Here is a 72,089-nt window from a genome sequence, read left to right as displayed (position 1 = left end):
TCTCCTTTTTTTAAATATATATATATATATATATAAATATATATATATTTTTTTTTTTTTTTGTATGTGGGTGAATATGTGTATGTGCGTGCATTCATTAGTTCACCTAAAACCTATAAATAAAATAAAAAAATCCCATACCCTTTCCCTAAACCGAACACTTCCTGTCAGATTCGTGAGGCAGTCAGGAAACCTGAGAAAGGACCAAAGAAAAGAAAGGAAAGGGAAATCCAGCACCGACCAGACACCACCCACCAGGCCACCAACCAGAGTCCTTCACCAACCCCAGAGACATCTAAATTTCAACAAATCAGGAAGACCTCAAGAGACCAAAGGAGAGAGAGACTGAGGAAAGGAAGGAAGGACAGACGAAGCGGAGTGAGATCCACATACACCAGCCTCCACCGATTCAATGACCTGAGGAAGATTGTGTCTGAGTTTCGATAGATGCTGGTGTGGTGGATCTGGCATGAAAATCTCCACCACAGAGGGGAGCCGTCGCCCCCGCTCCCCCACGACCCCCCAGCCAATTTTGTTATATTTTTGTGAAAGGAGGCAGTTGGTCGACCACCGGGTAGTCTGACACATGCCCGAGTCACAGTCAGTCAGCTACATAGGCCTAATAGGTGAGTGCATTGTAGAGTATGGAAGTGTGGCACTCTCAATGTTCAGTATAGATTTTTGACCGGCAAATATGCTTAAATGTATTTGCAAGTATGTTTGACCATATTTAAATATGGCTGGGTGACGACCACTCTACCACTGAGCTATTTTACAAGGAAATTGCCCTATGTGTCTTGTGTACCCCAACACGGCCAGGGTTGCAAAGGCCCTTTATAGCTGCTGGGATCTCTAGATAATCAAATTACTGTAATTAATCTTTTCATGGGACAACACTGAATAAATTACATTTTGAAACAAAGACAAGTAGTCCGTGAACTACTGTTTATATAGCTCTTTTTCTTTTATCTATACCCTCACATTCACCCATTCACAGACCAGTGGTCGGGCTGCTGCCAAGGAGGGCACTGCCAGGTCCACTGGGCGAAAATCGGGGTTCAGTGTCTTGCTCAAGGACACTTTGACATGGTCACCAGGGGTCAGGATCGAACCCACAACCTCACGGATGGGAGATGACTACTCTACCACTGAGCCACGCCACCCCTGTGCACGGCTTATACAACAGTCGTCGTCTTCTTCTTTTCCTTTCGGCTTTTCCCTTCAGGGGTCACAACAGCGAATCAATTGCCTCCATCTAACCCTGTCCTCTGTATCTTCTGCGCTCACACAAACTACCTACATGTCCTCTTTAACTACATCCATAAACCTCCTCTTTGGTCTTCCTCTTGACCTCCTGCCTGGCCTTTGGAAACTCAGCATCCTTTTGCCAATATACTCCTCTATCTCCAAACCATCTCAGTCTGGCCTCTCTGACTATCTCCAAAGCCTCTAACATGCTGTCCCTCTGATGTACTCATTCCTAATTCTATCCATCCTGGTCACTCCTAAAGAAAACCTCAGCATCTTCATTTCTGCCACCTCCACCTCTGCCTCCTGTCTTTTCCTCAGTGGCACTGTCTCCAGACCAAACAACATCGCTGGTCTCACCACAGTTTTATAAACCTTTCCTTTCATTTTAGCTGAAACTATCACACGACACACCTGACACTTTTCTCCAGCCTGCCTGCACACGCTTCTTCACTTACTACTCGCAAATGTTCATCTCTGCCATCAGTCTAGCTTCAACTACTCTTTCCCATAGCTTCATTGTGTGGCTCATCAGCTTTATTCCACTGTAGTTGCCACAACTCTGCACGTCTCCCTTTTGTTCTTAAAAATGGCCACCAGCACACTTCTCCTCCATTCCCCAGGCATCTTCTCACTATCTAAGATCCTGTTGAACAACCCAGTCACAAATTCTGCTGCTACCTCTCCTAGACACTTCCATACCTCCACAAGTATATCATCAGGAAACATCAGTGCCTTCCCACTCTTCATCCTCTTCAATGCCCTTCTCACTTCATCCTTGCTGCATCCTGGTCCACAACAGTCGCATCTTCTCCTCTGCATTCTCTCTCAGTTTCCTCATTCATCAACTCTTCAAAGTACTATTTCCAACTTCCCTTGACACTACTGGCTTCTGTCAAAACAACTTGCATCCCTATCCTTTATTACCCTAACATGCTGCACGTCCTTCCCATCTCTGCCTCTTTGCCTTGCCAACCAGTATAGATCAGTCTCTCCCTCCTTACTGTCCAACCTAGCATACAAGTCATCAGAAGCCCCATGTTTGGCCTTTTCCACTTCTACTTTCACCTTATGCTGCATTTCCCTGTACTCCTGTTCTTTTTCTTCACTCCTCTCAGTGTCCCACGTCTTCTTAGCTAATCTATTAACCTATACATCTGGATCCACTTCTGCGCCTCCTCATTCCACCACCAAGTCTCCTTATCTCCTTTCCTTCCAGATGACACACCAAGGACTGTCCTACCCGTCTCCCTGATCACATTTGCTGTAGTTGCCCAGTCATCTGGAAGCCCCTCCTGACCATCCAGAGCCCGTCTCGACTCCTTCCTGAAAGTCATACAACACTCTTCCTTTTTTCAGCTTCCACCATTTCATCCTTTGCTGTCTTTGCCGTTTTTGTCTTCCTCACCACCAGAGTCATCCTACACACTACCATCCTATGCCATCTGGCTACACTCTCACCTACCACTACTTTGCAGTCCGTGATCTCCTTCAGATTACACACTCTACACAAGATGTAGATTACCTATGTACTCCTAACGCCACTCTTGTAGGTCACCCTATGTTCCTGCCTCTTCTGGAAGAAAGTATTCCCAACAGCCATTTACATTCTTTTTGCAAGGTCAACCACCATTTGTCCTTCTGCGTTCCTCTCCTGGATTTCAAAGTTGCCCATCACCTCCGTTTCCTGCACCAACATGTCCATTGAAGTCCGCACCAATGACAACTCTCTCTCACTTGTAGGGATGCTCTGCATCATTTCATCAAGGTCCAATCAAAAGTTATTCTCCTCCTCCAGCTCACATCCTTCCTCTGGCGCATACCCACTAACAACATTTATCATCACACCTTTGATTCCTAGCTTCAGGCGCATCACTGACACTCTTAACCTACAGGACGTTCCTAACAAACTCCTCCTTAACGATAATTCCTACTCCATTTCTCTTCCTATCTACACAATGATAGAACAACTTGACTCTTGGTGTTCCTCTTCTCTTTCTTCCTACAAACACACCATCCTCCTCTCCTTCGACCAACAGTAGTCTAGTTTCTACAGACACCCTGTGGGTCAACAGCACCAATGGCGGTCGTTGTTAACCCAAGTTTCGACCAATCCTGTATGTAAGTCAAATATTTGATTCGCATTTTTGATTTGGCCAAAGTTTTACGTCGGATGCCCTTCCTGACACAACCCTCTGTATTTATCCGGGCTTGGGACCGGCACAAGAAGACACTGACTTGTGCTCCCTTGCGGCTACATTACGGCTTATACAACAGTGTCCCTCAAAATATATTAAAATGCAGCAATTAATAATTTTCAAAATATGTGAATACATCCCTAAATTAAAATGCATACGTCTCAATATTTTGTATGACCACCATTTTTTTCCAGCCCTGTCTTAGACTTTTGGGCATAGAGTTTACCAGAGCTTCACAGGTTGCCACTGGAACCCTCCCTCTTCCACTCCTCCATGACATCATCATAGAGCTGGTGAATATTTAAGACCCTACACTCCTCCACCTTCGACATTAACTCTTTCACTGCCACTGACGTTTAAAGACGTCAAGTAAAAACCTACGGAGCACTGCCAATGACGTCAAAAGACGTCATCCAATGATTTTTTTTTTTTTTTTGAAACGGGTAAAGGAAACCCTTCCGCATGTCTGGTGAAAGTTGCCAGCCTGTCTGTTGTGCCTAATGACTATTTTTGGCCCCTAGAGGGCAGCGATGACTCTCTTTTGACAAGATCGGGTAGGCGTCAGTAGAGGCGGAGCTAGAGCGTCGAGCAGGAGATGAGAATGGAAGACAAAGGAAAAATGGCGGCCGGTCGCGAGGAGCTCACGCCCGAGCCGTTTTTTTCAAAGACCAAAAGCATCGCTGAAAGAGCACATTGATGATCATCATCGATGATGAAGATGAGGGTGGTGACTCCGTGGTTGGGAAGCATTGACGCGGCAGTAGAAGACGTTAGATGGAGCTAGATGGAGGAGGGAACGGGCAATGGCGAGCGTTTGCAAGCAGCTCTACACTTACAAGACGAAAGGCATCGACTAACGCTAAAATAGTTGTAAGAATTATTTTGGAGGATTATTATACATTTGCCGTGTTGAAGTAAATTGCCTCTTGGGAAACACAAGTCAACGTAATAGTGTAGTAATTTCTGTTTAGGATTGCTATGTATTGCAAAGGAGTGTTATTGTATTTGGTGAAGTTGCAAGTGGACGACTCAGCTGCCGAGTGGGGACAACTGATAAGAAGACGTGACGCACGTCAACGCCAGGGTCCCTGGACTTGCATGCCGCATTAGAGAGTGTGAAGTGAGATAGGAGTTGTTTTTCTCTTTCTGTCATGTAATCAGATGCCCCGATTAATACATATAAGGGGACTATTTGAATGATGAACCAAGAGAGACTCTGTACCGATCAAACTAAGGCTGCAGTTTTCTCTTCCTCATGACCAATCATGAGTAATAAATTTGGAACCAGATGCTTCTTCTCTCTTTATTTGATAAATGTCTACATCTGAACCTGACAATAGTACATTGATGACGACGATGATCATCATCGATGATGATGAAGGTGAATCCGAGCTTGACGGCGAAATTGGAACCGCTGACGCGGCGGCTATGACGGTGTCGTAACGCGGAGCGCAACCGAGCACGCACAGGCGGACGTTCGATTGGACGACGGAGAGTGCCCCGACTCCAATGCATATTCATCGGAGGAAGTGTGTACAGTCTGCTACTTGCTTTTTATTCCCCGGAAAAAAAGGCCGTCAAGAAAGTGTAACGTTTGCACGCAAAACGGACCAATGCGAAAGTGAAAGTAAACTGTTGTGTGTTGAGTCCTGGCGTCTCCTTGCACGCAGGAGAGCATTACAAAAGGAAAAACTGTATTTGAAACATCCACATAATTGTAAGTAGTACCACAGTTGCACACATTTGTAAATAGTTTGCAAAATTGTTTTGTCAAATTGTTACACTGTTGAATGGAAATAAACGTATTCTGCAATCAAAAAACACCTTTTCATTGTTGGTGAAAGCGTTTTACAGAAGTAAAGCACTATTTAGGTGTTTGTGGCATCATTCATGGACAAAAAGAAGTGTACAATTCACTAGAGTACATGAAATAACATCGTTTCACAAAAAGCTCTTTTTCTCCGTTTTTTGTTTCAAAACAGAGAATTTCGGTGAAAGTAACCATTTTCTATTGTTGATTACTGAAGAACGGAATAAGGTAGAAACAAACTTTTTTTTCTGATGAAAGATGAGAGTCCAATCTTTCATTTGGTAGTATGTGTGTTTCCATAGTCCAAACAACAATTACTGTGGACCTTGAAAGATCACTCAAAATGCTTAAATCGGCTGGCAGTGGGGACAACCCGTTTCTGAAAACGTCTGGCAGTGAAAGAGTTAACAGTGGCCTGTGTCGGACCACCTAAAATTAACCATTCAACACTTTTGATAAAAAATACAATACTTGAGAGTTATCTTGTATCAACTCATTAACTCCCAGGCATTTTCACTGAAGCAAAGATTTTGACAAATTTTTAAGGCCCACAGAATATTGTGTTCTATTGCTATAAAAACATGGAACCTAAAAAAGAAAGATTAGAGTCTCTTTCATCAGGAAAAAAAAGTATATTTGTATCTGTTTCCATTTTGCAGCAAATAGCATTAGAATATAGCTATGTTTAATCAATATTCACATTTCTGGTGAAAACACTGACAAAAAGAGCTTTGTTACAACATGGCCCTGGCTGATCTCTTATACTGTGCTGCCACCTGCTGGCCGTTTTGTCAATAACTATTATTGCTTTAAGCCAGTGGTTGTCAACCTCGGTCCTCGAGTACCCCTGTTCAGCCTGTTTTCCATTTCTCTGCTAAAAGAGGTGTTTCAAACGATAAGCTAATCAGCAAGCTCTACATTAAGGCTGTATTGATCTGACATAAAAAAAAACAGGCTGGATAGGGATACTCGAGGACCGGGGTTAAGAAACACTGCTTTAAGCCACCTCTTCAAGTCAGAAGCGCCATCAAAGCCTTCTGTATGCTCTTGCATTAAAAAATATATATATATATATAAAACATGTACAGTAATTTCTGGACTATAAGGTGCACCTGACTATTGACCTTTTGCACGTGTTGTCACAGCCCTCATAGGAACACCCCCTCCAGGACGCTGGACGGCAAAAGAGCCACTTGTCTGTATTGTAACCACTGAACCTCGTACAGCGTTAAGTCCTTTATCTAATCGATTATCTTATAAAATGCAGGGATGTGATTTGACCAAAGTGAAATTATCTGAAAATTTAGCCGGGGGTCTGGGGGTCGCTAGGTCCAGGGCAGTGCCCTGGTGGGGGGACAAGGGGGGCGGAGCCCCCCGGAGCTCATGGGTTTTCCGTGTTTTTAAGTACTTTCAATGCACTCACATGACAAAGAAATAGACAAAACAACAGCATAAATTTTCAATGTATATTGAACTATCCCATATAAAATGGCAGTTTTAGTCAACTCAAAATCAGTCACATTCAAAAACATTGGACTGCCTTTGCTTTTAAAAACTATCACTGAGAATATCATCATATCTAACTAATGTGATTACTAAGTTAACATAAATAATGTTGAAGAGTTCAAATTTCATGAACAAATTATTGTATCATGACCAAATGAAAAGTAACTCATATTAGAGCATACCACAAATGTCTTTGTTATAGCAGAAGATGTTATCTGTCGGAGTCATGTGCATACACAATGAACTACTAAAAAAAAAAAAAACGGAATTTTTTTTTTTTGGGGGGGAGATAAAAAAAAGCGGAATTCCGCGAATTAGTGGAAAAATCACATCCCTGAAAATGGTCATATCTTGCTGTGCGGTCGGTTGTACAGACAGACAAAGGAGTAAAGCAAATGTTGCTTTTTATCACATACCTACTAATGAAGACAAACGACGTCGATTGATAGCAGCACTCAACAGAAAGGACTGGCAGCCCACAAAGTATTCACAGATTTTAAGTGATCATTTTTTGCGAGGTTAGCAGATAAATGTTCAGACATTTTACTAGTAAACGTAACAAAGATTGTAACAGGTGTCGAATTGCGTGTTTCAAATCACATTAACGAGCCAGATAGTTAGCGTCCACACCAACTGCACAAACACACAGCTTAGTTTTAAAATGCACCTTCTTCAAAACTATTAAGTGCATTTGACTGTTTAATAATGGGGGATTTAGTCTTTGTGCTTGGAGTTTTTCCACTCTGGAGCCGGAGTCATATTCATGGAATTACTGCCTTGCTTGCCACTACGATAGTAATTTGTTCCATGCTAGTAAACATAGTACCATAACATCACAGCGTTTCGATATAGAACGGACTGTGTAAAAATAAGTCAGCATGATAAACAATTTTTACCTTTGCATTACGAGGTATATAGTCCCCCGGTGTGAGCATAGCATCTCGTCCCAGAGACTCAGCCAGCGACAAGTTTTTGAATCAGCAGTAAGTAGAAGAGACGGCATTGACTACATAATGATATAGGGTCGTGCGCTGTGAATTCCGGCTATGTCTGCGATTTGATTAACTTGGTAAAAACAGCAGGCAACAGAAGGTAAGGGGCTGTTTCCAAACTAGCGATCTCCAACTTAAGTAAATATCACGCTCTATGAGTCCCGACTAAATGTGCAACTTTGACTGACAGGCGACCTTCGGTTGAAGTAGTAGACTCCATGGCTCTATGGGCAAAATTAACTTTTAAATGGTAAAATAACAGTCGCTAAGTCTCTAAATCGCTCCGGGTCACGTCCACTTCCGTTCAACAATCATTTCCTTCCGCCGTCCATCATAGGGCAGTCACGTGATCACGTGACGTTGGTGCAAATGGTCAATAAGTCATGCTAGCTAAATTTGTGGAATACTTGAGTTTGTTACACATATAAGCTGCAGCCGACTGTAAGCCGCAGGTGTTTTAATGTTACCGCACCGGGTTTCCGCTTTCTTTTCCATAATAAGGGCGTAAATTGTCTCACTCTCATTCTGTCTTTCCTACTGTATATGGGCTCACTTGGTTTGTTTTGCTCTGCCTGATGCTCTTGCGCTTCCTTTATAGTGCGCCCCCTTGTGATCTGATGGATAAGCCGCACCTTTGTATTAGCCGCAGGGTCCAATGCAAGTGAAAAAAGTAGCAGCTTATAGTCCAGAAATGACTGTAAACACGTTTTTGGGAGGGAAGGAAAAAGTATTTAAAAACATTTTTACATGGGATTGAAAGCGGTTATTATGAATTGCTTTCTTTTATTATGAATCATATCATTTATATCCTACAGTCATTTGTTTTTGTTTTGCAAAGTGGTGTTAAGTCTTGCAGTGATGAAGTGACGAGTTCTGTTGATTTGCTGTGTTGTCATCCTCAAAAACGGCATGTTTGTTCAATCAATGATATTGCATCAAATATATCAAGCAATTTTCAACACTCAAGCATGATGAATAATTTGTAATAATAATACATTAAACACATATGTGGGGACCGACTAATAGATTTTTGAAAAAAAATGTTAAACTGACCAAATTCTGACATGTGCCCAAGGCCAGCAATATGTACAGGGCCAGTGTTAGTTCTGGGAGGGCCACCACAATTTGGGTCTTGGTAGCCCGAACGAAAAGGCTTAATGTAGAACCCTGCCTGGAGTCTCAATTGTATTTTGAATTATTTCAAGCACACAGAGTTACTTTTTGTATTAAATGCACAATAAAAATGAAGCTGCTTTGAATTGCCTTCTAAAGTTAATTGAAGAGGATATGCCCTCACCATGACATAAAAAAAGCACTTACCTTCGTCCATAAGATTTCCAAATAAGGCTTTCGTCTTCTCTTGAAATGTGGGGACCTCTGAAAAGAAAGAAACGGGGGAAAATGCAAAATTAGTCTGACAAAACACAACAAATCAAATGGTTACAATTGATGGAAAACTTGTTTTAAATGAATACAGTGTGGCATTTTACAGTATATCCACTAGTTTTAAGTTTCCTTTCTCTGATAATGAGATGATACAATGTTTCAGGCCATTTTGAACCTACTTTTATTTGAAACAACATGGAAAAACACTGATATTTTTGGTCACATTTCTGATCACAATTCTAGAGCCAAACAGAACCTGTTTTTTTACTCGTTCTTTAGAGACATAAGAAAGGTTGTTAACTCTGACTACCAGACGTTTTCAGAAAAGGGATGCTGTCAGTGCCAGCTGATTTAAGCATTTTGACTGATCTTTCAAGGTCCACAAAAAACTTTGTGTTTGGACTATGGAAACACACATACTACCAAATGAAAGATTGAACTCTCATCTTTAATCAGAAAAAAAAGTTTGTTTCTACCTTATTCCGTTTTTCAGTAATCAACAATAGAAAATGGTTAGTTTCACCCAAATGCTCTGTTTTGAAACAAAAAACGGAGAAATCAAGCTTTTTGTGAAACGATATTTCATGCACTCCAGTGAATTTGACACCTTTTTTTTACCTAAACAGTGCTTTACTTCTGTAAAACACTACCGCCAACACTGAAAAAGTGTTTTTTGATAGCAAAATACGTTTATTTACATTCAACAGTGTAACAATTTGACAAAACAATTTGGCAAACTATTTACAAATGTGTGCAACCATGGTACTATTTGCAATTGTGTGGATGTTTCAAATACAGTTTTTCTTTTTGTAACACTCCCCTGCGTGCAAGTGGACGCAGCAGGGTTTGCACAACAGATTAGTTTCACTGCGATGGCTCCTTCGCGTGCAGACGATACATTTTCTTGCCGGCCTTTTTTCCAGGGAATAGCAAGTATATACTGCAGTGTATGTTTGGCCATGTTGCCATCAAGTCTACTCTCAGGATCATGATACGGTGACGTTACGTCTGGCTTCCTCGTTGTCCTTCAGTTCCTATATCGGGTGGTTGATCCAGCTTATCCGCTCCATTCATGGTGGCATCGTAGTCCATAACCAGTGTCTTCTCCGTGATCAGACTGTACCCACTCCTCCGATGAATATGCATTGGACTCAGGGCACTCTTCGTTGTCCGATTGAACGTCCGCCTGTGCTTGGTTGTGCTCCGTGTTTTCCGGCGTTAGCATCGCTAGCCGGTGAGGCTTTATGACGTGATCATAGCCGCCGCGTCAACGCTTCCAACTTCGGCGTCAAACGCGGAGTCACCATCATCATCATCGTCGTCATCAATGTGCTTTTTAGCATTGGTCGATGCTTTTCATCTTTGAAAAAAATGCTCAAGCGTGAGTTGCTTGCCACCGGTCGTCATTATGGCTTCCTGAGCCATTGTCCCCTCAACACTCTAGCTCCGCCTCACGTCTTCTACTGACGCCTACCCAATCTTGTCCAAAGACAGTCATCGCTGCCATCTAGGGGCCAAAAATAGGCATTATACTAACTAGATCTGCTTGATACTTTCAGCACAGCTGGCCAAGACTTTCCTCCACCCGTTTCCAAAAAAAAAAAAAAACTTGGTGAACGTCTTTTAACGTCTTTGGCGCTCCTCCGTAGGATGTTACTAAACGTTATTTAACGTTTTTGGCAGTCAAAGAGTTAGGAAAGCAATTGATTAGCGGCATAGCCAACTGACAAATTTACTAAGTGACAAAAAATTTAATGGGCATTTAAGGGATTTTAACCGCAGCCTTTCATCTTAATTGTTGAAAGGCAAAACACGTCATTTGCTGCTCCAAATGACAAAGGGCAAACTGTGGTAACAATCGCACTCATGCCATGAATAAACTAGTGATGAGTCGAATATTTGGCCACTGAAAATTTTCGTCCGAAAATGGCAAAAATGTGCTTTTTCGGCATTCGGCCAAATAAATTCCAAGCCGAAATAATATGGCCGAAAGAGGATGTTGTGGTGATGCAAGCAAAAAATAAAAAAAACGCTGCACGCAAGTGTCTGTTAGAATTCAATACCAAACACGGGAGTGAGTATCCGCCTTGCTGCTCGCTGGCGTTTATAAGTACCGGCAGCCTTATTGTGCACACCGGAGAAGGAGAGGATCGCTTGGTAAACCATGTTTAAAAAAGAGAGTGCAGAGTACTGCAGCACCTTCTTTTTTTTCTTTGATGAGAGCCCCTCGAGCGCTTCCACTTTTTCACTTGCATTCTGGTGGCCATGCTAAATACTTTAGCTAATGTTAGCACTAATGCTATCAACAGTTTTAAGCCGAAGCCGATTAGATGGCGCGAACAAATGTATTTATTTATTTTTAAACTTTGGTAAATATGTGAATGTGCCGCTCCAAATAGCCTACAAATGTGTCATCCGCACCACACGCATCCAGCTAAGCCGTACCTTTGTGTTAGCCGCAGGGTCCAATGCAAGTGAAAAAAGTAGCATCTTATAGTCCAGAAATTACTGTAAACACGTTTTTGAGAGGGAAGGAAAAAGTATTTAACTCTTTGACTGCCAAAAACGTTAAATGGCGTTTAGTAAAAACCTACGGAGGGCCGCCAAGGACGTTAAAAGACGTTATCCAATTTTTATTTTTATTTTGGGAAACGGGTGGAGGAAAGCCTTGGCCAGCGGTGGTGAAAGTTTCAAGCAGATCTAGTTAGCCTAATGACTATTTTTGGCCCCTAGAAGGCAGCAATGACTCTCTTTTGACAAGATTGGGTAGTGGTCAGTAGAAGACGTGAGGCGGAGCTAGAAGGGACAATGGCTGGGGAAGGGAAGAGAACATGGCGACCGGTTGCAAGCAGCTCACGCTCGAGCAGTTTTTTTCAAAGACAAAAGCATCGACCAACGCTAAAGAGCACATTGATGACGATGATGGTCATCATCGATGATGATGACGGTGACTCCGAGGTTGGAAGCGTCGACGCGGCAGTAGAAGATGTGAGGCGGAGCTAGATGGCTGAGGAAGCGAACAATGGTGACCGGTTGCAAGCAGCTCACACTTGGGAATTTTTTTCAAAGATGAAAGGCATCGACCAACGCTAAAGAGCACACTGATGACGACGATGATCATCATCGATGATGATGATGGTGACTCCGAGGTTGACGCGGCGGCTATGACGACGTCATAAAGGTTCACGGGCTAGCGATGCTAACACCGGAAAATGCGGAGCACAACCGAGCACGCTCAGGCGGACATTCAATCGGACGACGAAGAGTACCCCGAGTCCACTGCATATTCATCGGAGGAGTGGGTACAGTCTGCTACTTGCTATTCCCCGGAAAAAAAGGCCGTCAAGAAAGTGTAACGTCTGCACGCGAAACGGACAATCGAAGTGAAATGTATCTGTTGTGCAAATCCTGCTCCGTCTCCTTGCACGCAGGGCAGTGTTACAAAAAGAAAAACTGTATTTGAAACATCCACATAATTGTAAATAGTACCACAGTTGCACACATTAGTAAATAGTTTGCGAAATTGTTTGATGGCAGCGATGACTCTCTTTGGACAAGATCGGGTAGGCGTCAGTAGAAGACGTGAGGCGGAGCTAGAGTGTTGAGGGGAGAACGGCTGAGGAAGCAAAAATGGCGACCGGTTGCAAGCAGCTCACGCTTAAGCATTTTTTTCAAAGACGAAAAGCATCGACCAATGCTAAAGAGCACATTGATGATGATGATGATGATGGTGATGGTGAAGTTGGAAGCGTTGACGCGGCGACCTCGGTCACATCGTAAAGCCTCACCGGCTAGCGATGCTAACGCCGGAAAACGTGGTGCACAACAGAGTACTTCTGCACAGGCGGACGTTCAATCGGACGATGAAGAGTACCCCGAGTCCAATGCATATTCATCGAAGGAGTGGGTACAGTCTGATCACGGAGAAGACACTGGTTCTGGACTACGATGCCACCATGAATGGAGTGGATAAGATGGATCAGAACATCTCTTACCACCCGGTATAGGAACTGAAGGACATGAGGAAGCCAGACGTAACACCAGGTCACCGTATCATGATCCTGAGAGTAGACTTGATGACAACATGGCCAAACACACACTGCAGTATATACCTGCTACTCCCCGGAAAAAAAGGCAAAAGGGGCAATCGCAGTGAAACTAATCTGTGGTGCAAATCCTGCTGCGTCCCCTTGCACGCAGGGGAGTGCTCCACAAAAAGAAAAACTGTAGTTGAAACATCCACACAATTGTAAATAGTACCACAGTTGCACACATTTATAAATAGTTTGCCAAATTGTTTTGTCAAATTGTTACACGGTTGAATGTAAATATATGTATTTTGCTATCAAAAAACACTTTTTCATTGTCCATTGGTGGTAGTGTTTTACAGAAGTAAAGCACTGTTTAGGTGTTTGTGGCATCATTCATGGAAAAAAAAAGGTGTCAAATTCACTAGAGTGCATGAAATAATATTGTTTCACAAAAAGCTTGATTTCTCCGTATTTTGGTCCAAAACAGAGCATTTGGGTGAAACTAACCTATTTTCTATTGTTGATTACTGAAAAACTGAATAAGGTAGAAACTTTTTTTTTCGATGAAAGATGAGAGTTCAATCTTTCATTTGATAGTATCTGTGTTTCGATAGTCCAAACACAAAATTTTCTGTGGCCCTTGAAAGATCAGTCAAAATGCTTAAATCAGCTGGCACCCCCACGTTCTCTTTTCTGAAAATGCTTGGCAGTCAAAGAGTTCAGAAAGTAGAGTTTTAACCCGAATATTTGGCTGCATGTAAGCGTAGTCACTCATGCTTACAATTGCTACAGTTGCCTTAAACACGTCATGATCATATTTCACTCGAGTGGTCGCCCCATTAGGTCAACGTGCTTGAAGGTACATTGAAGCTGCAATAAAAGAGCAATACCTCTCCAACTACGCTTCTTTTTTTGCACGAGGCTGAATTTGTGACAATTAACTTTTAAATTGCAGATTTTCTTCGATCTAAAATCTGATTACCAGGATATTGTTGAGGTAAGTGTTAGATTAAATTTCTTCTTTAGATCCTGTTCCTACATTCACTGGAGGCACTGTCACTTGGGGGAGGTTCCAAGCATTTTTGTTGAACTGTCACTCAAGACTCCACTCCCCATGCAGTTGATACCACGCCCAACATGGAGTGCTGGGCGATATGGAAAAATTCTTCTATCACGATATATGCTATTTTATGTCAAATAACGATGACGATGTGCCACAATATATTCTGTTATTCTTTAAAAAAAAATCTACAACACAGTATGACTTTACGTTTTCTCATTTTATGTGTGTGCTTAAGTGACATTAAACAGATGTGTATCAAATGAGAAATGCAGTAGTGCTGTAGAGTAGTAGAGTAGTGCTGCTATAATTATTATCAGACGCAAACAGAAGAGGCACAGTGACATTTTTCACAAAATTTATTCATCTAAATAAGAGGAATAAAAAAATGTTCAAAGAGAAATTGATTAAAAATAAATAAAAATGCGAGCTCTACTGTGTAATGTAATTTTGAGAACATTTATTGTGTAGATGTCTAAAGTCAAAATCAAAACTCAGGACTACATTGTCAAAACAAATAACATTTACCGGTAGTGATGTTAAATGTAGGGATGCACGATATCGGTGGCCGATAATTATCGGCAATTATCAATCAGTTTGACATCATACAGATAAACCAGATAATAAAGAAATTTGCCGATAATAAGACATGCCACGTTTGTCCATCTATTGTGGCTCAAGTTGTGCCCAACTCTTCAACCCCTCCCCTCTCCTATGGTGGTGTTGCATATTTGTGATGTCATAATGCCCACGACCTTGTGTTCACAGAAGATGCATCATGGCGACATGGCAGTCGCCAGTGTGGCCTTTCTTTTCTGTTAAATTTATAAAACATGTCTGTTTTGTTTTTGGCAAACTCAAAATGAATTACTGTTTGTCTTTGCAGAGATATCAATAAAATGATGCTTCATGGTTCTTTACACAATGTTTCAATGTATTTGTACATGTTAGGACTTGAAAGTATATTTGTATTCAAGTTCATTTTGCAAACAATTATCGGCTTACTTATCGGTTATCGACATCGGCACTTCCTAAATTATTGGTTTATCGTATCGGTTGAAAAAAGCATTATCGTACATCCCTAGTTAAATGCATTTACTTTTGTATATCCATCCATTTTCTGACCCGCTTATCAATATTAAAAAAAAAAAAGTTTAATCCTTCTTCCGGCTGACGTACATGACGCCGTAACAATCACATCACTTCCCGTTTACCGAATTGTGTAGCATTAGTTTCTTTCTCCAGATACTCATTAAATTGCCTGTTATATATTGCTGTTCAAAGTTGGACACGCCTCACTTTAACGCGGTTCCAACGAGACTTTTGTGAAAAGCGTAATCGATCACCCAAGCACTTACTGCCACGTCAACGATAACATTAGCCGGTTAGCATAGCAGTTAGTATGGCTTCTCCGTCTTTCTCACTAATCAATCCTCGTAATCACTTCGTGAGAATGTCGGTACTTGCAACTTTTATACGCCCCCATGCAGGCTATCATTAGTAACTCTAGGAGCGAAAGCGCAACGTGTTTATGTGTAGTATTAGCCAGCCAAAGCCCGTTGCTATGCTAGTAGAACCGATCTTGTCTCGACTTAGAGTACCTGCTTGTAGGTAATGTAAACATCTCAGTGAAGCTTTTGGGGCTGCCCTCGCCATTCAATTTTTGGAAAAACTTTAAAATCCTTGTTTTAATGAGGCTAAAAATACGCATCATGTAGACACGTAAACTGCTATGCGAAACAGATTATTTCAAGCCTTGTGTTGGCCGAAAGGAGCGAGGGAGTGCGCAGCATTCTTTGAGGTGTTTTTTTTTTTCAAACAGTTAATATTTATGGGTTTATTGTTTTAGTTAAGTTTTTCGAAGTAGAAGGCTTCGTTGTTTGCCTTTACCCACTTTGTTTTCTATTAATTTTCATTGACTTTAAGCGGTTCAAATAATGGATGGATGGGTGGATGATAGTTGGCAGCGTAAGCTTGTAATGTATGACCGCTATGTATCATGATTCACTGTTATGTGTTGTTCAGGCTGCCACCTAGGGACAGCTGTGTGAAATAAGCATGTCAATGAATGCTTTGGTCTGCCAGACAAGCATTATGTCACTTATTTTGTTTGCTTTAATACAAATGCCAATAGACACGATAAAAAATTTTTTTATCGTCTTCACGATAATATCGTAACATTCGGGTCAGAAGTCTGAAACTCAAAAAAACAGATTGTAAAAAAAATATTTAAAAAAATAAAAAAAGATTTGAAACTAAAAAATAAGATCGGAATCTGAAAAGATAAAACATTCAACTGGAAAAATAAGACCTCAAATGTCAAAATATAATATAAAACGTGTGGCCCTAAGTTAATTCCATAATATTGTGCAACCCTATTCTATTCATTCATGTGTCAAATAAAACTAATAAAATAGTGGTTATACTGCAGTTTTAATTAAGGCTATAATTCACAAACAAAACAATGTTGTTTTATAGTAGCATTGCAAAACAAAGATTTGGCCACATGGTGCTCGGGGGGGGGGGGGGGGGGGGGTTGTTGTAGTTGGTAAGAGAAGGAAGGAAATTCCCAAACTTTCTGTCTTCCACTCTCTCCCGCTCCTGGAGTTCGGTAGGTGTCACTGCAGGGTGTGGAGCTGAGCCGGTGTCCAATATCAGCACTAACTGAGTATGCTCACAATGACTGACTGACTGACTCAATCACTCCGCGCCCTCTTCACCATCTATATGCTAGCCAAACTAATAACTCCTTCATCCCTACTACTTGCTTTCCTTTTTTTCCCATATACCTACTCATGTTTGTAGTGTTTTCAGCAGCATAACTGTTAACCATGGACATTCTCCCGCTCGTTCCCCCTGACCCCCCCCCCCCCCACCTGCCACTACCTCTGCTCAACTCGATTTGCAGGGCTCAGATTTCAGCCTCGTCTGTCTGTAGGCTCTACCACCAGCTGCCCTCTCCGACACCATCTCATTTTTCTTTTCACAATGTACTGCTCATTGCATATAGTCCAAACTATGGTGGCCCTCAAATGCAAATCGTAAAAGCAAATGGAGAGAAAAAAAAAAGGAAAATAAATAATAATAATTAAATATACAGTGCTGCTCAAAAGTTTGTGAACCCCACAGGCATGGTCAGATTTTTTGTATAAAATATTAATATAATCTTATTAAATGTTTAGTCATACCCACATTTACAATGCTGACATTGAAAATAATGGACTTGAACAAAAAGAATAATATTGTCATTCATTCTTGAACAAAAGTTGTTGATTTAAGAAAAACTCTGATTTCATGGGTGCAAAAGTATGTGAACCTCTCACTTAATCGGACATTGCACCTCCTCTTGCAATGAGAACTTCATCCAAAGACTTTCTTTAGTGATTTATCAGTCTTTCACATCTACTTTAATAGATTTTTGCCACTCTCCCTTGCAAAATGCAGCCAATTGAGAAAAGGTTGGATGGGCGTCTAGCATAAACTGCCCGCTTCAGGTCCCGCCACAGTATTTTGAAATAATTCAAGTCAGGATTTTAACTGGGCACATCCAGAACAGGAATCTTGTTGTTCTTCATCCATTGCTGGAATGCTTTGGCTTATTGTCATGCTGCATGATCAATCGTCTACCAGGCTGTAACTTCACAAAGGACGGGTTCAGGTTATGTTCCAGGATTTTACAATATTCCTCTGAAATCATGATTCCCTGGATTATGTGGAGTTGTCCAGGTCCTGGGGATGAAACGCCAGCCCGGAATTTGACACTATTACCCCCATGCTCTAGGGTGAAGGTTCTTTTGCTAGTATGCAGAGTTGACTTTTCACCAAACATCACTGTTTTAGTTGTGACCAAACAGTTCAATTTTGGACTCATCTGTCCACAGAAGAGACTTCCAAAAAGCTTCAGTGTTGTCCAGGTATTTTGTAAGCAGAGGCTTTTACCTAGCAAGCCTTCCATGAAAGCCTTGTCGATTGACTTTTCTTCTGATTGTTGAAGCATTCACACGTGTCCCTGATTCAGCAAAAGAGGTCTGCAAATCACTTGATATGAAGTTCGAGTTGGCTTTTCACCTGAATGATCCTTTTTCTTGTGGTTCTTGCTGATATTTTAGAAGGCCGTCCACTTCTAGGCAGGATTGTAGTAATTTTCGGTTTTCTCTAGTTGCAGATGATTTGCTTCACAGTGGAATGAGGAAGCTCAATTTTTTTTGGATGACTTTATAGCTTTCCCCAGAGAGATGTGCTGTCACTACCTACTTCCTGAGGTCCCCTTAGATTTCTCTTCCTCTCAGCATGACTGACCTGTATGGGTTCACCTGGGTAAGACTAAAGTGACGTGGTTTTGTCTCAGTTTTAGTCAGTAATGCACAATTATGATTTGGGATTTCTCACGGGGATTGGCGCTACAATATATGGTCAAATGGAGGCAGTTCTCAATGCAAACGTGACTAAATTTGCGCAAGCTTGACAATTTAAAACAGGTGGTATTTATCAACACACAGTACTACTTTAACTTTACAGTGTGTGCTGGTAAAAATTTCATCCGGTCGCACGGCGTGAGTACATATGTTTTAATTAGTGGTGCAATGGCTCATCTTTGAACTGCGATCCATATGGATTAAGCGCCACGATTTAGGTCGTACATAATCCACGGAAAGCGCTGCGAAGGCCAACTTCAAAATAAAAGCCAACTAATACATTGGTGTCAGTGCAATTGACAGTGACGCCAAAAATATCGCTAATTAATTAGTCTGTCATTGTAAGATACGGCAAAAGTCTCCGGCGTTACCAACTAATGGGAGCGTAAACACTGACATTGCTCGCATTAGGTGAGATTCAAGATGCATTAAATGCAGTCAGACATTTCAAAGTCAGACAGAAAAAAAAGTCAATCAATGCATTAAACGTTAATAATAGCAAATATCAACGATACTACTTTGTCATGGTATCATTACTATCGATACATGGTAGAGTTTCAGCAGTCAGCTGCGCGGACGCTTTTGCAGCGCAGCCTCAGCAGACAGCCTCTGGCAGCCAGGAGAGCCCACACAGCGACCTTGCTTGCTCAGCGGCGGCAGGGGGGCTAAACCAGCCGGTCAAGAAAAAGCAAGATGCCTTGTTGTTTTGTTATCAGCCATTAGCCGGCTACCGCAGTTAGCTTTATGCTCAGTGACTGTTGTTTTGTTATTAGCCATTAGCCGTAGTGGACCCGTGTAGAGCTGTTTCAAGTTGTGCCTCATAGCCTGTGTTTAGTAACATCAGGGCTCATTTGCAACCCAAGAAGGGCAAGACTCACAGAGGAGAATATTGACATGCTTGTCTATATTATAAAAAAAAATCTCAAAGAAACTACAGACTAGTGATACGACAAACTTAGTCATTCATAGAATAAAGTGCACTTTCTAAATCCTTTATATGCCTAAATAGATATTTGCACTTTTAAATTTAACTCTTTCACTGCCACTGACGTTTAAAGACGTCAAGTAAAAACCTACGCTTCACTGCCAATGACGTCAAAAGACGTCATCCAATGATTTTTTTTTGAAACGGGTAGAGGAAACCCTCCCGCATGTCTGGTCAAAGTTTCAAGTCTGTCTGTTGTGCCTAAGGACTATTTTTGGCCCCTAGAGGGCAGCGATGACTCTCTTTTGACAAGATCGGGTGGGCGTCAGTAGTATAAAAGGCCAGGCGGGGCTAGAGCGTCGAGGAGTAGACGAGAGTTGAGGAGAGACGAAAAATGGCGACCGACGGTAAGAAGCAGACCACGCTTGATCGATTTTTTGGAAAAGGAGAAGCATCAACCAGTGCTAAAGTGCACCATTATGATGACCGCGATGATGATGGTGATAAGGAGGTTGACGCCGAAGCTGCAGCATTGACGCGGCGGCAGCTTCGTTCACGTCCTCAGGTCTCAGAGGCTAGCGGTGCTAGCGCCGGAAAACGTCGTGCACGACCGAGCACTTCTGCACGCGAGGACGTTCAATCCGACGAAGGTGATGATGATGGCGACAATGAGGTTGATGCCGAAGTTGCAGCGTTGACGCGGCGGCAGCTTCGACCGCGTGTTAAGGCCTCGGAGGCTAGCGGTGCTAGCGCCGGAAAACGTGGTGCACGACCGAGCACTTCTCCGCACGAGGACGTTCAATCGGACGACGACGAAGAGTATCCTGAGTCCGATGGATATTCTTCGGAGGAGTGGGTACAGTCTGACCACGGAGAAAGTGATTCGGACAGTATTTCATCCGCAGAAGACGTCGAAGGTAAGCACAAACTTGCTATGAGATACTTTTCTAGCACGCTGCTAGCACCTCGTGTAACGTGAATGTGCATTCATAGATCGTGGATCGTGCTCACAGCGACGTCCCACTGCAAAGACGACAAAGAGAGGTATAAAAAAAGTGTTTTCAATACACCGCAACAACAAAAGAAAACGCTCTTTCGATATTATTGTAATTGTATATATTTCTTTCAGCTGCAGCTCAGAGTGACGCTCCTCGGAGTGAGCAGAATAAAGGTCCATCAACCAGTGGATCCAAGAAAAAACGTAAATATATATATTTATATATATATATTGCATCACACTGATCTAAAATGAATATTATATGATATTGAAATGTATATTTGCAGATCCCCAAAAATCTGGCTGGCATGAAGCAGGCTGGCAGCCAAACTCCTTCCCCTTCACTGTGGAGCCAGGACCAAGAGGTGCCGCAGCAGAGCTGAATTCAACCCGGCCAGTTGACTTCCTGCAGCTCTTCATCACAGACGAACTTCTGCAGCACATTGCTGATCAGACAAACTTATTTGCACGTCAGTCAATGCAAAAACGGGCGGAAAGTCTGCCACACTGCAGGAGTCGTGCTTGGAAGCCAGTGTCTGTGTCTGAGCTCAAAACGTTTTTTGCACTCCAATTCCTTACTGGGTATATAAACAAGCCCAGTATCGAAATGTATTGGACTCAGGACGAAATAGAGACGACACCATTCTTCAGTCGCGCAATGCCTCGAAACCGCTTCCAGCTCATCTGGAGTTTCCTGCACTTCAACGACAACGAGACGGCACACAGTTCAGACGACAAACTATTTAAAATTCGTCCTGTGTTCAATCACGTTGTAAACAAGTTCAAGGAACTGTTTCAACCGGGCAGGAATATTTGTATTGATGAGGGAATGATGAGTTTCCAGGGACATCTTTCGTTCAAAGTGTACAACCCCCAAAAGCCGGTCAAATATGGGATCAAATCATACATTTTGTGTGACTCCCAAATTGTTTCAATATGCAACCCTATGTTGGCATTAGTTGTTCTCTCCCCGATACAGTGTTCAACTTACTGGATCGTCTGCCAGGAAATGGGTACACACTATTCATGGACAATTTTTATAACTCTATTGCTTTGTGTGAACGTCTCCTGGCAGCGCGCACCAATGTTTGTGGAACGCTGAGGAAGAACAGGGGTGAACCCAGTGAGATAACGTGCCTAACCAACACTGGCCTTGGGGTGGGGGGGAAACTGGTAAGGCACAACACAAATGTTTTAATTGTGGCATGGCAGGACAAACGTTTGTTGAGGATGGTGACAACGTTTCACAAAGATGAAATGCGGACAGTGGAGGTGTGGCGGAAGGCACAAAAAAAAAAGTGCCTTTCGAAAAACCAATTTGTGTTGTGGACTACAATTCCAAGATGAATGGAGTGGACAAGATGGATCAAAACATCTCGTACCACCCATTCACACGGAAAACGTTGAAGTGGCACAAAAAGTTTGTTGCCTATCTTTTCCAAATATGCATGTTCAATGCTTACATATTGTACAAAAAAAAAATGGGACGAGTCAACCTTTTTTGGAGTTCATCCAGCAGGTGGTGAGAGGGTGGCTGTTGCCACAAGACCAGGAGGAAGTTGGGATGGAAGAGCATGAGGAAGCCAGACAAAATACTAGGTCACCGTATTTTGATCCTGAAAGCCGACTTGATGGTAACATGGCCAAACACACGCTGGAACACATGCCTGCTACTTCCCGGAAAAAAAAGCCAGCAAGAAGGTGTCGGGTCTGCATGCGAAGGGGCATTCGCAGTGAGACAAGGCTGTGGTGCAAATCTTGCAGTGTCCCCTTGCACGCAGGCGAGTGTTACACTGTTTACCACACAAAAGTAAAATTTATGTAGTTCAAACATCTACACAATTGTAAATAATCACACATGCACTGTTGTACACCTTTGTAAATAGTTTGTCAAATTGTTAGTTTTCTATGTAAATAAACTGTTTTTTTTGTTATAAAAAAAGACTTTTTCATTGTTGGTGGTACTGTTTTATAGAAGTAAAGCACTATTTAGGTGTTTGTGGCATCATTCATGGACAAAAAGAAGTGTACAATTCACTGAAGTGCATGAAATAACATCGTTTCACAAAAAGCCGTTTTTCTCCACTTTTTGTTTCAAAACAGAGAATTTCGGTGAAAGTTACCATTTTCTATTGTTGATTACTGAAGAACGGAATAAGCTAGAAACAAACTTTTTTTTCTGATGAAAGATGAGAGTCCAATCTTTCATTTGGTAGTATGTGTGTTTCCATAGTCCAAACACAACATTTTCTGTGGACCTTGAAAGATCACTCAAAATGCTTAAATCGGCTGGCAGTGGGGACAACCCGTTTCGGAAAACGTCTGGCAGTGAAAGAGTTAAGCATTTAATTTTTTTTTTTTTTTTAAACTGCTCGTTAACTTTGTGTAGTTTACTACCTCAAAATATTGTTGATTATTATTTCTAATTGTGTAGTTTACTACCACAAAATATAGTTCTGATTACTTGTATAGTTAACAACCTCAAATTTTTTCTTATTGTTGTTTCCTGGGTGTTTTTGCCTCAGAGGCTCAGACATCCCAAAATGTTGTCATTGTGGTATTTTTTGTATGACATTCTTTCATTTGTGTTCATTATAATTTATTTGCATGTAAAAACGTTTTTTATTTTTCATTTTCTGGTTATTAATAAATTTATCTAATTAGTTATTTATTTTTGCGGTTATTTGCCATGTTCGGATTATTTGTTTCCCACGGCTTCTGCACAGCTATATATCCCACTCCCAAACACATGGTTGCTTTGTGATTGGTCCGAACCACCAGTTGTTCGGATCAGTGAAAATCAGCAGGCTCGGTACAAGATGGATTCGCTGGAGTTTGTGAACTAGCAAATACCGCAAGAATTCAGCTTGCAGAGCGAGGTTAGAGCTTTCTGACGTGTGTACAAACTTGGGTTTTGTTGTCGCAATAGGAACAGAACTGCATGGCAAAACACTGTACATATGTAGATTTTTATAATCAAATCCATTATAGTTCTGACACTCTGAAAACAAAGCTCTACTTCCACAAGCAGGAGAAAACATTTAACAATGATAAATTAATTACCTTGAATTTGATGAATATCAAAAAGCTACAAAAACAACATTTGGCTCCATTATTAACTCTTTCACTGCCAGACGTTTTCAGAAACGGGATGTCGCCAGTGCCAGCCGATTTAAGCATTTTGACTGATCTTTCAAGGTCCACAGAAAATGTTGTGTTTGGACTATGGAAACACACATACTACCAAAGTTTGTTTCTACCTTATTCCGTTCTTCAGTAACAGGGATGTGATTTGACCAAAGTGAAATTATCTGAAAATTTAGCCGGGGGTCTGGGGGCCGCTGGCACCCAGCTAGGTCCAGGGCATACATTTTCAATGTATATTGAACTATCCCATATAAAATGGCAGTTTTAGTCAACTCAAAATCAGTCACATTCAAAAACATTGGACTGCCTTTGCTTTTGAAAACTATCACTGAGAATATCATCATATCTAACTAATGTGATTACCAAGTTAACACATAAATAATGTTGAGGGGTTCAAATTTCATGAACAAATAATTGTATCATGACCAAATGAAAAGTAACTCATATTAGAGCATACCACAAATGTCTTTGTTATAGCAGAAGATGTTATCTGTCGGAGTCATGTGCATACACAATGAACTACTAAAAAAAAAGAAAAAAAAAATCGATTTTTTTTTGGGGGGGGAGATAAAAAAAGCGGAATTCCGCGAATTAGCGGAAAAATCACATCCCTGTCAGTAATCAACAATAGAAAATGGTTAGTTTCACCGAAATGCTTTGTTTTGAAACAAAAAGCGGAGAAAAAGAGCTTTTTGTGAAACGATGTTATTTCATGCACTCTAGTGAATTGTACACTACTTTTTGTCCATGAATGATGCCACAAACACCTAAATAGTGCTTTACTTCTGTAATACACCACCACCAACAATGAAAAAGTGTTTTTAGATTGCAAAAGTTTATTTCCATTCAACAGTAACAATTTGACAAAACAATTTCGCAAACTATTAACAAATGTGTGCAACTGTGGTACTATTTACAATTATGTGGATGTTTCAAATACAGTTTTTCTTTTTGTAACACTGCCCTGCGTGCAAGGAGAGGGAGCAGGATTTGCACAACAGATACGTTTCACTTCGATTGTCCGTTTCGCGTGCAGACGTTACACTTTCTTGACGGCCTTTTTTTTTCTCCGGGGAATAGCAAGTAGCAGACTGTACCCACTACTCCGATGAATATGCATTGGACTCGGGGCACTCTTCGTCGCCCGATTGAACGTCCGCCTGAGCGTGCTCGGTTGTGCTCCGCGTTTTCCGGTGTTAGCATCGCTAGCCCGTGAACCTTTATGACGTCGTCATAGCCGCCGTGTCAGCGCTTCCAACTTCGGCGTCAACCTCTGAGTCACCATCATCATCATCATCGATGATGATCATCGTCGTCATCAATGTGCTCTTTAGCGTTGGTCGATGCCTTTCATCTTTGAAAAAAATTCCCAAGTGTGAGCTACTTGCAACCGGTCACCATTGTTCCCTTCTTCTGCCATCTAGCTCCGCCTCACGTCTTCTACTGCCGCGTCAATGCTTCCAACCTCGGAGTCACCATCATCATCATCGATGATGATCATCGTCGTCATCAATGTGCTCTTTAGCGATGGTCGATGCTTTTCGTCTTTGAAAAAAACTGCTCGAGCGTGAGCTGCTTGCAACCGGTCGCCATGTTCTCTTCCCTTCCCCAGCCATTGTCCCCTCTAGCTCCGTCTCACGTCTTCTACTGACGCCTACCCAATCTTGTCAAAATAGTCATTGCTGCCATCTTGGGGCCAAAAATAGTCATTAGGCTAACTAGATCTGCTTGAAACTTTCACCACAGCTGGCCAAGGCCATTTCAAAAAAGATTTTTTTTTAAAATTGGATGACGTCTTTTAACGCCATTGGCGCCCCTCCGTAGGTTTTTACTTGATGTCTTAACGTCCATGGCAGTGAAAGAGTTAACAACCCTGTGTTGCCTTAAAATTATACTTGACTCATTTAGCCATTTTCAGCAGTAACAACTTCATATTTTGTCTATAATTAATTTGATAACTTTATTATTTTTCATGTACAATTACAAAAACTAATTTTGCCAGTCGACTAAAAATTACATAATTAGTGCTCAGGGCTCACATGACTAATCATGGCTGAGTTTGCTAACGTCACATGGCCAAACCAGGAAAACAGGTGAGCCATGATTGGTTGTAATTTAAATTGGTCGTAATTGTAATTTTCAGTTGACAGCGAGTGGCAAAATGTGTTTTTTTAATGTATTAATTGTAAATAAAAAATAATGCAATTATAAAGTTAATTATGGACAAAAGGTTTACTTTTTATTGCTGAAAATGGCTAAATGAATCAAGTATCCCTTTAAAAGACACATCGCACAAGTGACTGATATACCACGCACATTGCCACCATAAAAATAACTGCAACACATACCATTGTTTAGACATGTTTTGTAAAATGCTGTGCTCCTAATTATATTGGGGAACACTGCAAAAAACACACTTCTAGGAGTGTTGAAGCACCACTGTTTATGCTTGACTCAGTGAGTGTTGTTATGGCAACAGGCTACTCAGCTGATCACTAAGAGTTTTTGTGAGTCCAATGAAAAAAGGCTACAGGTGCAGAGTCTAATGCCACCTTTTTGGTGCATCCTCTTTCTTTAATTAAATGAGAGCAATGACAATGTAGTCAGTGTTAATTTTAACGAATTTTCTACAATACAAAGAAGCTTGACAATGTGCTCCAACTCAAGCTAAAAATATACATTTGTTGCTCGTAATGTCGCTTATACATGGAATAAAGCTAATTTTACACCAGAGCATTAATCCCCACAAGTATAGACGCTAAATGACGAAATGCAGCCGAGAATGTACCTCCCAGGCTTGTTCAGTACACGTACACAGGTGTGCATGTTACGACCAGGTCTACTTAGAGCACCCGATTAAAAAGATGAGATAATGTTCGAGGACGCAGACGTTCCAATTACATGTTACGCTCAATGCTGACATTCAAGCTTCTACTTGAAGCCAGGTCACTCACAGCAACCACAACCAAGTCAGTGTTGATCTTTCAACTAACACTGTTCACTAACACGGACATTCTAAAGTATAAATTTATCTTGAACCAAACTGAGTCATTTAGGTTGAGCCAAACTGCGTCAACTACAAAATGTGTGAAATTGTGTGATTTTCGGGGCAAACAGCGGCATGTTCCTAGCTGGCTTGTTACAGACACACAAGGCCTTGTCGTGACGGACAGCAGCAACCTTAGCATTTAAGCTCACGAAATCGATTATTTGTTGGCGTAGCGAGCCAGCTACCAAAACAAACAAACGAAAACGTGTCCACTTGCTAGAAGTAACGCGTCATGTTCGTCTGAACGCGACAACTAAAGGATTATTTAACAAATAAAGGCCGCAAACAAGCTAGCAACACGGCTCTCTAATGTTAGCCCCCGCGCTAATGGAGGGGAAGCTAACGCTGTTTTGAACAAGCACACTCGCTCAAACAAACAAACAAAAACGCATCCTTTCGCCATCAATAGCATGACCCGGCTTACCTCGGAAGAACTATCCTTGACTTCACCGCGAGTAAAAGGACGTATACGCAGAGAGGAGGTCGTCAGCGGGTCAGTGTAGTCCGTGTTTCTTTGATTAGCTGCAGGGATACACATTCGCCAATGCTCGTGAAGCAGAGGCGAGACGCCAGGCGCTAAGTAGTAGCAACTAGCAGCCGCTCGGGCTCGGCCTCGCGCACAAGTTTGCCTCGGGAGCGCGCCCATCACTTGCCATCTCAGCCAGCAAGCTCTCATAAAATCAAAGTTTGGCAGTACAGCACTTGCTGTATCTTCACAAGGCAAGGAGAGTGTATTTATTTAGCACCGTTCAAACACGAGACAAATTACTCGTGCTTTACTAAGACAAAAAAATAAAGAGGATTAAAAACATAATTAAATGAAAAGGTGAAAATCAGGTTGAAAATCCTAACTAAAAAGAAACAAAATGAAGGAAATTGGCAAAGCATATTACACACAATGAATTTGTTTCAACAGTCTCATATAGGTTAGTTAGTGGTGTGCAATAATGCAAGATTTGGTATTGAAACGATATAAAGTAAATATCAGGTGAGTCTCGATAATATAGATGATAATTTGATATTGAGATCGATATGATACTTTAAAGAAAATAATAGTTATTGAAAATTCAGAGCTTAGCCTACGTCACAAGTCAAAATGGCAGTAAACTTGGTGAATGGAAACTCTGCTCATTGACAAGAATTGGACTTTGGATCGTCGATATTTCATTTGTGAGGATTATTTTGATTTCAAAATGTGATGAAATGCTGTTTGACTACTACTACTGAAGAAGGTATATTAAAAATCCATACTTTTGCGTGTCCAATAAATCAAATTATGGGATAAGAAATGAACAGAGTTCCTGCGCAGGATAATTTATTCCGGAGATCTCCGTTACATCATTGAATCAAACTCAAACAGTTTCAGATTACATCATTGAACAAACTCAAACAGTTTCAGATGAATAATGCCACTCCTCTTTCAAAGAGCCCACACTTTATTACAATCAAATTGCAAGAACAGTGTCTCCAACTCCGCCCCTCATGAATAAGTAAATGTGTTATATAATGGAAAAATACAGGTTGAAAAACAGAATTCTCAGCACACAGATACAGCTGTATTCGTCTCTCGTCAAAATATACTTTCAAGGCACTTCTCAGTACTTTCTCCCATAACAAAATCTCACAAACAAGTTGAACTCAACAGCTCCTAATGTAACATAATTATATGAGTGTGCGCTCTCTCTCACAAACAGAAATGTGTTTTCGCACAGAGAAGGAACTTCTAGACCAAACAATGTGTCCCACCTTAAGGTCAAATTATACTGAGTTCAAAACTACTTTACCTACTTCACATCTATAAAACATTTCAACATGGTTAATATAAAGAATTAAAATGTTAATCATGTATAACAATGGTTAATATATGAAATAAAGTATTAAAAATGTTAATAATGTATAACACTACTACTACTACTTCTTCTACTACTACTACTACAAATTGCCTGCTTTGTATGTTAGTCACAGGCGAAAGCATACGCCAGTTGTTTTTTACTGTGTAAAGGAAGCATTTCCATTACGGAAATATCAGAAATGCCCGGATGTTCTGAATTGTCAAACTCTATCGTTTTAGTTCATTTGTTTAAAATCCAGTAAATATAGAATTCATTTTAATGACGTCACTAGTCAATAATTGTATAGGAGAGAAAAATAACTCAAGTACTGATCTCATGATACTGCAGTCAAGCAATAACAATACCCGCATGTCTCTGTATCGATTTGGATTAGTCCGCCCACAACTCATTAGCTGTTGACTGACATTTCCTCATCTCATCATTGAGGCCGTGGTGATGATCTGCATGTGTGATTTGGTGATCTGCGGAGCCTTGCAGTAGTTTTGTATCCTAACTTGCTGAAGCACCCCCAAACATGGCCTAAATACGCGTCTGGGGTAAGCTAAGATGATGTATGTTAGTGTTTACTGTATTTTATTCATTTCCTACAGTTTGTTTTCAAACGTTACAATGGTGCAATGTTGACCAATGTGCTCAACCAATGAGCGACCATCAGTTATTTTTTACCCATAAGGTAACCCAGATGGTATCTAGAGGTGGGACCAAATTGTCTGTTACAATACAGTAAGTGTATTGTACGGGCATCAAAAATTGATAATGATATTGTCGCTGTCTGGTGAAAAAGCAGACCGCCAAAAACGTCAATTGACGTTATTGGCGATATACAGTGGGCATGTCAATTGTTTTTGTTTTTTTCCTCAGTGCAACGTCTTGTGCAGTGCTACTTTGTGGATGAGCTGGAACCCACTAACTATGGCCAGCAGATGGCAGCATTGCATTTCTTTTCAATGGGCTCCTGGGTATCAAATTACATGAAAACATGGCAGATCTTAGGAAATAGAAAATTTTCAACGATCACGTGAATGATCAAAGCATTTGTCACATTAAATCAAATTCACAGAGCGTCACTAAAGAAAAAATGTTAGTGTCAAAGTCACTGTTGTGCAGAAAAAGTATGTTTTCACAAAAAGCTTGTTTTCTCCTTGTTTTTGTTCCCATTTTTTCTTTGATGTCAATTAAATTACCTATTTACAAATGGTGATTACTAAAAAACGGAATAAGGTAGAAATGAAATAATGAAATCCAATCTTTCATATGGTATCCTATCCACCATGTTTATGTAGTCATAACAGTATTCTGTTTGCCTTGACAGATAAGTGAAAATGCTCAAAATCGGCTGGCACTCCTATTGCAGGACAATTATTGTTATGATGCTGTTGTCAGTTTTGACAATAAAAGTTCAATAAAAAATCGTCTGGCACTGTAGGGGTTGTTTTTTGGCTAATGTTTGGCAGTAAAAGAGTTAATCTTAAATGTATTTTGCCCTTAAAAAAAAACCTTATGTTACCTTCAGCTTCATCAGCTTTTAATCAGGCTGTACTGTATTTTTGTGCTAATTGTAAGAGCAGATATTGTGGAAGGTTCTCTTGCAATTCAGCCATTTTGCTAAGCTTGTTACACACATACTAACAATTGGGCCTCATTTGAAACCTCTGACTCGTACCCGGATTTGCCAGTGGGAAAAGTGTGACCAGCAAGAACAGTTGTGTTGAGACGAGTTGGTAACACGTGGTAGAAAACGGAGCAAAAGTTATAAGACATGTTTTTTCTGATATCCTATAAAAGCGATCACAAATCATCACAAAGCAAATATTTGAGATAGTTGAGGTAGCTGGTGTCAAAGTTTGTATGCACCCTATCATGTAATTTCATTTAATTAACTTATCAGTGATTGCTTGAGTGGAGACGCCACACTGTGTGACAGTTGATGCATTTAAAGAACTCAAACTTCTTCTTAATCTTTTTTAAGTGTTATTCTTTATTACCTAAAACAAAACACAAATTAATCAAACCTGTCATCATCTGTGTTATTGCTTTAGGTTTGTCTTAGATTTTAGTTGCTGTGTCCTTTTCGTCCCTGTTGTCATTGTCAGTCTCATCAAGTTTTATCATGTCCACTTGTCATCTTGGTTCCTTGTGACATCCAATCGGCTCCCTCCGTCACGTGTGTCTTGTCCAGGTGTCTGTCGTTTAGTTCCCTACTTGCAGTCCTTGTCGGTTTATTGTCCACGTATGTTTGCTTCTTCAGTTCTTCTCAAGTTTTGTTGATACAAGTTTTTGAGTCATTCTACCAGAGAAGTGCCATTTGAGTCCACAACGTTTGATAAAGTGTACAAGGCACAAATCATGTGCCAAAGTGTGTTTATAAAGCTTAAATGTTTTAATTTCATTGTTGTTATACCATTTTTAATCACTTTCATGAAGTACATGGCCATTTTCACATCCCCTTATTGACCAACATTTGCATCTAAAATATCACCAAATAAATTAAAGATTTTTATCAAACCTTTATTATTTCCACAAGTATAAGTGTGTCACTGATTCCATAAAATATATTTATTAAAAATAAAACGTTATTTTTAGTTTAAAAAAATAAATCATTATGTGCATCCCTCAGTTTATCTTACCACACTGTGACACTTTTTAGTTTTGTCTATAAATTACTGACTGTTGCTTTAAGTGACATTACAAAGAGAAAGTGACAACATTTGAAACTCTGGAGCAGCCAGGAAGAAAGAAAGAAAGTTCTGACATTCTTTTTAATTCTTTGTTGTTGCTGCTGTTGTTGCTGTTGTTGGTTCATGTTAGACTAAGGTCGGTCAAGCTCAACCCAACCACCCCGCCATGCAAGATTTATAGGGGAAACTTTTTTTTTAAATCAAAACTTTTACACTTTTAAAGGAACTTGACCACATGTAGAACATTGGCCATTTTTGGGTGAAATTTATCACCACATCACATTTTATTTTGACTGGGTGGTTCTTCTTCATAATGTGACAGTTTTTCAGCAGAAGTAACCACAGGGTCATCTTGTAAAAAAAAAAAAAATAATAATAATAATTAAAAAAGGGAAAGAGAGTGAAATGTTTCATGAATTAACGCTGAATAATGTTCTTGTTTTGCGGACTAATCAAAGGACTAATATTTTTATTTCAACTTTTGAAGTCCATATTTTTTTGTTGTTAAACAATGACATCGATGACATATGAAATTCATATTTCATGGCTAATGAGCCTAAAAAAACGGATTAAATTACATACTGTCTGTTGATGGTTTTAAAAAAGACATTTTACTAGTAGCAAAACATTAGGAAAAAAACAAATATGATTACTATTTTATATAAATAGTGTAGCTATATTGTCCGTGTCGTGGTACAAAATAGCTACAAGGTCTAAATAAATAAAAAAATATATTTTTGAACAAGATTTTATGCCTGAGGTGGGAAAATATGTGTCTTTGGGGAGGATTAATTTCATGTTTTGAGTTTGCTCAGCATGAAAACTTTACAAATTGCAAGGTGGAAATGGCAATTGTCTCAGAGAATGACTCTTTTGGGTTTGTTACATCCTCCCTGTTATTTTGGACTTTTGTTAATTAGCATTTTTTAAATTCTTCTTAGTACCTTTTTGCTATTTTGATAATAAACAGTTTTTTGAATCCTGACCTTGCTTCATGGCCCTTGGGCCCACATCATCACAATTTCTGAAAACACCATTATTTAAGGGTGCTACATTGATTCCATTTGTATTCCAGTGGGGGCTATAGCACCTTCATGTGCCACACTGACCCTCCATGGAGCTATACAACTTTACAAGAACAACATTGCTCCTTTAAAGGATCCATGACATATGTATTTTTACACACAAACTGTTCCCAAGTGTCTTAGATTAATAAACAATCTCTGAGACCCTTTGGTCAAAACACATGAAGGATAAACAATTGCAACACATAACAACGTTTGGGTAGTTTATTTCTCAATCAAGTGGGGAGACCCAAACCCCGGTGAGTATTAAGCTGTTCTGGCATGCTGGAATTTGACTTTCTGCCCGATCACAACAACACATGTATTGTAGAATGGATCTAATCCCCGCGAAAATGAAGAAAGGAGTGGAGGAAAGCCAGAGACAGAGGTTTTGAACAGGATGCGTGTACGGAGGAAAAGAGGAGGGTGGAGAGGCTGAGGTTACAAAAAAAGTGAGTGAGAGGCAGCCGCTGTTCCCACTGCCATCAGCAAATTCCACACATAACTCTGCTTGGCAGGAGACTCTCGTCCAAGATGCAATACAAATTCCGGACTCTGGCTCTCATTGGCTCCTTGCAGAGTTGATGAATTTCTTATGGAGAGCATGGTCCAAATTGCACGTGTGGACCTTGAACCAAAGTGAGGGGGGTTGCAATGGAGAAACACAATGCAAAGTAGAATGCCCCTCAACATTTGATCCTGGTCAGGCTTGTGAGTGAGATGGGATGGAGCATATCACAGTTGAGAGACGGGTACACCTTGACCTGGCTCCAGGCTAATTGCAGGACATATATTTAGATGAACAGATGATAACACACATTTGTACCTATGGGAGAGTTTCCAATTGGATCGCCATTTTCTGAAGAAAAACAAAACAATAGATGTAAAAGTTGACTTGTCAAGCACGACAGTTCAGTGAGTGAACTCCACAAGTGTGTTTCTCTGTTTGTTGTTGCTTTTTCCCCCCTGATATTATAAAAAATATTCAGTGATGGCAAATGAGAAAAATTAAATGTTGATCATACAATTTAATTTATTACAGCCGAAAGTAGGACACACAATGCTGTCTTGGTTGCTCAGTAAAATAAGGCTGCAGTGCCAAATACATGGACAACAATACTACAAGACAAAAATTGCACAGTCTTATGTGAAAACCCAAATTAGGTGAAATACTGTAGCTAGGACTGAGGCAATGTCACCTTTACTGTATTTTTATACCCAGCACAATGGAACCGAACTTACCTCTTTGAATGACTTTAAACCCAGACAGAGCATTTCCGACTGCCTCCTTAACATATAACTGTTTTACGTAATGTATACATCAATGTGTTTAAATTGTGTGTAAACTGTAACTTTTTACTGACATGTATGCAGCGGTAATTTTGAAAATAAATTTTCATTTACTTTTAATTATAATTTTTGACAAAAATGAATTAAAGTTTTTGCCATAATTTAGTCATCATTATATTTTAGTAAATTAAAATGACATACATGCAGTGATAATTTTATTACAAGATTTTTTTTTTAGATGAAAATTAAATGAAAACTAAAATAGAATTCATTCATTCATTAAGACGATGACGATAACTAAATTGACTGACAATTTCATCAATGACTAAAACAAAAACAACACTGAAGAAAATTCACAAAATCCAATCGGAAGAAGGAATGAAACGCAGGTGGAAGGAAAGAACCACTCAGAAACTATTCACTGCACTTTATTTAATGTTCAAACATGTTTACATTCATTATGCAGCTGTAAGATTCATCTTGGGCAATTATACACTTTTTTTTAAAGGTGAAAACTAAGTTTTAAGATGGCATATTATTGTCAGTTCAACATTTTTCATTAAAACAAAGTTTAATAAAGACACCATTGTATTTAATGTGTCTTGCGTGTTAAACTACAGTTACAGATAGGTGTGTTATAATTTTTTGCATAAAAGTTTAAATGTATACTGAAGGAAAAACAATTAAATTGGCATTTTCGGCGACTAAAATTGGAATTAAAACTACTGCTGTCAAAGATAAAGTGTTAACTCATTGATTATTAACTCATTGATTAATCACCCAAAAATATTGTATTATTCATGTATTAACGCAGATTAATCACACTATTAATTTTGACCGCATATGATCCTTTAGCTTGACAGCGGATGGTTACGTTAAAGGTAGCACAGGTTATGTTTGCGCAATAAACAACTACATGCATTAAAGTAAAGCGTTTAATAAATGTTTGCGTATGACATTCAGAATATTTGTTCATGTCAAACTATTGGGGTAATTTTTCCCCCCATTTTAAATTATGCAAGAAGACGTCTTCATAGCATTAAATGTCGAAAAAAAAATTAACACATAACAGGTCCTCTTCAAATTTGGCAGGCACATTTAAAAAAAAAAGAAGCCTTTTTTAATTATGTGATTAATCATGATTAATCAAAATTCTAAAATGTGATTAATCGATTAATCTGATCTGAAATGTGATCATTTGACAGCTGTAATTTTGTTGCAAGTTGCAACTGTAAACTGTTCCGCCTTTTGGCCGAAGAGGTTTTTAATCTCAATAGGACATTTCTGGTAAAATAAAGGTAAACTAAATAAATAAATGGATTGGCATGGGATAAAAACCGCCCATACTGCTGAGTTAAAGCTACAAAATGGGTTACCTGGTTAAAAATAATACACATTTTATTGCCAACATTTTCTAAGAAAAGTACACAACATTTTCAGTGGGTGGCTGTCAACCCTGCCTGGGATTTGAACCCCAAACCTCGTTCCAAGCCAGCACTGAGCCATCTAGCCGCCACCACCACCATTTCCCTATAATATTATATTCAATTTATTTAAACTTCAGGACACCACAAAACTGTCAAAAAAAAGGCGACCAGGTTCAACTCTTCAGCCCAGCAATCCAATCTTCAACCCAGTCTACTGGGTCAAAAATAATGAACCCAACCTTGGGTAAAAGCAATCAAATCTTGTGAAAATCCACAGCTACCCGGTGAGTGGGATGGGAAAACAACCCATATAAAGAGATTCATCAGCCTAAGCATTAGAGCTGGTTCTGGTTCATACTTGAAGTTGTGAGCATAATTCACGCAAAGGCTCATGGGGTGTTGGAACTAAATATCTACATGGTTGCTTCATTTCACACTTGATGGGTGGAAGGCACTCTTCGGAGACAACAAGTATTTTTATACAAGCTATTAAAAGTCACTTTTCTATAATATGTTGTAGTATATTTTTGAAATGCCATAATCTGCCATTGGCAAAGTTGAATTAAAATCCTAAACAATGGAAAGGAATGTGTTCAGAGGTTCCACTGATATCAAGTTGCCAGTTTGACACAAATTTTAACAAAATGTGCATACCAAAAGTTTCCATCTGCTGTGTTTTCTGTTCCTTTTTAGCGGTCCAAGACTCCAACTTCTGCTCACCAACAACAGTTGAAGACATATAATACCGACAGGTGGATGTTATAGCTAGATATTGGTATTCAGGAGCGCAAACACTTCATTCCAGACGATACAGTACAACTTTTTTTTATTAGCATTGGAACTTGCTGAGAAGTACAAAATAAATCACAGCAATAGTTGCATGTCAGTATAGGGATCGATTGACATGTGCTCTGTTTGACAAACTTGTCATGAAGCATTATGACTTCAGTGAGCATATCAAGGCTAACCACACGCAACAGGGTTTAACATCTACAACACACAATTGATTACCGCAATCAAAGCCAGTGATTAGTTTACGCTGGAGTGCGGTGGAAGTCTAAATTAAAAAGAGGTGGCTTTTCATCATGCTGCACTTACTTCCATTTGACCCCGATTTTGTTTTAGGAGGTAGACATTTGAGAGACACATACTGTTGTCATCATTGAACCTTCACCAACTAATTGTCTTGCTCAGCAAGGTTATGAGAACTACAGATGTGGAAAATGTGCATATTGTGCCAACACAATTGATACAAAATCTTTTAATCATCCCCATTCGGTTAAGAAATACAAAATAATGTATTAATTGTCTTTTTACACATGTTATTTATGTACTTATTTGCCCATGTGGGCGTGCCATGATGTATGTTGGTCAAACAAAGCGTAATCTAAAATTGCGGATTGCAGAGCATAAAGCAGCCATTAGAAATAATCATTTTGATTATGCTATTGCCAGACATTAAGATAAAAATCATGGTTCTGCAGCTTCCCTTAGCTTTATTGGTAGTGAAAGAGTAGTGTGTAATCCGAGAGCTGGCGACATCATCTAACACAGCGGTGGGCACACTCGGTCCTCAAGGGCCGGAGTCCTGCAGGTTTTGGATCTTTTCCCCTCTCCAACACAGCTGATATGTTATCAGGCTTATGCAGAGCTTGCTGATGAGCTGATCATATATCAGCTGCGTTTGAGCAGGGAAGCATCCAAAACCTGCAGGACGCCCTCGAGGACCGAGTTTGCCCACAACTGATCTAACAGCTTCTGTTTCCTATAATATTGCTAATGCCTTCAATGGTGAATGGATGACTGTGTTATTGTGGCTTGTTTTTTGTGTATTATTTTTTTTTTAAAGTCATGTGATCTTGATCTGTAGCATACAGCATACTTGTGAATGATTATGTCAGATTTGAGGTGAACCTGATGCCACTGGACGCAAAGCACGATGTTTCCCTCGATAAAATTAATTGAAGTCCTGTCATGTGCGGGGGTTGTTTTTCCCTGGTTTACACACACACACGTACATGTATATATATATATATATATATATATATATATATATATATATATATGCATATGCAGGGCACACAGAGACGAACAACCACACTCACATTCACACCTAGGGACAATTTGGAGTGTTCAATTAACCTGCCATGCATGTTTTTGGAATGTGGGAGGAAACCGGAGTACCCGGTGAAAACCCATATATATATATATATATATATATATATAAATAAATATAATTAAAATTTTAATTAAATTAAATTCCTTTCCATTTTAATTAATAAAATATAATTAAATCAACAGAAAAGTAAAAACAAAACAAAAAACAATTGATCTCATTTTCATTGACACATATATATATATATGTATATACACACATATATATATATGTCAATGAAAATGAGATCAATTGTTTTTTGTTTTGTTTTTACTTTTCTATTGATTTAATTATATCCCCCACAAGGCCAATTTTGAGATTTTTTTTTTATGAACACGATTCTTATATTATTTTATTTAAAAAAGACTAATGCCAGCACTAGGCAGGATTGGGAAGACTAGGTCCAGAAATAATAATAATAATTAAAAAAAACTAGCACCGATTGGTGTTATAGCCACAGGTGCTTCTACTCAACTTGCAGGTAAATGAGCTCATATCAGCTGTAGCTAAAGCCAAACTGTTTCAGGGTTTTTACTTTCTGGACGTGGATTGTCTGACCACGTTAGTAGGAATGAAGTAAGGTGGTAAGCATAAAACGACACATTTTGCGAAGCTATTGTACAGCTCTACTGAACTCTAGTGGAAGCAAGAGAGACTTGCCGCTACTTTCCAAGTATTAATGTAATATGTATGCTGCATAGCACATTTTATGTATTATTAGCACCCACTTTCATCAAAATCATGCCTGGACGCTCATACAGGCACGTTGAAACCATTCATGAGGAAGTTTGTTTTTTTGTTCTGTGGATTACACTAATCAAGATTTTAGTAATTTTTTGCAACACTTGAAATGGTTAGGTGCTGCATACAGGTAGGTTACTAGTAAGCCATAATGAAGAAACTAATTTTGTTTGCAACAATTTTTTTAAAATTTAATTTTCTTCCTAATTTAAGTGTTCCCTTCACTTTGTGTTATGTGCATTCAGACAGAAGCTGACCAGCTTGTTGTAGCATCACATTTACTGAAGTCATACAGTACATATGGTGGTAATACTCTTTTTATTGATCCTGCAAGGATATTATTTACATTCTTCTGTTGGCTTTCTGTACACCCAATAAAGGTCAAAAATTTTTATCCTAACCACCTGAAAAAGTTGAACCTGTGCACTTTGTCCATCAATGCACCCTTCAAAGAAGGATAAGTGGAGGTTAGCTCCGAAGCTTCCTGTGGACTGGGGCATTTATTTGGATTCTTCACATACATAAACCTATGTCCAAAAATATTCAGATTTAAAATAAAAAAATAAAAAATGAAGTCCAAAACAAAAATATAATACAAAAGAAACCCCTTCAGCAATGCTTACAACATGGTGCAGAAACATGTTTTTATACAGACTTGGGTTCACAAGTGATGCTCATCACACACATGCATGCAGGGGAAACTCCCAGTCCACATTCTTCTTGGAGGGTGAAAGAAGCACAAGGAGTGATTCTTCAAGTGCTGCAACTGAACATTTGAACGGGAATCTATGGAAACTATATACAACTTTCATTGCTACAGAAGTACAGTGAAAACAAAGTATATGTAGTTCTGATTTGTGATCATTAGTTTAACTCAATCCAACAAATGCAAACTGCAGAACTGAGCCTTATAGTGTTTTAAAACAAGATGGAGTGACTAAAGCGGTAAAGTGGCTCCAACACAACCAACACTGTTAACCTCCAAATAATCAGGGATCCTGGGAACATATTCCACCAAAAAACAAAATCAAAGTACAAATGTCCTGTCCTGCTTTAAAATTATACGGTGTTCTGTAAATTGTCATTTTACAGAAAAAACACCAAATAAAACCACCACTGTGCTGGTTTATTTGTGGTAATTAGGTAGTGCATTTGTGGTAAGATCATCAAGTTCTGGGACCAGTCCTCAAATCTTGTTCTATGCTGCTCCCACACTTGAAGAACTTAAAAAAAAAAGAAAAAAGAAAAAGAGAGTCAGAGATCAACAACATCTGTTTGGCTGTAAACAAAATAAGACTATCCAAGATGAGCAAGAGTGGAAAATAAAATAAATAGTTGTTATATCTTGTTTGGGGTCCCCTTGTATGCATTGTATGAAGTTTGATTGTTGGGCCAATGAATCATCCCAGCAGCAGGCCCGACAAGGCGTTCAAGTCTCTCATGTATGGGTTGTCGCTGAGAATGAGGTCGATCTGCTGCTTTTGGTCCGGGAAAATGGCGCACAGCTGCCTCTTCAGCTCGGAGGTCTCTCCCGGCGAACGCTGGGGAGGGGGCGACGGTGACGGCGAGGGAGAAGCGGTGCGGCGGCGGCCCAGGTGGGGCCACTGCGCGCTGGGGTGGGGGATATGAGAGGGAGGAGGCTGGGGAGCGATGGCAGGGGTCCACGGAGCCGAGTGGAGGGCCTGCACATAGACTGGATGCTGCTGGTTGGTGGATGGACGCAAGTCCGGAGGTCTCAGAGGAGGAGGTGCGAACGGAAGATGCCTAGACAGACACGGTGAGGGAAGGAGAAAAGATGATGTGCAAACTTTTTACACCAATGGCCACATACAGGAAAATAGAGGGGGGCTATCTTGCATGCAACTCATTCAAACCCCAAAACATGTTAATATGTTTTTTAATATTTTGTCCCTTACTCTCCAAAACAAATTTATACATAAAAAAAAAGTATTTAAAAGTTTTTTATGTTTTTTTTTTAATGCAAGAGGGCCTTGACGTAGCTTCTGACATGAAGATGTGGCTTAAAACAATGGTAGTTATTACAACAAAAAAAACGGCCATCAGGTGGCAGCAGAGTATATGAGATCAGCCAGGGCCATGTTGCAAAAAGCTCTTTCCCCCACTGTTTTCAACAGGAATGTGAATAATGATGAAACTTAGCTATATTTTAATGCTAACTGCTGCAAAACGGAAACAGAAACGATACTTTTTTTTCCTGATGAAAAGAAGAGACTATAATCTTTCTTCTTGGTAGGTTCCATGTTTTTATAGCAACAGAACAGAATATTCTGTGGGACTTGCAAAATCAGTCAAAGTCCAGTAAAACAGCAGGGAGAGAAGGGGGTGGCTTCAGTGAAAATGGCTCAGAGTGAATGAGTTAAGGAACAGACTAAAACCAAATTCAATATGCTCTAGGTCAAAATGTGCAAAGCTAAGATGGTATTACTGTGATATTTGGAAAAAAACTTTTGAACAAAAAGGGTCGTATCTTCTAACATTTATTAAATAATTACTTGTGGTGTATGCAGTAGTGCTCGGTCAATATTAGTCCCGTACTATTTGTGTGTATAGTTCATATCTAGAACCACAAACACAGATCGTCTGAACCACAGATTCCCTGATTGTTGAGGGTTTGTAGAATGTGTCATTCACCACCATAATATATAAGATAAGCTAGGAGTTCTAAGTCTTCATCTGCTGTTACAATTTTTTGGGTAATATATGTAGTGTGCTGTGGTGGTCATCTGGTGTACACCAAACATAATCTTTTCATCTATCACATAGGTGTCAAACTCCGGTCCTCGACGGCCGTAGTCCTCCAGGTTTTGGAGGTTTCCCTCTTCCAACACAAGCTGATTCCAATCAGCAGGATCATTATCAGGCTTATGCAGAGCTTGCTGATGAGCTGATCATCTATCAGCTATGTTGGAGAAGGGAAATACCCAAAACCTGCAGGACTGCGGCCTTCGAGGACTTGAGTTTGACACCTATGATCTATCACATTAAAAAAGGGGCTCAGACGTTCCGATTAAAGAAGCACACACCTGTTTATTTTACGAAGGAAAACGTCCAAATGAGGTCCGTTTTTACCCAAAGGGTCATCTGGGATCATGAAGTGGTCCTCCACAAAAGTAAACTGCAGTAATCTGTGTGAAATTAAAAATAAATAAACAAATTGCATGTTAGACTGCATCCAGCAGTCTGATGACAATCAGAATCAAGGAGCATCTGTCGAGGAAGGACGCATCTGTACTTGCTCCTGCACTCGCTCGTGACTTCTAACTAGTTTGTTGACATTGGGATTTTTAACTACATTGTTGCTATATGCCTGGAGAAAAAGGAGCTGACGAAATTGAGGAGATAAAATTTTCTCTTGCAAAACTCAAAGAAATGGTCACTGAAATACTTGAAACAAAAAAGAGCATCGAGCCACTTCTGCAGGAAATTTAGCAATTGAAGAAAGAGACACAAGAAAAAGATTGAGGCAGAGACACAAGAAAAAGACTGACGCATTGTCACCTTGGAACAAAAAGTGGATGATTTGGAACAGAATCTTTGAATCAACGATGTTAATAGTTACAGGTATCCAGATTAAACCGCGCCGCGCCCCTAGGGCGACAGCTGCGGCCAGCACAAGTGCGGTTGACCAAGCTTCAGCGAATGAGACTGTCAACTCAACTCAGAGATTTGGGAGTAATTGTGGATCCAGCGCACATGCTTTTCGCTTCCAACTGGGGGGACACGACCACCCGCAATTCTGATCAGGTTTGTTGACAGGAAGAAAAAGATTGCTTTTTTGAGAGATAGCTACAAGGTTAAAAGTAAACATGTCTACGTCAATGAAAATCTCACAAAACAAAATGCTGACATTGCCAGAAGGGCGCAACAATTGGGAAAGAATGGATTTATCGAGAACACATGGGCAAAAGACTGTCGGATCTTCATCCAAACAAAAGAAGATTCATCTTCTCAGAAGAAAATACGGATCGTGAAAAGAGTGAGAATGTAAACATTCTCTGGCTCTATTTCTGTTTGGACATTTGTTGTAACATGCAAGGCTGTCGTGATAAGGTTGTATTGTAGCTGCAATGTATTTGCTGTAAATAGTTACAATAGGGTTAGTGAACATGGTTCCGGGATGCGGCTGGCGGGGGCTACTCCGCCGGGTTCTTGGTGAGCGCTCATGAGTATCAAGATATAAGCATCATCGGATGCTGGCAACAGTGGTGGCTGAACTGACCAGAATGGAGTGCACATTGCTGTGGACGCCATGGGCAGAATGCAAGCCGATCTACTCTTCTGGAAGCCACAACGTGTGAAAGCTGATCCAAGGTCAGCGAAGACGCTACTGGTGAACGAACATGCGCTTGCCTGGGCTGCTTGCCTGGTTGGATGGGCCTGTTGGTGGCGTCCGGGAACCGATTTACCAATTCCAAATGATTGGTACTATCTGCAACTTACACAGACATTACTCAAGATAAACTGAGCAAGGAGTGTACAGACTTAAGTCTGGGATTGATAACGATATGAATCAATAACTATCATAATCAATGTATATGACTGATGCGTATAGTAAGAATCGATGGGGTCGGGTTACTAATAAGCCATAGCTTCTACCCATCGGCCCTTCTTTCAGATGTCAATGTTGCAAATGATATTATGTGATCGATGTAACCTGTAATAATGTGTCAGACAGGGAAAAAATTAATATAACAAACAAAACATCCACTTGAGTCATGTGAGATGTGAGCAACCAATCACCTCTCTTGAATGATCCGGCGCCATGTGTCTGAAGAGTTGACAAAGTCTCTCAGGTTGTCGTTGGTTACAATGATGCCGTCTGTTTTTTCAGCTAAGTGGAGCAGGAATCTAACGGAGAGTACAAGTAATCGACATAAGATTTCCTTTGTCACTGGAAACAATTTTATAATTTTATTAATTTACTATTCATACTGTTGTATGTGTTGAGACCTTTTTTCACCATGGCCACAGGGCAGGCGATAAGCACACGGATGATACATTGCCTCATTAAGTAAACAAGGAGCTACTTACAAAACTTTAAACATTAAATTGATTACTTACAAATATCTAAGCAAGTTTTTACTGGAGTCTACAAAGACCGTCAAACAATACCGGATATCCGCAAAACGTGTCCGTCCCCAAAAAGGGTCCATCTATATACAATGAAAAACTGCTTAAGCCAGAACAGTTAATATTGTGTTGTGAATTGATGCTTTTATTTATTTATTTGGATATTTTATGCAATTTGCATAAATTTCCAATGCATTGTTACATTCCTACTCAGTAGTATTTCCTGCTTGTTATTTTTTTTTAAGTTTCAATATTAAATATGACGCTGGACGTGTGTTGTTTGTATGTACCTGTCATCATGCGACGAAATCCTTTGGCCACAGACCTCCCTGGAGGGGGTAAAAGAAAGCAGCCGCAGGTCTTCTAGCTGATTTAAAAAATGCTGTTCTGCAAAAATAAATCAATACATGGAATCAGAAAAAAATAGATAATGATACAGGCAGAAATTAGCACACTGGATCCTGAATCTGTTTTCTTTTTAAGGTCATCTTTAATTCATAAATGTATCAAAATTGAAAGCCCCCAAAAAATCCTCAATACATCCATTCGTGTCCGTTTCAGGTTGTTATCTGCTCATTCATTAATTGTTCCACATTCCTTCAGTACCTGTCGTGAATGGGTCTCTCTTCTGGCGCCACTGAGGAACAAATACAGTGATCTCTCTGTGGCCCCGCCTCCAAAATGTCTCCACTGCGAGTGCAATCCCTCGACAGGAGAAGAACCGATTTAGGCCGTGGCTAAAGAGACAGGGACAGAAACAATGTGTGATGACGACAACAGGGAACAAAACGTGCACAAGGATCAACTGTGTACTATCCTTCCATTTTCTATGCATGGAAGGGGAGAAAATAATTTATCAATATAGTTTAGAATCACAAATAAAATGCTGGAGGTGCTCAACTGGGGCTACACAGAGTTCTTGCGAAGCTGTTGCACCCCTTCGCTCTGACAGCTTATCAAGATTTTTGGGCAAGAGGCGGCATACAGCATGGTTTGATTGCCAGACAATATTGGGGGGGGGGGGGGGGACAAAAATGTGTGAGGAAGCCGGAGTACAACTTCAAGTGGAACACGCACACTCTCCAAACAGCAAGGTTTGATGAGATTTCAACCTCAGAACTGAGAGGCAGACGCAAAAAAACACTTAGGTACCGTGCTGCTCAATGCGTAATATCAACACACATAACAGTATTTTATACAATATCTTCTTTAAGTCAAATCTAAAGAAGTCTTCTTTTATATGTGCATGCAAATTTATAGGCACATGCTCATACTGTATGTTGACTGCTTCACTACAGAGAGGACTTATTTAAGTGGGTGGAATGTACTGGGACACATTTTAATATATTGTTATTAAACAATATAATATACACACCCAAATGAACGGTTCCTTGAATCAATACATATTAACTACGTATTTCATGATTTTTGAATTACGTGTCAAAAATCTTCCCAGCAGGGCGATAACAGCGGTCAAATTGGATATGATGTAGTCAAAACCAAGTTGTTAGCTGCTGGCTGTAGCGTGCATGTGCTTTTTCTCCTACTGATTCTTCTCATTTTGAAATGAATTTGCATTATGCCGTCTCATTGCGTTGCCGGTTTTTGTTCAAAGAGTTCCCCAGAGATGTTTTTACACGAAAGAGGACACATGGAACGGCACCTTCTCGCCAGTGACAGAAAGACGAATGAACGGAAGTTATATTTGTTTATTCAAAAGGGGCTTTCTTTATTCCATCACATTTCAGCAGAAAACAATTTGCCTGATATGAATAACAGTGCTCAGGGTTAGCACTCGACCATTATAGCGTTTTTGTGTTATACTATATAAACACAATCAGACTCTGTAATGTTTACATTATCAATCAACTTACCAGCCATGTTTTGTGAGTTTTATGCAATAAAGACTACTATATGTGCATGGCTTTTGTGTACTGCGAGACCAACTTACTGCATCACAGCCATCTTCAGAGCAAATAAGATGGCATTGGTTGTACTATGTCACACACGAGAAGAGTTTTATTTTATTTTATTTTTTTAAAGAAGATAGGGGCATGCCCCTGAGCTGTCATGGTTTGCGAAATTCAACACCCCTCCCATTTTTTTTTTAATTAGGCCGTTTCATCGCGTTTTTACCAAAGCAATCATTGAATCATTTGTACTTGATTTTGTCTCATGTTCTTTTCAATTGAATTAAAAAAAGTTAACGTACCACTGATTGTCACACCCACCTAAGTGGGGTGAAATTCATTCTCCGCATTTGACCCATCCCCTGAGGGAGCGGTGAGCAGCAGTAGGTGCCGCGCTCGGAAATTATTTGGTGATCTAACTCCCCAATTCCAACTCTTAATGCTGAGTGTCAAGCATGGAGGCAATGGGTCCCATTTTTATAGTCTTTGGTATGACACAGCCAGGGATTGAACCCAGAACCTCCCAGTCTCAGGGCGGACACTCTAACACTAGGCCCCTGAGCTGGTTAATCTTAATTTGATAAAAAAAATATGTAATTCCTGTCGGATCGCTGACTGATTTTTAAAATCAGTTCTCTAGTGTAGTTTCCCGCACTTTAGTGCGCTAAAGCACAAACTTCAGGAAAAAACAAAAATGTGACAAAATGGACGTTGTTTTACTGGTGTGTTCTTCAAGTGGACAACATCACTGGCAAATTTGGCAATTCATTGATATAATGAGTAGGGGTGCACCGATTTCCTTAATTTTGGGGGGTTGGTGATCGGCAGATCCCTCAAAAATAAACTGATCTTTTTCATTGATCTCATCTCCCTTCTCAGAGGTCTGAAGAAGCCAGCCATTGTCCTCTTCTGTTGAGATGACTAATAGGATTTTCATTTTTATTTGAGAGAACTACGTCGTGTGAAATTAAAGCAACCCGTTGGTATTATTTTACAGATATTGTTCAATATTTTTCAATAAAATAAGATCGGGACTGAAGGTGTATGCTTTGTTATGAAAAAAAAAATCATGATTGGTAAAAATCGTGATTGGCATGTCAAATTTTTAAAAGATCGTATATCGTGATCAGCCAAAAAATTTTGATCAGTGCACCCCTAATAATGAGCCTATTGGAGCAAGGGCCATCAACTGAGAGAATTCAGTTTCTTCACATATAAACTCACGCCATAGCTACATTGCTGCCATCTATGATGATGTGGCGCAGTTCTGGTAGTCCCGGCTCGTTGGGTAGCTTCAGTGTATATGGAGTCTTCAGTGATTGGTGAAAACGAGCCAAACCGGTCACAGGGGGCACCAGTGGGTTACTTGTGGGTGGATTCCTGGCTCCGCCGCCATCGCCGTGAAAGCCCATGTGGCCGAGGGTCTGGTAGGCAGAGGGCCGGCTTGTGGTAGAAGCCGGCTGGGGCAGGGACAACATTGTGAATGACAAAGTTGATGTATACTACATCTTGAAATGTGTCATGACAGACTGTAAAACAAGTGAAGCAAAGCCATCAAAATGAGGAACAACATGATTGAAATACCTACATTGGCAGTGGAAGCCACAGAGGTGGTGCTGGCCATCAACCACTGGGGGGCGCTGCGCAGTGCAGTCACACTCTCAACTTTCATTGAACCACCTAAAGTCCGAGTCCCGCCTCTTGACAGGTGATCCCTACGTGAAACGTTGCCACCTCCCCGTGCCAAGTAGTCTGTTCTGGATCCGGTCTGGGTGTCGGCATGTGCCATTGTAACCCTTGATGTCCGCGTATCTGCCGTTTTGCTGTTTGTCACACCGGCATCATCGTCATCGGAAATGGTAATGACCTCATAGTTCCCTGCCCCTCCTTGGGCACTGGAGCTCCTCTTGATAGTAATGGCCTGTTTTTTTTCCAGTAAAGAAGTAACATGTCACACTTTTTCTGGCAGATATCGTGATTTAAATTCAATTCACGATTTTCTTCAAATCACATTTTACTACAATATTCAGTAAGTACAGTATAATTTACAAACATGCCAGAAAATTATATCATGCCATTCAAACATTACAAGCTTTTACTCTAATAACGTAAGGACACTAAAAAGGCTGCATGAGGGAGGCAGTCTTTTTTTTTTAAATGTTTTTTAAATTGGTTCAATAATGTTAGAACCAAAGCTTGCTGTCACACATATATAAAGATGAAAGAAGGTATAATACTTAATGTAAAAATATATCTTGAAACCAAAAAAGTGGAAGCTTTATACTTACATGCAATTTCATTTAAAATCACTATAAGAGTGTATTTAAATTGTTTTTCATATTTTTGTCATAAACTAACTGTTTCAAACTTGAGGGCTGAGCGATATAGCCTAAAAGTCAACTCGTGGTATAAAATTAATCCCTTCACGCTTCACAGTAATAGTATAAAAACGCAAAAATGTGAATGGAAGTATTTCTGAATGAGTCATTCACTTGTGAAATGGTAATATTTTCTGTTAAAGGATCATAATCAAACTTATTCTTCAACCTGCTTTTCAATTTTTGCATTTTCATGTAAATGTCTACTTTTTGATCTTCATAAAATAGATTTCACAAATAAAGCCATTTTTTAGTTGCTGTTTTTTTTTTTTTTTTAAGCGCTGAGCTGGTTTATGTGACATATCACAAAAAGCATGTCGCTTCTGATTGGTTATCTTGGCGGGAGATGAAGGAAACAGCGTGTATGTGTCGAATAATTGACACAACAGTTTTCTGTGTCAGTCAAGAAGAGCGGTGCAAAAAACCACAGCTTTGGCAGTCACATGATGGTATTATCTGGAATCGCAATTTTGCTCCAAAAACAATAAATCGTTCAGTTTTATTATATGCTGGACAAAAATAGAAATGTAACACTTTTGTTTTTGCTCCCATTCTTCATGAGCTGGACTCAAAGACCTTAAACTTTTTTTTTTTACATACACAAAAGGCCATTTAGTTCTTCCAATATTGTTCATCAATTTGTCTAAATCTCTGTTACGAGTATTTCTCCTTTAGGGTAGACGCAATAAAAGGCCACTCTGAAATATGCAGTTTTATCACACAACACAATGCCACAGATGTTAGGGCTGCTCGATTATGAAGAAAATATTCATCACAATTAATTTGGTAATAATTGCAATCACGATTAGGACAATCCTTTTTTTTTGGTACGATTCAATAAATTGTTTAAACATGTAAAAAAATATTAAGACAAATACATTTCTTTGAAACACTATAATTATGCAAGTTCCTTTTCGACCAAACAAGATTTATCAATGAAGTAATTTTAAATTTAAAAAAGGTGCAAATATATACATTTAAACAACTCAAAATAAGTATTAATAATGTTTTATTTTTGTTTACGATTATGCCGATTTTGTAATTGTGGAGAGTAATAATTGAAATTCTAATTTAATTCCGATTAATTGCACAGCCCTAACAGATGTTTTGAGGAAGTGTGCAGTTGATGGGCTGACTGAAGGAATTGTTGCCCATGAGTTCAATGTTCATTTCTCAACCGTAAGCCGTCTCTCCAAAACAATTTCAGGCAATTTTGCAGTACTGTACATCCAACCGGCCTAACAAATGTAAACTATGTGTAACCGCCCCAGCCCAGGACCTCCACATTCAGTATGTTTACCTCCAAGATTGTCTGGACAGCTGCTGCAACAATCACTTTGCATAACCAAAGAACTTCTACACAAACTGTCAGACACCATCTAAGGGAAGCCCACCTGCATGCGTGTCGTGCTCATCGGGATCTCGACCTAAATGCAGTTCGTAGTCGTAACCGACTTGAGTGGGAGAACGCTCACATCCTATGGTGCATGGTACGTTAGAGAGGCGTTCTCTTCACGGATGACAACAACCTGATCAACAATGTGAAGGAGATGTGTTGTACCGTGTGAGTCAGATAATGACAGCTTTTTTTTTTTACTCCCTCAATAAAGCAAAAGTGCACATTTCAGAGTGGCCTTTAACTGTGGCCAGCCTAAGGCACACCTGTGCAATAATCATGCTGTCTAATCAGTAGAGCTGCCAAGATTAGTCGACTAGTCACGTCAACGTTGACAATCAAAATCGTCGACAATTAATATTAATAGTCGTTTATTTATGTATGTATCTATTCGGCGCTTTGTTTTTCAAAAACTGCGTCGTCTCGCACTTCTCCCGATGGTTGGAAGCCATGTCTGTGACGCACATGCGCAGTACTGGCCAGCCGGGTCATCCGCGATGTCAACAAAAGCATTATGGTTAATTGAGTGTCATGGCTAACCCGTGTTAGGCAACAGAATCTGAAACTTCAGGTGCATTTCACCCAAAATAATTAATTTGAGATAAACCTCCGGTCCTCCCTTTCATGGCACCACGGCAGTGATAAAGTAGCATTTAAAAAGGAAGCATGTTGTGGCTGATGCCTAATAGCATTTCTGGCATAGTGATAGTCATGTCTGGAAGCTAGCATTAGCAGCGTGCGTGTAGTAACGCAATGCTCTGTTTGGCACGCTAACATATAGGGTTAGGGTTAGGTTTTTGAAAAGGGGTTAGGGTTCGAGTCGCGACCACGCAGTGTTTGCGTTTATGAACATGGACATCGCAAGACTCAACAGAACATGACAGCTTTTCCGCAAGCCCTCAACGGCAACACATAACAATAAAACACAAAATAGTTTGTTACATGTTGTATTTATGTATTTATAATTTATAGTGCGAAAAAAAAAGTTCCTCCTAATCTTTAAAGATTTATTTCAGGTGCATACCACATTTTGTTTGTGTAGATCAATTTATTACTTTTAAATTACACACACTAGTGATGCAAAACAAAAGGTTTTGGATAAATGTTAAATAAAACAAAAATAAAAACCAATACAAGTGTTCATTTTAGGTGTGTTCAGCACAGTGTATTTTCCTAATTTTACTCATCTGATTTCACTACTTTCTACATTAAAAGAAAGCTTATTCCCCAAGAAGATTTAAATATGTTTAGTATTTATTTTTGTATATATAAATAGTTTCATAGTATTTATTAGTGCTACTCTGCATAGCTTTTGGTTACATTTTAAAACACACTAAATATTTACAGCAAAAAATTCTAAAGCCACAGTATTGCCATCAATTTAAGGTGCTCCATCCTTTATAAACATGTCAGGAATGATGGTACAATCTGCAAAATCTAATCAAAGTTGAATGTGCTATAATATTAATTGTCTTCATTATTAACTCTTTCAGTCATTTTCACCGAAGCCTTCACTCCCGGCTGTTTTACTGGATTTTGACTGATTTTGCCAGGCCCACAGAATATTGTGTTCTATGGCTATAAACAGGATTGGGAGGGTTACTATAACAATGTATTTTGTTACAGTTACAACAAGTTATCCTCGTACAATAATATTAAAGTAATGTAACTTCATTACTCCAATACAGAGTATGCTCATGAAGACAAAATAAAAATAAATATCACCACAATATATATTCTGTACAATGTGCCCCTGCTATTTGCGGGTGATAGAGACCCGGTAACCTACAAATAGCAAAAATCCTTGTGTAATTGACATCCATTAAAAAGCATCAGCATGTAGGCTATAGATAGGTTGATTGAAGGCCATATGCTGTTTTCGAACGTTCACTGAAAGCAACCACACCTCACAGTTTAGACAGACAGAAGGACGGACGGACAGATAGTCATCAACATTCCCCATGGTAGCTCAATTCACCCACATGCACGCACTAATAATGAGGATGACGATGCGTGACAACTACAAAATGAACTTTTATCCCAGTCACAAGTTTAGCTGTGTATATATTGTGTATGATGTTTAAATAGTAAATTGGTGGGAGGAAGATAAGTTTGGAAGGTGTAAGTAACTGGTTGTATGCTAGCGGACTAGCAAGAAGCTACAGCGTGTAGCATGTTGCTGGAGTCTCAACTCAAACTTTCGGTCCTTCAGCAAGACGAGTAAATTCCAAACAGTGAATACCGGTCGCCATTTCCTCCTCCTTGTCTTTGCAGCTTTTTAAAACTGCCTGCGTGTGGAGGACACGACTAGCCAGCCGACCGCTCCAGTAGCAACGGTCTCTCTCTCTCCCTCCCCCCTTCTCTCTAATCTTCGAAGTAATCCCCATTTTTAATAAGTGTACATGTAATCTGATTACATGTTTTTTTTTTTCTGTACTGTAACGGAATACAGTGTATTCTGATTACAGAACGCCGGTACATGTATTCCGTTACTCCCCAAGCCTGGCTATAAAAAACTTGGAACCTACCAAAAGAAAGATTAGAGTCTCTTCTTTCATCAGGAAATAAAAGTATATTTCTATCTGTTTCCGTTTTGCAGCAATTAGCATTAGAATATAGCTCAATTTCATCATTATTCACAAATCTGTTTATAACGGTGGGGTAAACAGCTTGTTGCAACATGGCCCTGGTTAATCTCTTATACTCTGCTGCCACCTGTTGGCCGTTTTTGTAATAACTACCATTGTTAATGTTTCATGCATTCTTGTCAGTTCAGAGGCTGCATCAAAGCCTTCTGTATGATCTATCATAAAAAACAAACAAAAAACTTATAAATATGTCTTTGGGAGCATGGTAATATTTAAAATACAACATATTTATACGTTTTTGGGAGCAAATGAGTTAATTTATTCATACTTTTAAAGAATTCCCCCAAAAACTAATGATGGTTTTAAAAAGGGCCGCTGCTTGTTGGTGCAATAAGCTGCTATTTACATATGATTAGTTGACTAATCACGACTACTGTTGGTAATTAGTCGACTAGCAAAATAATCGTTGGTGGTTCGTGGTATCCCAACTAATCATCATTGCTATGCCACGAAATAACCCAACCCACCTCAGAGGTGGATTATAAGAAGAAATGCTCACCACCACTGATTTAAACAGATTTGTAAAGGGAATGGCCATTCGGTATGCGGAAAAAGTTTTAGATGTTTGAGCCCAACTCACGGGAAAATGCGAGCAAAAACATTACTGCACCTTTTCGTTGGGCTACAAAAGTTATGGTGGGTTGATTTGCCCAGAGAGTCATCAACCCTGTGGAATATTGGGATTAAAACGGGACTAATGCAAAACTCACCTCATTCAAAATACACAAAGGATTAAAAAGAAAAGCTTCATGATGAGCAAGACAATCGTGTTTCTTGTTGTGGATTATTTTAGTACCTGGCATTGTGCTGCTTTTTGGCTTTTGTAAATACAGTAACTAACACACCTAACAGTATCTGACCCACAAAAACAACACTACACATTGAAACACTAGAAAGATTTTCCTTTCCATCCATATTATTGCTAACTGACCCAAACCGTAACAACGTGGCTAAAGATGGACGTTACCTGTTGAGTGCTGGCTTCACTGCCACTGCACTGCCTCCGATGGCCAAGTCCATTACTACTGGCTCCGTGATAGTTGGGCTTAATATTCTCCTTCGATCTTGCAGAATCCCGCTCCTTCTCGGCAGCTAGCGATGTCATTGTTGAGGAGGACGAGGAAAGATCTGAGGAGCGCCCATTGTTCAGTGTTGTTTCTTTAACTCCTCTTTTTGTTTCCCTCCCACAACTGTTTGTTTCTGCCACAATTTTCTCAAGAATGAGGAAGGTGTCTTCCGTTTGTCCCGTGTCCTTGATGACACGCTCCACCACGTCCTGCTGGTAACCCATGGTCCTGAAGGAAATTTGGTTGAAGAAATACATTTGTACATTAATATGAATTTAAAATGAATTGTGTTGATGTTTACTACTGTGATGTTCACCTGAAGAAATTGACCAAACAACGGAGATTGGTTTCTGGGCTGACTGCCTCACTTTCTTCAGTGATACCCTCACAAGGGTTCAGCATGATTGCACCAGCAACTGTGTTTGCTTTCGCTGAGGATGATGATGAGGAGACTGTGCATGAAGCAGACGCGTTTTTGGATCGATAACCACTAGAGGCACCTTCCTTGTCCCAGTGTCGCTCCCTGTCCCTCGACCGCTCCGGGGACTCATCCCTCCGCTCTAGAGAGTACTGTCGCTTAGTGTCCCGGGTTTCGTTATCTGAAGAGCGTCGCTTGTGTGAAGGCCTGGTGCCATTCAGCAGAATGGCCTCGGGACCCAAACCGATGCCTCCTCCTGCTTTTCCAGCACAGTCGCCAAAATGTGTCGTCCATGTCCCTCTGTCCTCAAAGCTGGTGTCAAGGATGCGAATGGAGAGCTCTGTCACAGGAGTGCTACTCTGTGAGCGATCTTGCTCAAATTCTGCTATGTTGGAATGTAGGTTCTGGTTCAGGACAGCCTGAGAGACAACAAAATATTGGGTTATGGTTTAGCTTGGTCTTACAGTAAATACACAACATGATTATTGTGAAAGATGTACGCTGTAAGGCACTGGGATTCAAAGTGTCTCCCCTCGGGGAAAGATTGCGATAATCAGATCATGTCCAAATGTTTCTAAGTAATTTTGCTGTTACCATTCATACTTTAAGAAAGTGTGAGATGGGAAACTTTGCTGCATAATAATGCTGCAGTGGTTCCTGAGAAAATGTCACATTGGCCCTGATACCAGTATGCATTAAAACCGTGGTATCGGTATCGGTGAGTACTAACAAGTAACATGCCGATACCATTAATTCCGACGCTAATATAGGACTTTGGATGCAGCAACTAGTGTCTTGTTCGTGCACGACATTCACTGATGTGTGACATGTTCACTGCATGCCGAGCTAAGACATCTGGCAAAACAGCTTTTTCATGTTGACAAAAAAAAAAAACTTAGGTATCGGTATGGTATCGGCCGATACTGCAAAGCTGGGTATGGGAATCGGTATCGGTATCGGGGGCCAAAAAACAGTATCGTAACAACACTACTACAGTACACATAGAACCAAATCACACACATGCATACATGCAAAGAAAGATGTCAGACACAAAAAGGAGTGCGCAAAGAGGGCTGCAACTCTCGAGAAGGGCGTGTGGAGTTGGCGCCTTGTTCAAGGTAGGGCTGGGCAATAAATCAAATTCATTTTATTTAGTCATTTTAAAAATCGAATTGTTGAAAATGAGCTAAATCGGAAAATCGGAATGCATGTAAATAAATGCACTCATCTTCTGGATTATTAAAAGATGTTCTTCAGTTCTGTTATAGCCAAACGTTATTGTAAGTTGTAACTTTGCACAAGTGGGAGTATGCTGGATGTGTGGTTTAGAAAATGTATTTACAATAATTAGTAACTAAGTAATTGTGGCTAGTTATGCACAAGATATGAATAGCTTTTTTTTTTTTTTTTTGCAAATGCTGTGAATGTTAAGTTTAGGTTAAAACTGGTTTAAAATCAGTATACAGTACATCATTTGTTATCAATCTGTATCGGCCCAGAATTTTTTTAATCTACTACTCAATTCGTAATCCGCCAGTTCCCAAGTCTTAACAGATGAGCTACTGACGGCTCCTTAGCTTCCCCCTTCCCATATATGCGCCACCTCATTCAAGTCAAGACTAAGAAGCACAATGATTGGAAAAAGATAATAATTCTCTTAATTCCTACCATTCAGTAGAACAGAACTGATCAACTTTACCTAATAGCAATTGTTAAAGGGACAGCAATGTGAAAAATCTAATTTTTTGAGCTTTTAGCCCCGTTAAAAGCCAATTCCTCACCTAAAACATCACCAAAGTAGTGTTTTCCTCCATTCACTCCTTTATGAGAAATTCTAGGTTACTCTGCTCTCCAAGCACCAGCCCCTCCCAACCTGAGAAAACGAGCTGTTGTCACTGTTTGACGTCATTAGGAGGATCCACCCCCACACCGCCTCTGCAGACTAAACGCACGCCCACTTTCTCTGAGACTTCCATGGGAGAGTGATAAAAGTAGCCTTTGTCCTTTATCAGTAAACATTCTGTCCAAATGAATTCAAAGCAAACAATTATCCTTCACATTTGCAATGCCAAAGTGCAATGACAAATGGCTGTCTTGAAATCCCAGAAAAGGTTCTGGCTGACACTTGTGTAAACTACAAGTAAAACCTTTGCGCTGCTAAACCTAATTGAACGAATATTGCAGTGGTTAGCGTGATCGCCCTGTAAGCAGCAGGTACCCGGTTCGCAAACTGCTCAGGTTTTGATTTTTTTCCCCCTCTATCTTCTTCTTTCCTCTCTCTCCTCCCCTCCTCCTCCACAAGGAGCCGTTTTGTTCAGAATGTTTATTGAAGAGTTCATGGCTTGCGTGGCCAAACGCAGAGATCCAGGAGCAGGTTGTAGCTGGCTCGCCGGGGGCGCGGCAACCACACAGGGAGAGGCGGGGTTTTACTGAACCGGGCGTTTTACTTCCGCATTAAGAGAAAGCGGTTAAAAAGTGAGTAGGTAAAAAGCTATTTAAGTGTCAGACAGCAGTTTGTTAAGTTGGGTGATTATTCCTCATCATGTTTGGATATTGTTTGTGGTGTCCCCCATGGATCAGTAGTAGGCCCTAAACTCTTTATTTTGTATATAAATGATATGTATATGGTTCCCAAAATACAGCATTGTGTGTTATTTGCTGATGCTTATGGAACCTAGGTTTTGTACAACAAGGAAGAGTTTTTGTCCATCAGTATGCGGGGTGAGGCTACTGAAGGGATTTAGTGGGGAGTTGAAAAAATGTACAAATATGACACAGTTTAAAATACTGTATGAAAATAGGATTTTCAAACAATATGAGGATGAGGGAGGTGTGGTCACTTACTATGTGTGTTGGGATAATTGTTTCTGTTTTTTCCCTCTCTCCTTGTTTTGGTTTGTTTGACTGCTTTCTTTTTTTACGTTTATATTGTGTACAATAGACTGAAGTAGTAGATTTATAGGTGGGACTGTACATGTGGTGTTAAACGAATGTATTAGGCTATGGGTGTTTATGTGTATTAATTCATATATTGTGTGTATGTAAGAGAAGGTTATGTTATTTACTTAAGGAGAAGGGGGGGAGTAAATAAGTTTGACTTTTCACTCCGTTTTGAATATTCATTGATGGGGTTATTTTTCCTATTGCCTGTTTTCTTTTGATTTTTCTTTTCTTTAGTTGATTATTGTCACTTAATAAAAGTAATGTTGAAATATTCGAAATAAAAATTTGAATCAATCCAAAAAAGAACCAGCAAAACACCAAATATTATTATTAATTTAAATTATTATTAAAAAACATACTGTAGTATATATAGTGTACTGGCAGCGGCCGGCTTGTACCCAGAGTTTTGTTAAAGATCTGGGACGTTGGGACGTTTTTCACCTGTGATTCAAATAATGATTCGCGGCAAAATTAGTTGAAGACGGCACCCCGTCCACAGCAGTGCAGTCACGTTCCGTCGCTTCACTCAGTTTGAATCAATTTACCGATCCACACCGTCATCTTTTACTGTTACTGCTGTACTGCGGTTTCAGCTAACAAGGATTGTTAGCTTTTAAGTATATGGTGATAAGAAAACACAAACCAGTGAGGGTGTTTGCGAGCTGGTAGGAGTGTGAGCCAGTCCGAGTAATTCTTCTTTCAGTGCACTGGGCAGTAGAAGAAGCTCCATGGTGTACTTATCATCCCTTTCCTCTACAAAGGACTTGAACGCTCGTTTCACTGCCTGCTCTCTCTCACTCAGTAGACTTCGCTTTTCCTGTATAAAATTGATAGAAGGCAGAAGTTTGGAAATGATAAACAGTGATTTGGGCTTCAAATAGCTTTGCTCATTAAAACAGTTTCAGTAATCTACAGTGAACATTACTTTATTTGTAATAAAGACATTTTTCATCCCTAGCAATTTTCTTGATATTCACCTCACCTGGAAAAGTGCCACAAACTGTTGAACTCTGCTCTGCGCCATCACGACAGGCTCAGCACGGCCTAGCAAACGAAGGCGTCCTGGCTCAGGAACCAAAACCTCTGCACTTGTGTCCCGTATAAGTCTGTCCAGGAACAGGCCACGGGCTCCGGCAAAGATACAGTGCATGTCCACTGGATAGCGTTCTTCTTTCTGCAGCTCTGGGTCACACAGCCCCCTCACATACTCCTGTAAAACATGAAGAAGCAGCATTAAAGGAATACAAGACTTATGAAAAACGAACCAGCTATATAATTAATTACTTAATTTAAACTCTTCCCTGAAAAAATTGTCGGCCATTCCGGACAATCACATGATCATCGTGACGTACCGCGTGTGTAAAATACAAATTAAATGACACGGCCGCTAATGACAACAAAGACACTCACAAGGAATTACTGCGTCCCACGGCGGACATCAAAGCTGAAATGACGCCTTATAGAAAATAAGCGCTTCTTTAAAAGCAGTATAGCCACAGAGGACTCGTCAAAGATTTGTGTCCAACCGAAAGCCGGGATGAAATGGATGATAAGGAGGACTCGTTCAGCCAACCTGGCTCATAGTGAGTCTAAGTTGAGGACCGTCTGCAAGTTGCGTGTGACAGTGGCTCAAATTACCAATCAAGTCACCATTGACATTATTCACTATGGAAATGTAATTTGTGGACGGTCCCTAACCTGGACGGTAAACAACTTGATGTGCTGAGGAATTTATTCTGATCAGAATTGGCGCAGTAGATGGAAGACGGCCTTTTTCTTGCCCATTACGTCAGCAAACTCCCATTAAAATGAACAAAGTTTATTGTCGTTTAAGAAAATATAAAAAATTATCTGGAACAATACTGACCTAACGAGTTAGTATACTGTACTTCACCATCGGGATTGCAGTTCCGCCGCATGCAAATAAAAGTACATTTTTCGTTACAGGTACCAATTAACTCTTTGACTGCCAGACGTTTTCAAAAACGGGTTGTCGCCAGTGCCAGCCGATTTAAGCATTTTGAGTGATCTTTCAAGGTCCACAGAAAATGTTGTGTTTGGACTATGGAAACACACATACTACCAAATGAAAGATTGGACTCTCAGCTTTCATCAGAAAAAAAAAGTTTGTTTCTACCTTATTCCGTTCTTCAGTAATCAACAATAGAAAATGGTTACTTTCACCGAAATTCTCTCTTTTGAAACAAAAAACGGAGAAAAAGAGCTTTTTGTGAAACGATGTTATTTCATGCACTCTAGTGAATTGTACACTTATTTTTGTCCATGAATGATGCCACAAACACCTAAATAGTGCTTTACTTCTGTAAAACGCTTTCACCAACAATGAAAAAGTGTTTTTTGATTGCAAAATACGTTTATTTCCATTCAACAGTGTAACAATTTGACAAAACAATTTCGCAAACTATTTACAAATGTGTGCAACTGTGGTACTACTTACAATTATGTGGATGTTTCAAATACAGTTTTTCTTTTTGTAACGCTCTCCTGCGTACAAAGAGACGCCAGGACTCGCACACAGTTTACTTTCACTTTCACATTGGTCCGTTTTGCGTGCAAACGTTACACTTTCTTGACGGGCTTTTTTTCCGGGGAATAAAAAGCAAGTAGCAGACTGTACACACTTCCTCCGATGAATATGCATTGGACTCTGGGCACTCTCCGTCGTCCGATCGAACGTCCGCCTGTGCGTGCTCGGTTGCGCTCCGCGTTACGACACCGTCATAGCCGCCGCGTCAGCGGTTCCAATTTCGCCGTCAAGCTCGGATTCACCTTCATCATCATCGTCATCAATGTACTATTTTAGCGTTGGTCGATGCCTTTTGTCTTGTAAGTGTAGAGCTGCTTGCAAACGCTCGCCATTGCCCGTTCCCTCCTCCATCTAGCTCCATCTAACGTCTTCTACTGCCGCGTCAATGCTTTCCAACCACGGAGTCACCATCATCTTCATCATCGATGATGATTATCGTCATCAACAATGTGCTTTTTTAGCGATGCTTTTGGTCTTTGAAAAAAACGGCTCTGGCGTTAGCTCCTCGCGACCGGCCGCCATTTTTCCTTTGTTTTCCATTCTGATCTCCTGCTCAACGCTCTAGCTCCGCCTCTACTGACGCCCACCCGATCTTGTCAAAAGAGAGTCATCGCTGCCCTCTAGGGGCCAAAAATAGTCATTAGGCTCAAAAAACCTGCTTAAAACTTTCAGGAGAGCTCCGCAAGCCTTTCCAGCACCCGTTTCAAAAAAAAAAAAAAAAAAAATGGGAGGACGTCTTTTAACGTCTTTGGCGCTCCTCCGTAGGTTTTTGCAGAACGTCATTTAACGTCTTTGGCAGTAAAAGAGTTAAAAAAGGAATAATATCAAGGTAAAAAACGTTAGATGTATTGAACCTTTTGTGCACTGTACAGACACCGAAAGTATACTTACTATTCCATGGTTTCCCTCCAAGCATTTTATAAGCCTGGGGGAAACCTTTTCTTACCCAACCCGCCAGGCTAAAGCTAAGCAACAACTCTTACTGGTACTACTTGAGAAAACTCATAAGGACGGGGCAAATACAAATCTGCTTGACCAATGAGTTGACCAACAGTGATTCTATAAGTACTGCATGCTTCAACAACTAAAATTGTATGTAGTAATTTCTCCTACAAATAGGAGTGCACATACATGTTTTAGCATGGTCCTCAAATGAGCACCAGAGGTGATTGTTAGGTGCTCAATTATTGTTGTTTGGCGCTCAGCAACCACCCACCCCCCACCCCAATCACCCACCCACCCTATCACCCCCCTACCTCATTAATGAACATAAAGACGTACAGCACATCTGGGAAAAGTAGGGCCCACGAGTCACATCTACCTTGTCCATACCCTCTGTAGCCTTTATGAAATCAAACTAAAACATCAAGTATGTGCTGCTTTTATATTGTATATTATAGTGTAGTATGACTTATTTACTTTTTAGAGCAGCAAGATGCACAGTAAACAATCAGGATTCTACTTTTGGCTCTAATGTGGCGCAAAATTTTAGTTAAGGTAAGCCATTTAAAACTACTGCAAAAAGAAAAGCTTTTCCATAGTGCATCTGTCTATACAACGTGTGTTTGCATGTGTGTATTTTTTGAGAGGGAGACCCGCGATGCGATCCGCTTGCATTAAAACGCAGCCTATTTTTGAAGTTACATAGCAATCAGCAGCTTGGAGCAGCTCATGCTTGAGCTGTTTCCTTTCTTTGTAAGCACTAGGCTCCTTTTGGGGTACTCTGAATAACGGAAGGGCACATTTGAACAATGCTCACACGAGGTTTTGAACAAGTACGTGCTTGCCTCGGGTACATTAATTTACCGGAAAAGGCCGTATTAAAAGAATCGCCACATGGTTTTATGAATCGATATCGAGCAATGAAAAGCAATATCGATTCGATATCGGTATATCGATATTTTAAACCCAGCCCAACGTGTCATAGTCGTTTTGCGCAGCCTCTTTAGCTTTCTTATGCTTTTGCAGCAAAATATTTTGCTTCTTTCATCCCACGTTCAACAAGCGGTGTTGTACTTGAATAGTGTTGCACGGGATACCGGTTGCAGTATCGTACCTCAATGTTTTGGCGTCAAAAACGGCTCTGTATAATTTTTTCTTAGTACTGTACTGCCAAGTAATCTTTACTTAAAAAAAATAATAAAATGAGACAGCCCGCCAACTCTGTTTTAAAGGCAGGTACACATAAACGCATAGCCGGCTGTCTACCGATATGTGAAAAACGCCTTAAGTAAGCGACACGCCTCTTTTAGCTTGTGTGCAAGAGGGCGCAGGAAGATGGCTTCATGCACTGAAGCGCTCACTGGACGTGCAATCCTCGTTGAGAAGCATAAAGCACTAGTTAAGCTTATTAAGTGTAGCCCTCGCTGGCCATCCACTCCTCTTTGAGAAGTATGACGCGCTAATTAAGGCTCCAAGGGAGCGCAAGCAGAGGGGAAGCCACGCGACACAGGGATGTGATTTGACCAAAGTGAAATTATCTGAAAATTTAGCCCGGGGTCTGGGGGCCGCCGGCACCCAGCTAGGTCCAGGGTTTTCCGTGTTTTTAAGTATTTTCAATGCACTCACATGACAAAGAAATAGACAAAACAACAGCATAAATTTTCAATGTATATTGAACTATCCCATATAAAATGGCAGTTTTAGTCAACTCAAAATCAGTCACATTCAAAAACATTGGACTGCCTTTGCTTTTAAAAACTATCACTGAGAATATCATCATATCTAACTAATGTGATTACTAAGTTAACACATAAATAATGTTGAAGAGTTCAAATTTCATGAACAAATAATTGCATCATGACCAAATGAAAAGTAACTCATATTAGAGCATACCACAAATGTCTTTGTTATAGCAGAAGATGTTATCTGTCGGAGTCATGTGCATACACAATGAAATACAAAAAAATAAAATAAAAAAAAAAATCGGATTTTTTTTTTGGGGGGGGAGATAAAAAAAGCGGAATTCCACGAATTAGCGGAAAAATCACATCCCTGGCGACAGCATTGGCATTGCCTACGCATGTTTTCAATAAACACATGAAGAAGAACACACGTGTGGTTTTCAATTTTCAGTTTTAGAAACGTTTTGTAACAAGAGCAAATGTTTTTCGCGGAGAAGCTGAAGAAAAAGCAGCAATCATTCCTGCAGTGGACTTACGGTGTGTTTAATGAACAGGCACATAGTAGGAAATCACAATTAAAAATAGAAAAAGCTCAGACGACTGACAGAGCAACAGTCACAGGTTGTGACGCATTTTTGACACTTTCCTTGAAAATAAGTGGCGTGTGAATTATTTTCTTCCCAGTTTGTAGTATTTGATTACACAGTCGATTAATTGGTTGCGGAATGAAGAAGAGCAGAGATGTTCATGCACACTCAAGCAACTTTACATTGAGTCATTGGAGTGCCACTGTATTGGCAATATTTAAAACGGATGACATCAAATGCAGTAAAATACAGTACTTCAAGAATATGGCATGCAATGTGAAAGCACATACAGTATAAACATAAATATATACAGTATGTACATAAATTAACATGTATACATCCCAATAGTTTGAATTAATAATAAATACAATATTTTGAAATTCTTTTGTCAGTTTTAATTTTCCTGCTTTTACTGATGTTTTAGAGTTTTGTCGAGGTACCGTTTCAGTACTGGTCTCGAGGTATTTTACGCAGGTATAGTATCGAAGTCAAAATTTTGGTATCGTGACAACACTATACTTGAATCACCCGCCATTATCACTTCTCCTGTGTTCATCTTTTTCATGTTGTTTCGATACATGCAAAGCCATGTTCTGTAGATTGCAATAAGGTTAGAAAAAAAAAGTGTTCGTCTTCTTCGCGGATTCTTCTTTTACGTTTTTTTTAACTCCCTGTGACTGCACTACAGCACCACTCCAGACTTGGCATATACATTTCAGCCGTTACACGTCCTCAGCGTCTTCTTCTGGACACACGCAAATCTTGAAATGCTTTTATGTGTATGAGATTTGTTTGAGGAACGAAGCCGACTTTGCTTCCATCTGGACAGGGCCTTAGTATATAGTGTTTTTAGTCGAGAAGTGGGGGATTTAATAACAGGATTTAATAACATTATTATTAATTAATAACATTAGTAACATTATGTTGGCTATAAATAAAGTTTTCATAGGGTGTGTGGAAAATGAAACAAGAAAATATGACTTGTTCCTTAAACGAAACAAATTCCTAATTTAAAAAACAAAAATGCAAATTCCATTCATGTTAAACACTGTTAATTGTTTATAGACTTTGAATTTTTTAGTACATTTTGTCCATTATTAATAAACAGCACATTATGGGCAAAAATCTTCTGCGTGCTATATAATCTATCCATCCATTTCCTGAACCACTTATTCCTCACAAGGGTAGTAGGGGGGCTGGAGCCTACATGTGCTATAATATGTACTTAAAGGTGGGGTCTTAAGTTTTGACCCTTTCTGTTTGTAAACAAATTCAAAACGGACTCCTCCCATGGCTCAACCTCCCACTTACTCGCCAATATTTTGCCTGGCTTCAGCTCTGTGATTGGCTGGAGGAGCAAACATTGACTTTCCGCCCAGAAACGTCCTCTTATGGCAAAAGACAACAATCTGACAAAATCACCACCACACATTAACAGAAACCCAGAGGTGTTGATTGAGAATGATTTCATGTGTATACATCTAGTGTTTATGAAGTATTTATTTCTAAGAGAAAATTTAAGACCCCCCCTTGAACATTTAGAGACTGAGATTGTGAGATTGAGATTGAAATTAATTGTTTATAAAACAAAGTATTTGGCATAATCTTTGGATACCCATAAGCATCCTTCGCCCCGCCAGCATTCCACCCTCATTTATAAAAGTCTGGTTCCGCCACTGATAGTGCATGATCTGCGGATTGTTTAGTAGGTAAAACAAAGAAACATTATCAGTCCACATTCACTATAATAGCAGCAGAGGAAGTTGAAAAACCCTTGTGCAACACATAAGTCGCAGGTATGGGAACATTTGGGGAACTTGAGGTGAAATTTGTCCTCAAATTAATGAAATTAATAATTTTTCTGCCTCTTTTTCCGACACGTCATTCAGACATGTCAAGGAAGCTGGAAACATACTCAACGTAACACCCCGTCTACACTAAGGCTAACTTCAAAATAAAGTGCTCCAAATAATAAATTGACGCCAATGCAGTGAACTTTTACTTTGAAGTTGGCCTCCACGGTAACATGACTGGTAGTTTGACTTTTCTTTTCAACGTTTCAACTTATATTACCTAAGTTTTTATTGAAATTACAAAATTGCCACCCCGAAAGTTTATTTAATCGCTAATTTAGGATGCTAAAAAACCGCTAGTTAATTACGCTGTCATTGTATGGTACGGCACAAATATCCTACGTTAGTGGCTAGCAGCTAGCTGTTAGCATTAGTAACGAGTCCCTGGATCAGCCTGGTTGGCAGCCGTAAATGAGTTTGACAGTTTGATACCTGGCTTATTTTCTTTACTGCTTTTTCAATGATGGACCAAGGCTACTTTGCAATTCACTCTCCATGTTTAAAGGAAGGAAATTTGCACTTTGAGGTCTTGTCATTATTATCTTCATTTATTTCATTTAACAGTTTTGTCCATTAAATAAAAAAAACTAAAAAAAAACATTTAATTCAAAACATTAAATATAGCCATTTAGATTTTAGGAACATGACTTTGAGCCATACCTTTTGATTATATACATGGACCATGTATAAAATAAGAATGTAACTGCCTCATATTGCATGTTGTGTTCCTAAATGGCCATATTAGACATTTTGAGTCGATTGTTGTTTTTTAAATGAGCCAAAGCGTTTTACAATCAACTCTTTTTTTATTTATTTTTAGAACAAACTATACCAGGGCCACAAAAGTGGCAATACAATTTACAACTTTATAAAAAAGAAGACATTAAATTCACATTTAGCGCATTTGAGTTATCATGTTGGTGTGGACCTCGGCAACCGTTTTGAGTTTATCAACCGTTTGGCAACTTCAAAATCAAAAGGACATACATGGACATCGATGGCTTGGTAGTCCTTTATTCTGAAATTAACCTGAATAAGCAATCACTGCGGCTAACTTTAACTTTTCGAGGGGCTGCAATGCCAGCAGTCATTACTGCAATTATCCTAAAAATCTACCCTCGTACACATTTGCACAAATGTATACTGAGACAACCGAATCTGGCGATGGAAACATGCTGTTAAGAGAGAAAATCAGTCCAGGGAGTACACCATGTCCAATTCCATGTACAAGTTAAGTAATTATGCTGCAGTTTACATATGAGGCATTTTTCTTTTCTAGAAAATCAACTGACAGGACAGCTGGTGATTACCGTGTCCTTTTAGCAGAAGAAAGGAATTACTGGTAAAATCTGTCCACAAAAACAAATCCAAGTATTTAAAAAATATATATTAAAAAAAAAAAAAAACATTCAGATACACACAGTAATACTGCATGTACCGGTAGTTTATTCCCCCCAAAACACACACACACACACACACACACACACACACACACACACACACGGTATCTAAGTTTATGCAAAACAATGGCTCAAAAAAAAAAGGGGGGGGGGGGTTAAGGTGCATAAACCGGATAGACCTCCCACTTACTCATTCAGGGAATCTCCGGGTACTAAAAATATCTGAATGTGTAAGATGCTGGTTAGCCCGGTTATTTTGGGTGTGTTTAATATACAATGTTTAACAAATTCATCAGACACAAAAACATAAATAGACCATCTACCATCATGAAGTGTTCAAATGTGGACCCTTTCATTTCAGTGACCTTTTGACAGCGTTTACCCCAGTTGCTAAGCCCGGTGGTCGAAGACGAATGGACAAAATTCCACCCGGGATAATTTTTGTCGGATTGGGGTTTGAGGACGACGAATTATATATCATGTTCGTCAAATTGTCTGTGGGGAGAACATCCAGCAATATATTATATTTCATTTTACATTATTGTTGTTGCAGTTGCAAGTCATGTTAATTTATATGGAAAACAAAGTTTTTTTTTTTTTTAAACAAACTAACAAAAAAGATAAGAATACCGCTAAGGCACCGGATCGTTTAGCAGTATCGTTAAGAGTACCGGTAGTAGTATCAATAAAATCTTAATGATACCCATCCCTATCAGCATTACCTGCCTAACCCAAACCATAACCCTAATTAGGTTTTAACCTAACTTGCGTAAGCAGACCCCGAACACAGGCCTGAATTTGGCTGGGGAGCTAACACTTCTCACCTGCTTTGAAATGGGGGGTGGTTGGTCCACAATGCTTTACCCGGGGATGGATGTTTGTTTTGCCGGTTCTCTGGAGGTCCCCAAACATTGGATCCCAATAGATGATATTCGCATGATGTCATGTGCCACACCCACACATTGTGTGCTGTTCACGGATGCACCAAATGTCGAATGTGAACTGATGAAGCAGTGTCCGGAGAGAATTGCAAGGATAAATTGAAAAGTTTTCCAATTGACAAAGTCGACCAAAGTATGTTGTGACCATTTTGATTAAAGTAAGTGTTATTGTAAGAAGGTTAAAATGAATTTTACTATAATGTTAATGTACTCGTGACATTATGTGACACGCTAGCCGTGGCTAGCTCTGGCTAATAGATAGTGGGTGGTCAAATGTTTCAATTTTGAGATTTCTCCAAATACTCTCCTTTAAGGTCTCTATTTTCCTTTGCCAGCAGCCCAAAAGTTTATATTGTACTCAAGGTGTACAAAAATAGTTATTGTTGTAACATGCTGGTGCTTATAGCTAATGCAGTCGGGGAACTAGCCAACTTGGTCTCAGAATAACGCTAGATTCTTCACCTCCAATGCACAAATGATAAACCCACACAGCAACCAATAAAAGCCGAAAGGACATTAGAGAAGACGCACCGTGTTTTGGGATCAAGCCATTCTACCTCAGAGCATATGTGAATGTTGCCAATGAGTCCGGTCTGGACAACTACGGCAAATGTTGTAATCCAATCGATTCCATTAATCAAACGTTTCAACATGTACTGCTCCCAGCAATGTTGATCTAAACCTTCCGCATGTCTTTACACAAGTAACGTTAAAGGAAGAAGATAAAAATTTGCCACATCATATGCACCCGACTCGCGAGATCACATCATCCGGTGAGGTCAACGAATACCATCCTAATCTCAGCCCTCCCCAACCTCCGGGGGTCCTGCCGCTTAGATATGTGGTTTGGGTTGTTCCCTGCTGTGCGACCAAAGCCCCCCAAAAAATTTGGAAGCACTAATCCCAGCCATTGATTCCAGATTCCATCGCCTGAATTTGGATTCCAACACTGGAATGGCCGCTTCCAATCCGCCACCAGACTGTTCTAAAATTGCAATACAATTTTTGGTTCGATGATTGGAAGTTCCAAATTATTAACTTTTTCCAATTTCCATTCACCGCCATTAAGCAAAGCCTATCCCTCTCAAGTTGTTTTCTGCATTACCTGCCTAATCCTAACCATATATTTCAGAGAATATAGAAGCAAAAAGTAAAGTATAAAAGTAGTATTAGTTTAAAAAAAAAAAATGCCCAAAGCGGAACTCGAACCCTGACCACGGTGCTTTCGGGGTGTCAGCCTTAAAGGGATACTTGACTCATTAAGCCATTTTCAGCAGTAAAAAGTTAGGATTTTGTCCAGAATGAATGCGTTAACTTCATTATTTTTCATGTACAATTATACATTACATGGCTCAGTTTGCTGACCAAACCCAGAAAACAGGTGAGCCATGATTGGTCGTTACCTACTTCCTCAGCAGGTTGATGTAATCAAGTGGGAAAAAATAGTTTTCAATGGTATTAATTGTACATGGAAAAAATAATGAAGTTATCAAATTCTGGACAAAATGTTACATTTTTTACTGCTGAAAATGGCTCAATTAGTCAAGTATCCCTTTATTTATTATGCCACACCACAAGCTACTAAGCTAGTACCGTACACATCAACTAGGGCAGAATTTATACTTGTAGTTCTCACGCGATTCACGGCAAAACAACACTAAATGGCGAGTTGCTGTTCACGCCAAAATATCCACTTTGTAAAATAATAGCTTTATGTTTGACATGATATCAGCGAACAGGGAAGTAAGTAGCTGTCATTTACCCTATGAGCGCAATGAGCGTTATTTTGAAGGGGAGACCTTTACACAATCTCGCTCACACACACGTATCAGACTGTCACTGGCCCGTGGGTTTATTTGGGGGCACAGAAATAAAGACCTCACCTTTGCTTTCGAAACGTCGTCAGTGTTTCCTCTGAGCTGTAGCCATATCTGACGCGCAGCCGTGCTACCGTGTGCTTGTCCGGTGTGGTCCAACAGCCCAATAATAGTGAACGTCACTTTGAAAACGTATTCCACTCGAGGTTGGGCAAATTTCAGCTCGTCTTCCTTATTCTCCAGGACAGTAAACTCATCCACCGTAGGGCTGTCTTGAGTCTGCCTCGCGGCCGAGGCGGTGAGCCTGCTGGTCGAATGCTCCACGCACGCAAGCTCGGTGACTCGCTTCGTACCGGGAAGGGGCCGCGTTGTTGACATAGCGTCTCTCGGTGTTTAGCGTCGTCTCGGACAAGCACGTCTTAATACTCCAACCTGTCGGCGTTGCTGTGGCCCTTTGGCGTCTACATAGTATGCTCGGTAAGTTATACGCGGCAAAACAGCCAGGTTTATAACGTCTAATATAAAGAACACCACGGTCGGGCTAGCTAAGAAGTCGGAAGCGCCGAATGACGTATGCGGAAAGTCCCACTTCTACGTCATCAAAGGCCGACAGTTGAGTTGAGTGTATTGTACTGTACCGTACTGTCACTGCTGTACTCCACTATTTATCTGTTGACTTGTGGCAAGTGATTTTGCGCAAGATAGTTGCATATTGACCTTTCTGCTTACGACAGAGAAGCGTAGACGTTGGCCTTTTGTGGTTAAGAAAGGATGTTGTCATTCCGCAGCAACTGTCTGAAAGCGCCCATCAAGTCTAGCCTTATGGGGAGAAATTTGTCTCAAAATTATTCACACAAATAAATTCGTGATTTTCACATGCGATTTTGAGATCCACAAATACATCCGTGATTTCCACATGTCAACGTTTTTTTTTAAATAATCACCTAAGTCATTTTTCATATTTTTCAAGAAACACAAAAAAAATAAGCATTTGCACCATGAGGGGATGATTAAGGCCCAAAAAAATTATAATTTTTGCAAAAAACAAAACAAAAAAGACTTGGGCAATCATTTTAAGAGGGTGATGTGTTTTTCAGATGCACAAACATATTCGTAAATTTCACGTGTTTGTCAGATCCACAAACATTTTCTTCATTTTCACGTGTATTTCAGAACCACAAATATATCCGTCTTTATGATCTGTATATATTACTGGATAGACTATAGGCCAAAACTTTCGAAGCTGCGAGGCACAACTTGCCTTAAATACACAGTATAAATTATATGCTTAAGGAAACTTTTTTTAACTAAAGAATTATACCTGTAATTCAACAAAAGATGCCTCTGCCAAATCTAATACTGGAGTCTAAGGAACTGAGCGATAAAAGAAAAAGGGGGTGTTCAAAGCAGCACATACAGTACTTGTTAAAAAATAGTGACCACCCCAGTAAGAGTAAGATGGCCGCCCTGTGGTTTCAATGGCTTGCACTGGTGTGTATGAGCTATCGGCTATCCAGATATATATACAGATCAGTGGTAACACGCCCGTGCAAGTTGTTGAAGCCACAGCGTGGCCATCTTATTCCTCCCATCTCGCGAGCAGAGTACTGTATAAACTATATGTATACTGTTAGACATTATTAACATTTTAAATTTTTTATTTCATATATTAACCATGTTGAAATGTTTTATAGATGCGTAGAGCAGGTGAAATAGTGTTGAACTCAGTATAATTTGACCTTAACCTTGTTTTCGTCTAAAAAATTCCTTCTCAGTGTTTTGCGCACACATTCTGTTCGTGAGAACAGATTTTGCCACACACACATTCCTGAGAGCACCATCACTCACGGCCACTCAATTTGTTTGTGAGATATTGTTTTGGGACGAAAAGTACCCTGAGAGTATATTTTGTCTAAAAAATGAACACAGCTGCAGTCTGGGTACGAAAATAATATTATGTAACATATTGAGTGAGAACCAATCTGCTCTACTCATTCATAGTGGGAGGAGAAAAGGCGTTTTACTTTCAAAACTCAATTCTATAAGAAGCCCTCTTTCCCAAGGGAGGGGGCGTGCGCACTCTGTAATTCCACCCTGTTACGTGATGTTGAGTGTTGTCGTGACCGGAGATTCTCTGTAAATAAATCATCCTTGCAAGGTTTTTTCTCACAAGATGTTTATCTTCAATTTTTTGGAACACGCAAAAGAGGACAAATAATTAGCCTCTTTCAATACGTACAGATTAGACATATACGACTCATAGGATGGGCTCATGCTTGAGCGCATGGCCCTCCCTGTGGCCGAGGGTAGCAACATGGCGTCCGTGTTTTCAGTTGGCCAAACTCTCTCTATATAAGCCCTGGATGAGCCACGATGGCCACCCTCTGATTGGCCATGGTCCAAAAATGTGCGTTTGGAGATGTGTGTGTGTGCTGCAGTCTGAGAGGGCTAAGACCAAAACTTCTATCGGGCCATTGAGGCACGAGGAGACTGACTCTTCACAACTTTGTTTGCTTTTGTTTTGTTTTTATTTGTTCATTTTTCCTATCGGACAGTCACATAGACAATTTACAACATTCACTTTTCACATACAATTATACCCCAAAAGAAAAAGGGCTGACGGGATGAAGCTGAAGCTTATTAATTCCCGTTCCCAGAATGCAATAGGACGCAGATAATCAAAGTGATAATTCGTCACATATCTAGTTGTGTGGATTATCAAGTTGTTGATTGATGCAAAAGTTTGTCTTCCCAATAGTCTTTGTTGATCAAAATGTTGATTTGTTGTCTTGTTGATCAGTTTGCTCCAAGTAGCATTGGATAGCGAAGGATAAATGGCAGCCGGCATCCAGCCTCACCTTTCATTTGGTTCCTTCCTCGTCTCGATTTCTGTTAATCGCTGCGTTCCGACGAGCAATCAACTCCAGGTTGTTCAGCTTTGTAGACAAGTCCATTCCCATTCTGGCCGTGGCGATGTTACTAGGTCGTTCTTCATCTGTAACATGTCGTCACAGGCCTTGGAAAGGTCGGCTTGCACTCCAGTGATAGTGCTCAGAGCCACAGTGACCATTTCCACCGCCTTTTGTTTTTCTTTTGGCCATCCTGCATTTTTCTAAGGATTCGATGCAGCCAGAGGGCTCCGATCCCTAGCAGAAGCATACCAGCCACTAGCGTGATGAACAGGTAGATTTCTTCGGCGTCTTTAACTTCGAGTGAGGCTCGACACAGCGGCCGCCATTTTCCCCAGCTATCTTCTGCAAATCCAGACATGAAAGTTCCACCCGGACATGAGCGTTGTCCAGGTCCAGTTCTTATTGTTGAGAAGATCTTGTCCAGAGCATTTAAAGACCAGTTCTCTAGTTCCATGTTGGTTTACAGGCTAGAATAAGTACTTATTTCAGCAATCAGGAGTGTCAGGAGTACCGGTAGTTGCTTTTTGAAGGCGTAACAGCTCCCAAGTGACTATCAGTCCTTGAGCAAAGATAACAGGTTCAACTGTGTTTACTTTTTTTTTTTTTAGGAACACCAAGCCTTGTTTACAAGTCAGGGTTTTCACCCAGACTTTGACCTTGTGTGCAAATGTCATCATATCCAGAAGTTATCCATTTTCATCAGTGTATCCGTTAAATATAAGTTCTTTATACTTTTTTTTTTTTAAGCCAGCCAATGTCCCTGTGCACTTTGCTGATACGAAGACTATCGCGATTGGTCCATCCAAAGTACCTCAGTGTTCAGCGCATATTTGGAGTGATATGTGAATATGTAAAAAGCGTTGATGTGTTGCTAATGTTTTACGTTAAATTAATGCAATACCAGAGTACAACTGTCAGAATGTTTGTATTCTTAGACAGTATTGTCCCAGTTCCGACCTCTGTGTTCAAAGCGACTGTAAACAAAAAAAAGATGGCTGATTTTGATAAACTGTTGTTCTGGTTCATCACAACACATTTTGACCTTGAGCAAATCTTCATAATTTCCTTTATTCACATAATAAATACATATCCTACCTTCAAAGCCTTTCATGAATTTCACCAAATAACTTAATGCAGGGAAATAACAGCAAATCTTCACGCAATCAGTAAAAACCACGTTATGCTACGGAAAGTTATTTTGAATAATTAAATCAATAATAATAATGATAATAATAAAGAGATAAATAGGCCTACTGTAATCTTGTGTTTTGACATTCACAGTCTCTGTCAATGGGGGTCGCCATTCTCGAATTATGTCAGATTGAAGTTGGATAATGAAGTCGGTCGGGGTCCTTTTTTTTCTCCTTTTTTTAAATCAACTTTGCAACTAACATCCCAATTCAAAGGGCATTTTTTAGAAAACTCCAATTTCCCATCTTCCTTTACTTCAGCATAAATGGTGCATAAAGTTGTGGTATAGCTTTAATCGATATCTATGGACAATTCTTAACATCTGGGCATTTCTGATATTTCAGAGAAAACAAACGTCATATTTGTATTGCTTTTGACTGACAGATTGTTGTA

The 72,089-nt window shown here is 39.9% G+C and overlaps 2 protein-coding genes and 1 long non-coding RNA gene across 3 annotated transcripts in view; 1 reads left to right on the top strand and 2 right to left on the bottom strand.

Moving 5' to 3' along the window:
- siah1 (siah E3 ubiquitin protein ligase 1) overlaps positions 1–27,412 on the bottom strand; it is a 37,751-nt gene extending 10,339 nt beyond the window's left edge. Inside the window, exons 1-2 of the mRNA XM_077568373.1 lie at positions 27,189–27,412; positions 9,075–9,131 (exon numbers count right to left, since the gene is read on the bottom strand). Coding sequence (XP_077424499.1) covers positions 9,075–9,084 — 10 coding nt within the window. The 5' untranslated portion in view covers positions 9,085–9,131; positions 27,189–27,412. The remainder of the gene's footprint in view (positions 1–9,074; positions 9,132–27,188) is intronic.
- LOC144053814 (uncharacterized) lies at positions 20,151–21,407 on the top strand. Its single transcript, XR_013294517.1, has 3 exons — positions 20,151–20,615; positions 20,701–20,772; positions 20,856–21,407. It is a non-coding gene; the product is annotated as an uncharacterized LOC144053814 (long non-coding RNA).
- Positions 27,413–38,271: 10,859 nt separating the features above from the next.
- Positions 38,272–68,249, bottom strand: n4bp1 (nedd4 binding protein 1). The gene is made up of 12 exons (XM_077568261.1): positions 67,660–68,249; positions 56,806–57,033; positions 56,467–56,640; positions 52,779–53,299; positions 52,363–52,690; positions 46,562–46,894; positions 46,198–46,433; positions 43,670–43,800; positions 43,354–43,450; positions 42,734–42,841; positions 41,017–41,118; positions 38,272–39,736 (listed from the first exon to the last, which is right to left on the bottom strand). Exons 1-12 carry the CDS (start codon positions 67,969–67,971, stop codon positions 39,373–39,375), a joined length of 2,934 nt encoding a protein of 977 aa, XP_077424387.1. The 5' UTR covers positions 67,972–68,249; the 3' UTR covers positions 38,272–39,372.
- Between the last annotated feature and the right edge of the window lie 3,840 nt (positions 68,250–72,089).

Source organism: Vanacampus margaritifer, chromosome 6 (assembly GCF_051991255.1).
Source record: "Vanacampus margaritifer isolate UIUO_Vmar chromosome 6, RoL_Vmar_1.0, whole genome shotgun sequence".
Classification (NCBI taxonomy): domain Eukaryota; kingdom Metazoa; phylum Chordata; class Actinopteri; order Syngnathiformes; family Syngnathidae; genus Vanacampus; species Vanacampus margaritifer.
This window is presented reverse-complemented; position numbering and strand designations above follow the sequence as displayed.

Bases quoted from the DNA above. Each gene is read 5' to 3' on its own strand.
- n4bp1 (XM_077568261.1), bottom strand. From the start codon at position 67,971: ATGTCAACAACGCGGCCCCTTCCCGGTACGAAGCGAGTCACCGAGCTT. The intron at 46,895-52,362 runs GTAACGTCCATC...GAAAAAAAACAG, and splicing joins GTGAAGCCAGCACTCAACAG to GCCATTACTATCAAGAGGAG. The intron at 41,119-42,733 runs GTGATTGGTTGC...AATTTCACACAG, and splicing joins CGCCGGATCATTCAAGAGAG to ATTACTGCAGTTTACTTTTG.